Source organism: Coloeus monedula (genome assembly GCF_965178545.1).
Source record: "Coloeus monedula genome assembly, chromosome: 1".
NCBI lineage: Eukaryota > Metazoa > Chordata > Aves > Passeriformes > Corvidae > Coloeus > Coloeus monedula.
Genome location: NC_138781.1, coordinates 39,173,572 through 39,245,660, shown reverse-complemented (window position 1 = coordinate 39,245,660; position 72,089 = coordinate 39,173,572).

Here is a 72,089-nt window from a genome sequence, read left to right as displayed (position 1 = left end):
CATTCTCTGGTCTTTCAAATCCCTCCTTCAGTATCAAGTCTTCCCAAAAGCTTACCTATGTTAATCCATTCAGATAAGAAATGTTGTTATGGCCCTAGTGTTTAGAAAAATACATGTACCCTAGTACCTGAGGAGTACCCTAAATGAGGAGGCAGTCAGTAAGTTTGTTGGATATACCACTAGTTTCCAATAAATGAAGAGCAGTTCCTCACACATCAGTGCTAGAGGTGAGTTACAGCACAGCAACAATAAAAATCCTGAGCAAGCAGATGGGTAGCTGGTTGAAAGGGACTGTGCAAAAGGAGCAAGATTGGAAGGGGAAGGAATAAGAAATGGTAGATCTCAGCTAAAAGAAGGAGACTGGACTGAAACTATTAAAATTGTGGGAAGCTGCATTTAAACCTTAGCTATCTCACTCCTTTGAATCATAGAACCATTTAGATTGGAAGAGTTCTTTAAAATTATCAACTCCAACCATTAACCTAACACTGCCAAGTCCACCACTAAACCATGTCCCTAAGTGCCATGTCTGCATGCCTTTTAAATACCTCCAGGCAGGAATGGTGACTCAACTATTTACCTGGGTAGCCTTTTCCAGTGCTTGACAACCCTTTCAGTTAAAAAACTTTTCCTTATATTCAAACTAAATCTCCCCTGGTGCAACTTGATGCCATTCTCTCTTGTCCTTGTCTTGGGGTGACCTTATGATGTGTATCCCATATCGCTGCCTATGCCCAGAAATTATATTTTGTGTCTTTCTATGCCTCTAAACTGAGCCTGAGAGGGGGAAGGAAAAAACTGAGCAAAACTTTCTCAAAGCAGTTTGCAGCTTGTTCAAGGTCACATAAAGATAGCAGGTTTTTTTTCCCCCAGCTGCGGCAGGGGAGCGAGGAAGCACCCGGCTTGAGGCTTTCCAGTCAGCTTTTGGCCAGTTGTTTTTCAGTTTCTTGTTCTCCGGAGAGAGACTGAGAGTTGGACCTTGCTTTTCCTTCTCTGGAATTCCAGATTTTCTCCCTTTTCTACTGGACTGCCTGATTGCTGTAACATCAGAGCACATCGGGAGGACTTTCCACCGGGCACAGAGGGCCTGGCCCTGGGCCAAGCCCCAGCTCCAAGGAGACCAAAGGGAGGATTCTAACGCTTTCCCAGGTTTTTCCTCTGCAGTGAAAGATTTTACCATTTAACATTATTTTCCTTTCCCATGTGTTTGTTAAATAAATAGTTTTATCTTCTTCACTTTCCTTCGAGGAAAATTTATTTTTTCCCGAACCTGGTGGGGGGAGGGGTGGTTGTACCTTCTCTCAGAGGATATATTTCTAAATTTGGCCAAACCGGAACAGTCCTATCGGTTGTTACCTGAGAGAAGACACCAACCCCCACCTTGCTACAACCTTCTATCAGGCAGTTGTAGAGAGTGAAAAAACCCAGCTCCTTCAGCCACTCCTCATCAGGCTTGTGCTCCAAACCCTTCATCAGCTTCACTGCCCTCCTCTGGACACCCTCCAGCACCTCAGTGTCTTTATTGCAGTGAGAGGCCCAGACCTGGACAAGGATTCAGGCTGAGTACAGGGGGATGATCATGCCCTAGTCATGCAAATCTCCATGTCCCATTTATTAATGCAGCTATTATTTGTTGCTTCTTCATAAGAATAAATTATTAGAAAGCATTCAAACTATTTAACAATTAGGTATTATAACAATATAAGTATTTCAAGAGATTCAACACCTTCTAAGAATATATGAATAGTTTCCTTTCCAGCTTAGAATCTGTTGTCAACACTTTCAGTATCCACCAAAGACACAAGATGCAGATGGTCAGCACCTGCTTGCTTCAGGCATTGGTTCGGCTGTATACAGGCCTAAGTGCACTGTCACTGCTTAACAAATACATCATAAATAATTACCTTAATTAATAATGAAGCTACTTCCTTGGGCTACTCATGCTTTCTGTGTCAGTTCTGCTGCATGTAATAGTGCTAATCTTTTAGGCTAAGTAGCTATTAAATTCATTGAGTTTGGTGAGTTGTTTCCAACAGCAGAAAAAAATTAAATATCATTAGAAATTTGCCTCATGTTTCCATTTATCCTCAGAGAATTTATCATCAGTTCTTGCTTGTCTGAACACATTAGGAATCAGTCAAAAGGAGACTGCTCATAAACCCTAATCACAATTTCAAATTTTTCTACCCACTACCTAGTCCTGAAACACTGTCCCTTAGCCACACTACTATGACTCCTTTGCTGTCTTCTGAGCTTTCCTGCTGCCTTTGTGGTGGCATCTGACTCAAATATATTTACAAATAGGTCAGAACAACACTCAGTCTCTGTACTTCCATTCAGACTCCAGGGAAAACTCATAAGTGTGTAGTTCTACAGACATTTTCTCCAGAAACAAATATAGTTTAAAGGATCTTTCCACTGTCTGCACCTTTTTACTTGTTTCTGTCCTGGTTTATCCCCTCTGCACTGCATTTAGTCCTCTCTGAAATACCAGCACAAATGTTTATGGGATTATAGTGTACACTCCATCACTGACATGCTTCGAGGCAATAATTCCTTTTCTTATATTTGTAAACCTTTAAAAAAATTTAAAAGCACCACAAATGGATTGTTTCATGGATTTGCCTTAGCATACAACCTTACTGCCTGACTTAGGATGGTAGAAGATGAGGAAGAGCAGGAGCAAAGTGTTATTTTGTCTGCTGCTGCAAAAAAAAGCAGTAGCAAAACGCACCCACAGCCCTTATAGCTCAGTGTTTATCCCAGCCTTGTGTACTGGTTTGTGATCGGGACACAGTCTGATATTGTTCCAAAATAAAGAGGAATGTGACTGTTACCTGATTCAACCTGACTTGAAACTAGCAATTATACTTGCAGGTTCCACAAGGCCTGTGATGGCCAAAAGACCAAATATGTTCTCTGGGAACCAGCCAACCGCCAATAGAGCTGTATCCCACTGCATTGGACTGTGTTTCGGTTTCCACTTGCACCTAAACTAGTTGCTATCAATTAGCTATCCTGTCTTACTCCTCAGTTTCTATGGACAATCTGAAAATACCATGGCAGAGGCTCAAGAAATGAGAGGGAACAATAGTCTTTGATGATATGCTATGTATTTTGTTACTTTAAGAACTCTTCTTTGCTGGCACACAGCCTTAGGGATGTTTTGTTATTATCGCTGCTGTCAGTTCTGAACACTAAAATTTACTGTATTTGATGTTAAAATCTCAACTCAAGGTTGTAATATCTATAAAGAAAATATTGCTATAAAGATTAAACTCTGAAGGGGTTGTTCACATCCATGAGCAGACAGTAGAATAAATACTGAAAATCTTATCTTTTTCTATTTCTCTGAGAAGCAGGAAACAATATGAAAAACATTTATTTCTATTTGACAGAAAATACTTTAACAATACATAATCATTATCAGTCAATACTCAGATGTTGATAGTAGTTGTTTGGAAGATGCTTTTCATGATGACCTTTAAATGCCATGGTCCTAAGTGATGATGTACAAAGAATATTCCTTCATTTCAGTATCTACTAGGAAAAAATTAAATTGTTTTCGGGTATAAGCAATATGTATGATAGTGGGATATCTATAGATTAGCTCACCCTGCACAGTGAGAAATGAGCAGGATAACATTCTGAATTTGAAATCACCACCTTTGGGCATGGAATTTCTTGCTGCAAACAGCCCTCAATTATTCTTTAAATACTATGTCAATGCTTTTTCTATGATCCATCTCACTTTTTTCACACTAGTACATCAAGCATACTACACAAAAATATTTGCCAAAATGCAGTCCGAACATATTAGTGTTTGCCTAATTGTCAGCAGCAAGATTTTGCATGAATTTTAAATTCTATCCAGCTATGCAACTGACAGGATTACTCAGAATCACGTTAATAATATATATTCTCAGATTTGGAGATGCAAAATTCTTATGTTATGTCACATTATTCAACAGAAGGGCTGAGATGAAATGTTTTGTATGGGGAAAGTACTCAGTAATCGCCTTTTTAGAGTTTTTTGTGTCTTCTTTTGAATTATTTCAAATTACATGATAAATATTTGATGCTGGCCATAATTAATTGAAGAGATTAATGTGGGGTCAGTAAGTCTTACTATTGTTGAGACTATCCTGTATGTATTGGCCAAATCTTGTACGCAAATGTTGATTTTTTTCATTCAAAGATGTAGGAAGTAATTGCAGTAACTGATCAATTTTAAAATAAAGAGCAAATGTGAACTTAGACAAATAAAAGTTGAATATTTAGTCTTGTTGAGGTATTTATATTTGTTGAAATATGGTATTTCAGCAGCAGAAATACTGCTTAGGAAGCAGGTAATTACTCTTATAAATCAGATGATCTTCAGAATAAAATGACTTATTCACAAATGAGAAGTGTCCCCAAACTCTGGCTCCTTACCAAAAGAAAAAGAAAATATCATATTTTATATTGCAGAATGAAGCACATGAGGAGTGGGAAAAACTAATTCTGTGAAAGTGTGTGGAACTGACACAGTTTTTTTCTTTTTTTTTCAAATCTCTCCTTTGCATTTAACTTCCCTTTTATGCCCCTTTACACCCAGTAATCTCCAAGCTCTTTTAAATCATTAATGAATGAACCAGGCTGAACCAGGCTGAACCAGGCCTCCCACCGATTTTATAAAGCAGGAACATATAATTAGGCTAATTTACAGGAGAAAGAGCTGATGTACTGGAAGGGTGAGTGACAAATCCAAGATCCCAAAGGACACCCAAACCAGAATCGCTTATAAAACCTATGCCTTTTAACAGCAAATCTGTTTTTTCACCTGATCCACTTTTGCAGTAGTTGTGCAGGAATGGGTGCTAATGTAAAATAGCATCTCCTCTTACAAAGGGAGTTGTGCTAAAGCACTGGCCAACTAAAGGCACTCGTCAAATTAGTAGGGTGATCAAGTTTATGCCTTCATCCCTCACCACAAGCTCAGGAGTGCAGGATCCAGGCCTCAGGTCCTGATCCACAGCTGGCAGCAGGAGATGCCCCAGTGCCTCTGCAAATCTAGGCCTGTTTAATTAAAAGACCCCAAAAAATCTGCTGCCAGGACTTCTAACAAAGATTTTACTTGGTAGGCATCGAGGAAAATGAAACAAGCTAACCAAAATACAACTTAACACTTTTCTTCAAGTCCAATGTGAAACCTGCATTGAAGCAATAAAATGGTCTCTGTGACTCAGTAAAGGCCTCAGGTTTTGTCAATCCTTTATTTAAAGCTCTGCTGACCTAACCACATAAAGGAAAATAATCTTCAACCTATTTTTGTGCGATGATTAAGTCTGTGTGAGCTCCAAAAGCAGCCACGACTGACAGTAGAGAAGAGGGTCCTGGGATATTCAGCAGTGATATGTTGCTTCTGTGAAGGTCATCTCTTCTTTCAATCACAGTGAATGATTGACTCAACATGAAGTTCATATTGCACGATGTACTTTCAGAAGTGATTCATGGTAATCGCGTATCTCAAGGGATTGATGTTGAACAGAAGCTACATCTCAAGCTTAAAAAATGATTTAGCAATATGAAAGCCTACACACCAAAGCTCACGTAGAGACATTTGATGGTAAACATTAAAGAATAAATACAACTAAGAGTCATAAAAGTGGATAGACAATAAATCTGACTGTTTAAGACCTTTTGGGGCTCAAATCATGGAATCCAACATCACTTACACAGCCATTCCTTGATTCAGCTGTGCATCTTTTCCTGAGATGTGAACAGAAGACATTTTCAGCATTCTGACAGGTGGGAGCAGCTCAAGGAAGTAGCTATGTCAAAAAACACAAGAAAGTACAATTCTGAGAAAATACTACTTGCTCATCACTACCCTCTCTCCCCACCTCAGTGTTCATGGGACATACCTTCAGTAGAGTAGCACTGGAAACCTTTATCCAGACTTGGAAGCATGGCAATGCCACACACAGGCTGTGGCTAGGAGAAGAGGTGACACCCTGTGCCTTTCTCCCCAGGAGCCACTGCTCCTCTGCCTCCCTCAAGGCCAACACTCCCCTGCTTTCATGTACATGGAAATGTTTATTGGTTAATGTTGAGCACATGAGATGCCATTACAGGAAAGACCACATTGTGCCAGGGTTTCTCCATCAGTGTTCCTCTCTGACCCAGCTGTAAGTTTTGTGAGGAGACCTGGTGGCTGGCAGCCTGCTGGAAGTATTGCTGAGTGTTTAAGAAGGTTATGAGGTTGGAAGTCATGTAAATATCTACTCAGATCAGTACAGGGTGGGTTTTTTAATTGCTATTCAGAAGCATTTTTTTGTATTTTGTCAAATGTTGTCATTGATAGGAGGAAAGACATTGTCCTTGACTAAACAAATAAAGGTAGGAAACATGAAGTCAGAAAAGAAAACATTACATGTCTTAGCTTCCAACTGAACTGACATTTGAGAGGGCTTTCTGCTGAGGAAAGGTGGTGTTCTGTTTGAAATTTTCAGAGTTAAGATAGGCATAAGCAATTAAGTCGATTTTTAAAGATCAGGTTAGTAATTTTAAAGATTATCTTGGTAGGTATTTGTTGTCTTTATTAATATGTTATGGTAGGACTATAAATATTTTTTCTGTATTGGTCTCAAAAAGGTAAGTTATCTTCAGCTTCTGCTGTCCAATAATACATCCAGCACCCTGAGCTTCAGAGGAAGTTATAAAATCCTCACAGCCAGTGAGTGCTACATGACAGGTATTTACCATTTTTTAAAATCATTAATTGTGATAGGTTTATATAGTCTTGCTATCCATATGATTATTCAGTCCTTTTTTGTCTTATTGAATTTTTAGTCTCAATGATTTCTAATGGCAGTGAATTTCACACCTGAAATACTGAAGAAGTGTTGAGCTTTCTGCTGCTTATTTGCTCCGAATGGCCCCTTTACTTTACAAACAAGGTCCAGCTGTGGGTCCCTGAGTGCCTGCTCCAGAACATGACTGGTATGTGTAGAGTAAGCAACACCTATCATCTCTAAGGAGATTCTTTTCTTTCCCCCTCAGCATCCACGTGGAGACTGGGTGAGACATAGCCCACCCTGTTACGTCTCTGTTCCTATAGTGCCACTCCACTGTTCTCCACATTCGTGATTGCCACAACCCATTGCACAGTCCTGCAGCTGATTTGCTTTTTCAACTGCAGTTGCACATTGATCTGTGTACAGTGAAGTCCCAGGTCTTCTCCAGATGATATAATCAGCTTATAGCTTTCCAGGTTGAACAGATTATTTTTCTTTGCAGCTGGATTTTGATGCTCTTTGTTATCACTCTGACTTTTCACCTAGCTGATTTAAGTTTCTTTCATATTCTCTAGAGTCACCTCAGGTGCTCTACAGGTATACAACTTAGTCCCCTCAACAGACTTTGTTTAAATGCTATCCTTTCACCTTTCCAAGTCATTAATGAACTCATTAAACATCATGGCACATTGTAAGGAACACCTGGGGCAATTAATCTACCACTGTGATGGGATCTGGTCATTTAATCTTACTTGTTTTTCATCTCTAATGAGGTCTAGACTGCAGCAATCTTAAAATCTTGTATTTAAAAGGTTCAAACTGTGTCCTGACCTATCTGTTAATGTGCATTTATTTCATATTTATACTTAATTCCCCTAGGACTAAGTACAATTGAAAGCCAAAATTCAAAAATCTGTCTAAAATTCTGAAGACCACTTTGAAAAAAAACCCACCAAATGGTCAGCCTGCTGTGTTATTACCTGATTAAGCCTTTTATACTGGTGTGGTAGGAATGGAACGAAAAATACTTTCCGCTGCTTAGTATGTTCTTTTACCAGATGCATGGTCTTATGTTGCCTTCTCCATCTGCTGTTCTAATTTCTGCATATTTTTTTAAATCTCTTAGTATTTCATTTGTTCTAACTAACTAAATGGAATGCTTCAAATTTACAGTAGAACTGAAAGGTGGATAACATGAGGATGTCAATAATTCATGGAGCAGAGACAGAAATCCAGGATTCTCCTATCTCGAGAGATCAACAACATTTATATCTCTTGATTAATGATCAGAGGAACAAGAAATTTATCATAATTCCCCAGTGGTTTCTGCCTTGATGTTTATCTGTCATTTTCTAATGACTTTCTTCGTGTGAATATACCCAGTTCTATGAGGGCAATATCATGTTTCTAAAACTCTTATCTATAGTCAGACTGTCTTGTACTGTAATTTTTCATACAATTTTCCCATCTAATTTTTTTTTATTGTACATTATAGGATACAAATGAAACTGCAGGTTTTGCTTATTTTGTGAACAATTGCATTTCTGATTTTCTATTTTTAAAATGTAGATTGATACAAATTTTTCATGTATGGGCAGACAAAAGGTGAAACAGCATCTCAGCATGGATGCATGTTCTAGTTATTCTTCTACCCCTTGAGAAACTGCCCTCAGGGACAAGAGACCACCTCTCTTAGGAAGACAGGCTGAGGGAGGTGGGGTTGTTCAGCCTGGAGAAGAGAAGGCTCCAGGCACCTCACTGCAGCCTTTCAGTACCTGAAGGGGGACTATGAGAAAGGTGAGTGAAAAACTTCATGTCGGGGCCTGTTGCAGTAGGACAAGGGGCAATGGTTTTGAACTAAAAGAGGGTATATTTAGGTGGGATATAAGGAAGGAGTTTTTTACAGTGAGGGCGATTAAACACTGGAACAGGTTGCCTGGAGAGGTGGTGGATGCCCTATCCATGGAAACCTTCAGGGTCTGGTTGGATGGGGTTCTGAGCAACCTGATCTAGTTGAAGATCATCCTGTTCATTGCAGGAGGGCTGGACTAGATGACCTTTAAAAGATCCCTTCCAATCCAAACTGTTCTATGATTCCATGAAAATCAGGACATGAATCAATAAAAAAAGAAAGGAAAGAAATGAAGAAAAATAATCTTTCGAGAAATCTTGACATTACCTTATTTTAATCAGTTCTTTGTCTGCATTCTTTAAATTTTCCAGTTTATTGCTAACATGACAATTCAGTTTTTTCCTAACTTGACCACAAAAGCCCCTGCTTGGCCTCTCTGAAATCAGAAACTTTACTTCATCTACTAGAACCTGCTTTTTAGCAAAGAATAATATGATTTTAGTTGTATTAATCACCTCTGCTGAGCTTCAGTAGCTCTAGCAACGTTAGAAAATGTGTAGATGTAATGGGCCTGTAAAAACATTCCCTGTTTCTTTGAGACTTGGTGATTATTTTTCTTTGTCTGTTGAATTAACCAAGTAATGATTAATGTTGGCCTGATAAATCTTACATAAAAGTGAGGCATTAATTTTATCTTTATCATCATACGGCTCTCTAATGTTGTGAATGGCTGCAAGAGGTCTGAAAAGATTAAATAATTTTGAGAGAAGACTAACCTTTCTGATCTGAAAAAAAAGAAAAGTCAGGACTGTTTTAATTATTTCCTCATCTTCTAGCAGATATGTGAACTGCAGCTGAGATTTACGTAGTTTACATTTTTTCTGAGTTGCAATGGCCCAAAGGGGGCTGCTTTTCTTCTTGAATAGTTAAAGCATAGCTTTGATCAATGTTTTTCTCTTTCTGCCATTCCAGGGCACCTCTGCATGTTGTCCAATTTACACATTTCAAGGTGGAGCAGGGCAAATATATACCAAGAAACTCCTTGCTTTGAGAATACTCCTGAAACACCATTTGTGCTCCACTGTTTACCTGGGCAGCCTAAGAACACCCCATGATCACAGCCTCTCTCAGGTAAAGTCACTTTCTTTGGGTGAATGTTTTATAAACACAGTAATACTGTGCATATAAATAAGTAAATCCTGCTACTGCTAATTGCAGGATGGTTAATTCAGTAGAAGAGTAACCCCATATTTCAAATTTTATTCACAGGCAACCATTCAAACTCACAGTGTGAATCTTCAAAAGCACAAATGGGCATAAGTCTCAAATTCCCTTTGACTTCCAGCAGGACTGAGACTCCTTGTGGCTCAGAACATCTCCCATAACCAATAAAATGCCAAGCTGGAAACATTGCAATGCAGTGAGACTGACTTATGCTGAAGATAAGACAATGTCTCTGAGTTTATTGAAGCTATTGTTTTGGGTAGTTTTATAGCTTAACCTTCAGCAAGTGTTATGAAAACCATATCCTTTAAGATTACAGGAAGAAGAAATTTATCTAAGAGATAAAATGTCTGATAAGTAATGAAGAGAAAATGCTGGGTTTGTATCAAGTTCAAGATTTAAAGCATACAAATGTGAACTGCCTTGATATGCTTATTGTATTGTCTGCATTAGGACATGCTCCCAGAGGAGAGGGTGCAAAGGCAGAGGAAGTACTTTTGAGGTACCTCATCCAGGCACATAGTGGGGGACTAGCTCTGCAGTTCCCCCTGCTTCTAAGTACACTGAAGCTGCATCCAGTCTTAGTATCCTTTTACACATCCTTAATCGTGGTATTTCAGTTTATTGTACACTAATTAGATAGACCTGTTGGTTGGAGGACAAGAATCAACACCCCGTAATTACTTCATTGTAAAATGTAATGAGCTTTGGAACCTGACTTACTGTAAAAATTGCAGCATAACAAATAGAGCACAGTTTTCCAACTATAAACCAGCAGTGAATTCTGTTAGTGTATTTCTTCATGAAACATGTTTATGTGATAGTCTTCCAATTTTATGGCTGAAGTTTATCACCATAAGGTGCATTTCATGACAGCCAAATAACTACATTCAGTTAGACTTGTCACCATGTGCCTTCACTATCAAGACACATGCTGATTGTATCAAATAGTGTTGACTGTCTTTGGCTGCAAATAGAAAAGATGATTACACTGTTCTCTTTAAGTGTGATGTAATATTATTCACCTCACTAAAAACTGAAGGTCAAAGTTGTCTCACAACATGAGAGAGATCATCAATTGAAAGCTTCATAATGTGATGATAATGCACTAAGAGAGACAGCAGTAGTTTTACATTAATATTTCTGTGATTTCTTATGCACAAGGTAGTGCACAGCCTACAAACTAAGCAAGTGACTACTGGTACATTTATACAGAAAATAGAGCAATTCCAGGAATTATGATGCTACCATGTTTTGCTGTCATTTATTTAGCTCACAAAGGTCAGTAAAAACAGTTTACACTCTTGTGTGAAATTCCAGCAAAGAATTAGTATATTATCAATGTATTTATGCCATTATGTCATTATCATCTCCCTGAGCCTGCAAGAAAGCTTGAGTAAAATAAGGGATAGTGGTGGAATCTAATGAAGTCGTTTCAAGTAAAAAAAGTTTGCTTAGGATCATAGCCAAGCCTTGTAAAAGCCCTGGCAACACAATTTGTATTGAATGTGGGTAACAGAAATGCTTGAATCTCGTTCCAGGGGTAAATACCAAATACATTGCACACCATTTGTTACAGTGGGGATACTGTAACATGGTGTATCGAACAATGAGGCCCCTGGAAAAGAAATATATATGGACCAATTCTTGGTAGATGTTTCAGAGATGTTTATTTCTCCAGCCGCATGGCCGGGGCTCTGCCCAGGAACTGTTCCAGTCACGGGACCCGAGGGTCCTTCTGCCCGCGCAGGGAACACAAACCAACCCATGGGAACGAGGCTGAGCAGGGGCAGGGAAACCCCGTGTCTGTGCCCTCAGGGCCCCTCTCCCAGGGCTCCATGGCAGGGGAGGGACCCCAACACCTCACCCGTTTATTTTTAACAAAAAGAGATTTAAAACTTAACATTGAAAACAACTGGATAAACATGAGATAACAAGGACAGTTTTAAAACAAAACAAGCCACCCTCCTGAGTCTTTAAATGTCCAAACAGATTCTCTGGAACATCTTCGGGCTGACAGAAGGGAGACAGGACTCTCCGGGCATGCTTTGTGGGGAAACTGATGCAGGAGAGGGTTTAATTTCTTCCCTCCCCCTTTTCATCCCCCCCTCGGCATCGGAGAGGAGTTGTAGGGAAAGGAAATTGTATAGGGAAGCCATGGGGTGAAAAACAGATTAGGAATAAACTGGGGATAGGGTAAACTTAGGAAGGGGTTCATATTGGGTATAGGGTAAAAGGGGGAAGTTAGGGTGTGGGTAGGGAAGTTGCTGGGATGGATATTGTTTATAATTTTGTGCATAACAGCTGCCTTTGACTGGAATACCTCCAGGCCCAGTAACATTTGCTGCTTGTAAACCCTTCTTTCCTTGCACTATATCAAATTGTACAACTTCCCCATCTCCTACACTTCGCAGGTAATTTTTAGGGTTATTCCTTTTAATGGCAGTTCTATGGATGAATAAATCTTCCCCTGTATCATCTCGTGTTATAAACCCATAGTTGTTTTTGACATTGTACCATTTCACAGTTCCTGTGATTTTTGTTGCTACAACTCCTCCTATCACGTGCTTGCGTGTTTGTTGTGGCTGCTTGTCCTGCGTGGCTGCTGCCTCGCCGACTCCGACGTCTCGGCCGGGCCCCCGCGTTGGGGCTGCTCCGCGCTCTCCGAGCGGCGCTGCTCCAGTGCATGTCTGGGCTCTGTGCGGCCCCGCGTTGCCATCGCCGCCAGCCACCACCCGCGCACCGCCCCTCTCGGTCGGGCGTTCCCGGGGCTCGCTCCACCACGCGCTGCGCGGGGCCGGGTGGGCACCACGGGGTCGCCCCACTCCCGCCGCACCTCGCTCTGCTGCCGACACTGCAGCTCGCACCGCTCTGCCTGCGCGCGGGAATTGCCTTCCTGCTGCTCACAGAGGGCTTGGTCCATGTGGCCGAGGCTGCATGGTCCCTGAGCCAGGCTTCCCTTCGCCAAGACACAGCTGACATTGCTCAACAGTCTCGGTAATTAAATAAAATTCACGGAAATATTCTTCTATCAGCATATATTTTGACTCGAAAATTAACTGTGTCCAAACGGTCTTCCAAAAGTCTTTGGTAAGAGTTAAATCCCAAGAAACATAGAAAAAGTTCTTAAACAACCATGCCAGGAAGTGTTTCAGTTCTTTCTGAGCTTGAATTAAGCTAAATTTACAGATCGTTGTTCAAGAATCTTTTCAAGTTTAAGATAAATATTCATATGCAGCTCTGAGAGCCAAGAGTCTTTCCACGGTTCCTCTATAATTTAGAGAGAATATCCAAACCAAGGCAAGAAGAGAGAGATCTAGAGTGGTTTTTATTCATGAATTTTCTGTCCTTAGGGATCGGTCTCTTGCCAGCATTATCCACCATTTTTTACAGTGAGGATACTGCAACACACGTATCAAACAATGAGGCCCGTGGAAAAGAAATACATATGGACCGATTCTTGATAGCTGTTTCAGAGATGTTTATTTCTCCAGCCACATGGCCGGGGCTCTGCCGAGGAACTGAGACAATCACAGGACCCGAGGGTCCTTCTGCCCACGCAGGGGAACACAAAACAACCAATGGAGAACGAGGCTGAGCAGGGGCAGGGAAACCCTGTGCCTCCCGCCCAGGGCCCCTCTCCCAGGGCTACATGGCTGGGGGAGGGCCCCAACAACCATGGTACACATTGCAGAATTTGAATGGAAGTACAAGACCCACAGCAGCTTTAAGAGGAGAGTGATTTCTGGCAGTTGCACCTCAAGCAAGCAGTGCATCTCTGGATGAGGGGCAAGTGGAAGGCAGCGAGTGTGGAATCACGGTGTGCCCGTTACCGGTGCCTGGTGTGGGGATGGCTCTGGCTGCCATGGCAACCACGAGAGGAGCTCCCGCTCTTTGCCCTCAGCTGGAGACACTTGGTCCCCTGCTGTCTTGTTGCCTGTGGCCCTGTGACAACCAGACACTCACCCCACCTACCTGAAAAGAGCGGAGATATAGGAGAGAGAAACTGGTCTGTGGTGGGTTTTCAGCTCCCCCCAGTAGCATGTGAGAATAGGAAAATTCAGGAAATAAACCCAGCTTTTAACACTGACATAATAATCATGAAGAATTAGAGTGTAATCTACTTGGAAAAGACAGTTTAGTCTAATTTAGGACTGCATACAGAAGTATTTTTATGGCAGACACTGAATGGATTTGTGCAAGCAAAGGACAGAAATAAGGTTGTTTAGATGCCCTATTGAGGCATTTTCATCCTTAAAACATGTCGCTGTAATCCTTAACCTTAATTTCTCTCATTTAGGACCCTCAGTACAAGGATAACATATAATCTACCCAAATAATCTAATAATACTGATCTATATTCTTAACATCACCCACGCCTTAATGTATTTTAGTTTGGGAAAACACACAGAGCCTGAAATAATGACAAATGTTGAAATGATCTTATATTGAAAATATTGTATTCAGGGATTAATTTTAATGAGGTTCTAATATATATTTTATTGCTTTAATTTTAATTTTTGTGTTTTGTTAAATGAGAGTTGTCCCCTTAAGAACACATTTACAAATAGAAACAAATCAGCTTACTAAATAATTTTGATAGAATGTCACCCATGACAGTGCTGAAATTTTGGTGGATGTTTCAAAAGATCAAATAATATACTGGCATGATTATCTCAGGTTTTCCTTTCAATAAGCAAAGGGAAGTATAAGGAGATATCACAGAAGTTTTAAAAGAGGGAGAGGCAAAGAGAGAGGAAGCAAATGCTACAGAGAGAAAAGTGAAATTAAAGTCATTGACAGAAGTGAAGCAAGATGTAGAGGGGCTGCCAAGTGAGTAATGAGCTACAGCCACAAGGACATGGGTGGGGGGCTCTCAGCTAGCAGCTATTGATGCTGCTCAGAGCACCTCTTGCCCCATCCCCGTAACAGGGGATCTCCGCCAGGTGCCTGTTGTTTCTCGCCCTTAAATTCTTAACCAGGATGTATTCAGACAGTGATCCCTTCTTCAGATCAGCCGACACCAAAATCTGCACCGTGGCATCAGTTTTCCTGGCACAGTGGTTTTAGAAATGTGAGCTCATACAACTGCAGCTGAAGTCAGTGACTGCTGCAGGTGCTCAGCTGTCTCATCCCCTATCCTTTTCCTTTTCCATGCACCTGCCCCTGTGAGGTGCTCTGAGAGCTCAGTCTGAGGGAAAGAAAAGAGGGCTGGAAAGCTTCAAACACGTTGTGGCTTCCATATCTCTTGTCCTGCTGCATTCCTGTGCCTGGAATGGTGTTTGTCCTGTATGTGACAAGGGGATTGTGCTGTACTTGTCTGTGTCTGGGCACTGGGACATGGTCAGGGACATACTCTGTCCTTGGCATCCCTTCAGAGAGATGCAAGCTGGATTACTCATGTGGATAGAGTGGCAACATCAGTCCTTTAAATAGTTACATGGGGGAGTTTGAGGTTCTCATATATGTATACCATTATATTTAGATATAAAACATCTCTTTTTCTAATAGCAAAAGTGTTCCATGCAGGCTCTGTTTGTTCCCACAAATGGGCCAGAGTTCAACTTCGTGTAAAAATATCTGATCAGAAAGTGTTTGGTTTGTCTTTTTTAACTGAAAATAAAAGAAGACTGCAAGGAAATTTTAAAAAACCAAAACAAACCCAAACACTACTGTTAAGCTTTATTGCTAATAACCCTATGCATAATAATCAATATTTTGCCCTCCTGATTGTCTTTTCCTGTCATTCAATTTTCAAAGAGGTCAGACTATGCAGTCCTTATTACTGATCATGCGTAACGTTGTGTTCTAAATTCCCTGTAACTATTCAAATTGCAGCTCAGAAAGACAATTTGTCTATCACTCCAAAGTCTTAAAACAAAACAAAAGGCACCATATTGCCACTTTAGGGACACATTTGTTGCCTGCTGTTGCTATTATATATGTCATTTCAGTCCTGCAGTTAGCCATAAACTACATCTTTTCTTTTTCCAGAGAGAAATAAGAGATGCCTAAAGGGAAGCAAGAATGGAAAGCATCCTTAAAATGACTGATTTACAATTGGTAAGGAGATACAATATGAAAATTGTAGCTTTCTGAGTGTGTCACATGCCAAGTTTACACAATGCTCTTGCTTTAAAAGCTGCCCCACAGGCCAGTGTGATGGCTCAGAGGACAGTATGGCACATGTGCAGCTGTGTGACAGGGAGAGACTCCAGGCCATGGTCCCAGGACAGGCAAGAAGCTCCTCTCAGGGGATGAGCTCATGGGACACCTCTACTGCAGAGACTGCTGCGTACAACTCTGCACAAAATGAGAGTATGCAGCACATACCTTTCTGCAGTTCATCTAAGAATGGAATGGAAACAATAATGAAGGCCCTGAAAACATCAACTGAGGGAAAGAAAAAGGCCCCTGTGATTCAAACCAGAGGCTGTTTCAGGAGGTAAGCAGCCTCTTAGCATAAAATCCTATCCAAGTTCTAGTGAATAGATGAAAACCAAAGCCCATTTTATGTGACTGTGAAAAGCAAACATACAGAATGCTATTTTTAGGCTCCTAGGATTTAGGAGCCTGATGTGAGTTAATCTGCTTTAGCTCCTGTGCAGCTTGGTCTCTAACCTAAGATGTTAAATAGGATCTGTTGCTGCAGCTGCCACATTGCAGGGTGGTGTTCTAGAGCATCTACCTTCATTTTATCTGCGAGGTGTAAGAGAAATATGGGCATTTAGGGGTGTAGGAGATGCTGTTCTTTGCCTTTTCACAGTCTAAGCCGATAATGGCTAGGAGAAGTGCTGATTTTGCATTTTAAGCAAAAGCATGTCCATCGTGTAATTTTGTGGAGAATTTGGCCCAGTCCCAGGATAGGTATGGTGTCTGGCTCAAACACCTTCACCAAAGTAGAGATGGATGCCTTGAGTCTGTATCTGAAGCTTACTCAGTTTATTTCGTAATCTAGTATTTCATAAAAAACCAGCTACTTCCTATTAACATAAACAATTCAGGGTTGTGTTGGACTGTCACATCTATTATTTACTAAAGTGCTTATCCTCTATAATTTAAAGAACTCCTCTTCAACACCTTTTGTATTTTTGCTGTCTGGATTTTACTGTAGCATGGGAATCCATATTTTTCTTTCATCCTTTGTGGAAAAGCACTTCACTTTGTTTTCTGTTTGTTACCTGATAATTTTATTCCATGCCTGCTTGTTCTGATCTTATCAGAAACAGAAATGATTCTTCAGCAGTGTTGTTCTCCAGTCACTCAGGACTGCAAAACCTTTTCTATAACTTTCATGCTCACCTTTAGGATTAGCTACTTTGAATAAAGTTGCTGATAAGCTGCAACTTTATTCATTCCAGATTTACAACGGTTTGCAAATAATTTATGTATAGCACAGATCTCACATGTAGACTTCTTCCACTGGGCATCTGTAATTAATTCCTGGTATTTTTAAAATACTAGTATTTAATTTGACATGAATCCATGAGAGGATCATCCCCCTTATCAAGTAATAAACTCTAAAACTCCAAATATATATATAGATTTGCTTTATTTAAAAATCTGTTATTCTATAGGGAATTCCTGAAATATAGAGCTAGTTGCACCAGCAACTAGTTTGCTTCTTTTGAAGAAGCAAATTTGGTTAATTATAGCTATAAGTGAGCTACTCCACAGAGCTTTACTAATAAGTTGCACAGTGATTATCGCTCTGGTGTTCTTATTTCCCCATCACATGCTGGGATGGTTGTTTAAAAGTCTTGTGAACTTGTTTTGAAAAATGATCCTTGATGCAATAACCCAAGAATATAAAACAGGGTGACATTACAGTTTGTGTGTCTCCAGCTTTAATTTGTATTTAATAACCTAGTTTTTGTTAAGTATATTAAATTTAGTTGACTTTTAAAAGAGCACCCACTGAGTTTTATGCACATGCAAATTGTATGTCTGTTTGCTATAGAATTAAACCCTCAATTATAATGACAATAAAGATGTAGTTATAGTTTTAATAATCAATTATCAAATAAGTATCCTGATTAGTACTTGAGATTAAGTTACTGATTAAATATTCCCTTATATGGATGGGAGCTTTGGGAACTGGTTTTCTTAAGGAGATTGATCCTCAAACCCAAAGAAAGACTACCTGGATGCAGAGCTATACTTCAAAAAACAGGTAAAGGAATTTACTCTGATATTTGCACTTGTTGCCACAATAAAAAATTGTAGGTCTGTGTCAAGATTCCTACCTGTATCAATGATCATTTAATCTGCACCTAGTAGTCAACTATAAATGGGGATTCAGTGTTACTTTTTCAACTGTTCATGAGCAGTTCTATTGTTTGAGACAAATATCTTCAATTTCTCCATGGGTAAAGTGGAAATAACAGACAGGTACTACCTATAGATACTGTAAAAAGTGCTTGAAGGCATGAAATTGGAAGAGATAAACACAAAATACCACTAGGCTGAGATGGTACTGTGATTGAACAAATAGCTTGGGGGATAGGAAATCAAAATAGCTAAACTATTTTTCTGGCCTTATTGCTAATTGGCTGGTGATCTTGGGTAGTGTCAGGTAGGAATTGCATATGAGACCTTCTTAATAGGGTGTTAAACTGCATGGCTCAGTGCTCTGTACTCTTCTCATCCTGTATCTAAGCTTATGTTGTGTTTTAGTGAAGTGCTTAAAAGTGAAGTTTGTTCACCATTTGACATTTTGAGCTAGTTTATTTTCAGTACACTGTCAGAATTAAACCTCCAATGTTTTCTCATTTTTGTGTGCTGTTCAGAGCATCAATGTTTGCCTTGTTGTTTTCCCCTAGGAAGATTGCCTTGTCTACTAATTTGAATTTTTAGCCTTTTAATCTACATGGATTTTAATGAAAACTCTTTTGACTGTTAGTTCACAGATTTTCCTTGCATTAAAAAGAGCCTGAGGTTTTTTCCATTGAAGTAATTGTCCTAATATGGTGAGAAAATGCCAGCATCTAGAAGTAGTGACTTAAAAGGAACGAATTACTATTTGAATGAAAATAAGACAGGAGAGACTAATTCTGATTTTACAGAACTTTTTTGAACAGCAGTGCAAAAACCCAGCAAATCTAAGAAGTCACATCAGATCTTAGACTATAGATTATATAGAAATCAAGAGTATGTGTAGAGATTTCAGATTCCTGGAGAGAGCAGTGATTTTGAGGGCAAAACTTAGCATCTGGATTTGGGAGAGCGATGGTTTGGAAGTGGGGAGATGGAGTTACTGATTTTGGAGAGCAACAGCAAGAAGCAGTGAACAAGCATTTCTTGTAGGTTCATCTCATTTTTAAAAATTCACATCTGGCAAAGAGATTGCCTTGCCTGTATTCTGGAGCCTTCCGTTTAACAGGTCCTTCCAGGCCTTGCACGTGTTGGCGCATAATTTAAATTCTAGTGTCCAAAGAGGTCCCTAAAAGTCTTTCTTTCTCCCCACCAGTACTTTGTTATCTTTCTCTGAATATAATAGTGCATGAAACACTTATACTTAGAAAATAATAGGTTAAAAAATATTAGAGGTGGACAGTGCCTACTTCCCAGAAAGGCACAGACTTATTCAAGCATTTGAAGCTCAGCAAGAAAAACCTCACAGGTATTCCCAAAGGACTTACTTATGGCTCCTCTTCTCCTTCTGATAGCACTTAGCTATCATATTTTCCAAAGCCTTCTGACCTGCCCATGGCCCTCTGTTTTACTGAAAAATCTTGCCAGTATGCAGGACATATGCAAGTGAACAGGGGCATCATTAATTACTGTAACTTCAGGTTTCACAGATGCTGATGTCCTGGAACTTCTGCCCCACTGCTAATTCAGAGTTGTTCAGACACAGGCAATTTTCCCTACTTTACAATAAAAGCTTCTGTCTCAGAGTTTAGGTTATCCTGAATATTTGTAAAAAACTGGTGCTAAGGTGGGAATGTTTTTACGAAGATCCACAACCATTACAAGCCTGGGGGAATAATTGAATCTATGGGCAGAGAAAGATCCATTCTAGAGAATCCCCCACTTCTTTTGGGTGACTGAGAGATAAAACAAATAGTGCCCATGTTTATGACATTTTTTATAATTTCCATCTCCTTTTGTCACTATGATTGCTATGAAGCAAAAATTGCTTTAAAATGCTACAAAGAAAGGTAAAACTGAAGATTTTCTGTCTTGAAGAATGGGCAGAAAGACAACAAAAGAGGAAAAGGCAAAATCCTAGTATTTAGGAATTCAAAGTTTCAGTTTTGAATAAACCCCCTGCTTTACCTAAGAAGGCAAAATATTCCTGTTGAAGTTTTTGGTGTTGAGGACAAACACATCATTTCAATTTGTGGGAAAGAGGACTCAAACATAAAATTTGAAGTGGAACCATGTCAATTCTGAATGATCATGGGTTAGAGGAAATGACAGTTCTGTAATACACACTTACTGTGCAACAAACAGCACTTTTTCCTGTGATTGCATTTAGGATTGGGGCTACATTCTGCTTTTACTGAAGTAACTGAGTGTCATTATATAATGAATATATCCCCCAGTGTCTAGGCCCTGGAACACAGAGTGGGCAAATTTAATTATATATTTGCTTTCTTCTAGAGCAGCCTGTACATCTTTGTTGTTTCAGCAGCGTCAAATATGTATAGCAGATGCCATCTCCTGGCAAAATAATTTTTGGAAAGTAGTACTGATCTTACACAGCTTACATGAAGGAACTGATTTTTAACTATTTTTGAAATATGCTTAATGTGAAAGAAAGCTGTTATGTCCTTGGAGTTTCATAGAAAGCATTAACTGTTCAGAGACATTAGTTAAACGTTCTGATTTTCACTTGACAGTCCCTAATAGTCTTGTAGTAAAGAACTGTATGTTAAAAGTTTAAAAACATGTGAAATACATTCAAATACATATTTAAAATATTTTAGAATTCTTAAAATGACAAAGTTTACAGGTAGGGGTTACTTTTTTTCTTGGACTACCTGATACAGTTGGAAAGAGAACAAGCTTTGGGGCTCAAGAGGGGGTTTGTAAACTTAGCTTCAAATTCTTGTCTAATTATATACAGAACAAACAGGATTCCAAGTGTAATGATTTTCAAGAGACACATGTCTTGACTAGCAGAGAAATCTAGTACACTAACATGAAAAAAATAAAAAATTCAAGTGGATAAAATAAAAACCAGTTTGATTTGACTTGGATATATTTAGAATATTTTATTGCATTTCATGAATAATTATTGAATTTCAGTGACATCCCTAAGTGGCAAACAAGTATGATAAGACCACACAACAAGCTCATGGAAATGAGGTTCTGACATGCAGTGATCTGCTTTATTACACCAACAGATTGCCTGGCACTCAGCAGAGCATCTGCATGGGGTGTGTGGCACTGCTGCTTTCACAAAGCTGAAGAAAAAAACAATAGTGGTGAATCTTCCAGCTAACTGTAATATGTGTTAATTTTGTATTTCCAAGTCCTTTTGGACCTAGTGGTGTTAAAGTGATGTTAAAGGAACTAGAGTTTTAGAGTGGGTGTCTCTTTGCTCTATCTCTCTGTTTGTACTATCCTGTGGTTTTGATTTCTAATACAGACAGATTCACACAAGACACCAAACTGGTAAAAGTAAGGAGGTCAGAAATAGGCTGCAAGGTGGTCTTAAGAGGTCAGGCCCCCTGGGACTTCAGGAAAAAAAGGAACTGGTAGAGAAAAGCTGACACTGTGGACCAGATCAACATTACTACTCTTTTCACAAGGAGAAAACTAAAAGCTACACACATTTTAGGACAGTGTGTTTAATCTTGCTGAAGCTTCTCCAGTGTATTTAATGCAACACATTGCCATTGTTTCTTCTGTTAAAGGATAAGAAAGTAGGTGATCAAAAAATGTTGATGCTGAAAGAGTATCCTATGTCATTTGCAGCCAGTGAATTCCACGGCCTAGAAAAGGAGCCTTTTGCTGTGGTCAGACATGGAAGTTGCAGTCAAATACTGAAGCAGTAGTGGTTAAAGGGCTGCCTTTAATTTTACCCAGGAGTAAGGTGCATTTCTGGATAGGAAAAGTGTCATCTCTGACAGCTGGGCACTCCTACCCCTACATGTGCTTTGTTACAGGACAGCACAAAACCCTGGTGATCCGTATTTGAAGCAGGGTGAGCCTCTTCCCTGGAGAATCATAGTAACAATTGCAACTGGCCCAAATCATAGCATGAAAACCCTTGGGGTCTTTGGAGCAGATCCATCCATTTGGAATATCATATTCGTGTAGAGTAAATATACCTGTGATGTACTTCTAGACCCAAGCAGTTCTGTGCATCCACATTTATGGCAAGCAGAAAACTGTGCCTCAGCTGTTGCAGCTGGAATTGTTTATATTACATTTTAGTAATAAAGCCAACAAAGGGCTGCTTACCAAAATTATACCTTTTGCAGTGGTTTTAGAAATTCTCAAAAATTTAGAGTGCTTTTTTTGTAGGGCTTTATTTTGCTTGATTTTTACATAATTCTTCTCAGACATATTTGGCAACATTTTACTGATGCAGCTGTATAGGGAACAGAGTCCCAGTCAGGGGCTGGTTTTGCCATTGTCGCCTATCTGGGAGCTGAGAGCCCGTCTCCCTGGAACATCCCAGCTTAGCTGAGCGCTTCCCACCTCTCACTGAGCTTGTGATCTTGGTAGGGCAGAGGCTGTTTCCATAGCCCTAATTGCTCACTTTGCAAGGCTCCTTGTTACAAGTGTTTTTGCGCTTACTGAGGCATGTGAATCAAACTTGTCTGTGTTTGCTTCAGCCCCATAAACAGTGCTTGTTACAATATGGGCTGTTTGCCTGATTATTCAGAAGTCTAATCATTGTAGGCTTCATTCTAGCAGCACTCACACTGAGCTTGTTTTGCAAAGCCCTCTCACGACTTCCATTATCATTTTAGTACTACGAAATTCTTTCACATCATACTGTTTTCAGAAAAGGAGTGGAGAAAAAAAAGGCAGAAAAAGCCTACACCACAGAAACAGCTTCTTTGCTCAGGACAGTATGGTATTGTTTTCCAGGTCGTGCCAAGAGCTACTACTACTTATTTTGCTCTATGGGAAAAAGGACTGTTTCCCATTGGTAATTCTCATCTGCCCAGTCCTAAGCCTCATTATAATCTCTTTTTCCCTGCTTAAGTAATTATTCCCTGGCTTTTAATTCCAAAAGCAGAATCAAATAATAAAACCTGGCAAATGCTGTCATTGATGTAGGGAAAATATAAACCAGCCATGTTTTCCTCCTGGAGGTTTTAACTTGAAAAACTGGAGCGTAACTGTTGTCATTGTCTGAAACTTCTGTAGCGGCTGGTAATTTACATTAATTAAGTATGCAAATAGATGACATAAACAACAAATTGGCCTCAGCGCTAACAGTTTTCCTCCCACATTTTGAGACAAGCAAAGTGGTATAATGGTATGGAAGGGATCTAATTCATCCTAATTCTGATCTTCCTCTGGGAGCAGAAGGAATCCAGCTGGGCTGCTGGTGGTGTTAATAATTTTGACACATGGAAAATTTTGGTTTTAATATAATTTCAGATAAAGACTGCTTGATTTTTTTTCTTTTTTTTTAGCAACATTTACGGCAAAACAAAATGTGATGAAAATTAGGGTGTTGCTGGTCAATCACATTACCTCAAACATGCAGAATTCCTGTTTTGTATGTGGAAACAGAACTTTATCATTTTTAGGAGGCATCAAACTAGTGCAAATTATTTCTATATAGTGTTCAAGAATCCTGGTTGCAGTTTTTACTGCTCTGAAAGGACTGTGTTGTTGGAGCTCCGGAAATTAGTACTTAAGGTTATTGATCTGTTTTCTCTCTGGCCGTAGTAGAGAATGTGTGTCAGAAAAAATTTATAACAACAATACTCATTTATCTCTAGATATACTCTTCTTTTACAGCTAAACAAAATGAATAAAGAAAGTACTCATATTCAGATATCTATGTGCATTCACCACAGTTCCCCTATAGATCGCTCCTTGCTTTATGTTTTATCCATTTTTCTGTCCTAGAAGGAGGGATGCCACAACCTGCCTCAGCCCTGAAGTCCTGGCTTACTTCCCCACAGCTGCCCCATATTGTCCCACAGGCCATTTGTTCTGGTCTCACGCATTGCTCATCTTTCAGTCATGTCATGCATGCTGTTTTCTAATTGCATGGTGGTTAACTAATCTGGGTCTCTCACTCATTTGGGGTGGGGGGGCCACTTCTGCTCTGCTCATGGGCCTCTGCAACATCCTTGGCCGTATAACTGTGGGTAAAGAACTGAGCTGTGTTTCATCAGAAGCTTGACTTTTTTGACTAATGCATTTTCTTTGCAGATCTATTTCTACAACTGTACAATGCTGAGCATTGCTCTTGTCTTCAGACCCATACACATTTGCTGCATATAAATTAATGGTTGTAGAGCAGAACCATGCACTGGTGCTCTCATTGCTTCCTCATCTGCAGATCATGGCAAGTTTTATGTATTTGAAGTGGTATTTGCTTATTTTGACTGGCAGCATCATTTATGTGGTTTTGTATTGTCTCTTCTAAGTGGAAGTGAGACACAAGTGCAAATTCTACATTCTGAGGTCAGAATGCTTCTCTGTGCTTTGCCACTGCCTTTGTTCATCAGGGCACTGGCAGACACCAATAGAAAGCAAACCCAGATAAAAGCATATTCAGTAGTTAAAAAATTATCTCAGGTATTAGCTTGGCTCCATTCACAGCCTTTTAACTTCAAGTGTAGGACAGAAAAGTCTCATATTTAATATGGAATGAAAAACAAAAATAAACACAGCTGTATTCCACAGTTTTTATTAGACCAAATTATTTACAGTTGCAGGTATCCTAAACCTTTTATTATTAGACTTTTCTACTTTGGAGGCTGATAATTTTCCTTACATAGCTTTCTGCTCAACAAAAACACAGTAGAATCCTTTGATCCCATATGCTATAAGCACAAAATAAGTACTTCTCCAATAATAATTCAAGATTGTTCTTCAGAGTTTTCATGTTTCAAGATGTGAAGACAAATGTAACTGAGTTATTTTAATACTGCTTTGGTTTTGTGAAATTCGGTAAGTTAGGTATGAGCTCTACAGACTCCAGCAATCCTGACACAGACTAGGGCTTTTAAAGATCAGTCCTAGGGAATTTCTGTGTGACCATTGCACAAAAAAAGAGTATTCTTGAGTAATCCTGTGTCATAATTTCATGTCAAAACTGCAGACATGGTGAATTTGCTATGATTGCACTGCAGCAAGAACTACCGGAAGCGTCAGGCAGCAGCCTGGATTTCAAGGAAGTAAATTTAAGCAGAGTCTCATACTTGCATTTTCCTGCTCTAATCTAGGCCTGTTTGAAGTGATGATATCTGGAGAGAAAGGCCTTGACTTCTGATACTTAGGAAAAATTAGTGTCAGTGAAGTTCAGACTCAAGTGGTAGGGCAGGCATGAGCTTCATCAAAGAGGAAAGAGACAAGGAGTGCCTGCCATTTGGGACAGGCAATTCCTAAGGCTTGCAGGCTGATCTATCTAGTAGTAGTGGTTGTCTAGTAGTGTATAAGGGCAACTAAGCTCTATGAAAGATGGAAGGAACATGTCCATGGACTTACTTTTCCTTTGGTTAGATTAGGAAAACAGCCGTGCATAAACCCGAAAGGCTCTATCCATACGGATATGTTCATTTCTGTTTAACCTCAGGCTCCCACTGCTTGGATCTTAGTTAATTGTATTGTGTTGTACTTGGACCCTCTCTCTAGGCAGTGTCTATGGGGAGCACTGCTGGAACATACTTTACTATTTGTACAGAAGGTACTGAAATACAAGTTTTGATCCAAAGTGATCTGGTGTGTTGTGGTGACCACAAGGGCTTTGAATCATCTGGTTCTCCTAAAGGGAAACTGACTCTGTGCCCAGTGAACCACGATGACCTCCTAAGTAAACAATGCAATAGAAAACTGGATGTTGAACTATACCATGCATACTGGCCTTGCAGGCTTTACACCATGCCAGGCCACTTTTAGAAAAATAATAGACTGTGTTTTTAAAAAAAGAATTGGCATGCATGTACATTGACAGCCATCTTCCCAGGAAATATTACACCCTTGTATTAAAAAAAAAAAAGAAAATATTCTTTAAAGAGATCCTGTGCTTTAATCCACCTAGGCCCTGTGAAATCTTTGAGATTGCAGTGGAGTATCTGAAGTCTTTGGTGAAGTGTAATGAAATCTTCATGCTGAGGTAACTTTCTTCCTTAATAGCATGGTGGGAGAGAATCCATTATGTTTTAAATCTGTCTTTGTCTCTGTGGAGACATTTATTTTAAAGTAACATTTTAATCATGGCTTCAGCCTGCAGGGAAAAAAGAAGATACCCAGAGCTGAATAATGCATGTCCAACTACCAAAGGGGATGCTCTATTAACTCTGATTTACATATGACTGATTGTTTAAATTTGTAATATCACCATTCAGATGGCATTTTGGAAAGGTGAAGACCTGGTTTAGGGCCACCATAATTCAAGGAGTAAATGAACATAGTTTAATAAACATTATTTGAAAGCATACATTGTCAAAATAAGGCTGACCCCCACCATGATCATTTTTAAAATAAATCAGCTTCCAGGGTCCTTTTCCTACCACTTGGGCTTAGAAATTATTTGTCTGGGTGTTGTTTACTGTCCCTATTTTTATGGACCCTTGGCAATTTAGGGTCAGAAATAATATATATCGGCAGAGAATGTGAATTTAACAAATTTCATTATAAGCGCCCACTTCTCTTACCCATTTTCTTTCCAGAATCAAATAGTTCTGCTCAGTTCAGTTTGGCCATTTGCCTTCAGTTAATGGGTCTATGAAGAGTGTTCCTTGATTTATTTTTCATTGGTCTGTCCTTGCTTTTTGGGGCTGTGTGCATAGGGGGAGGCATTTTGCCATTCCGTCGGTGTTTGTGCGTCACTAGTGGGGCATGTGCGGTAGTTGGGGAGCGCCTGGTTAAAGGCTTCCACTTGCTGGACTGGCACTGCCTTCAGTGACAGCCCTTCAGCTCCGAGCCCTGACCTGCCCACTCCTGCCTTTGAGAGTAATTGTGCCATCCAGTGCCACTTGTGCTGGACAGAGGCACTAACAGTGCCAGAGACACACATAACCTAATATCTTATTCAGAAAGCTTGCACAGTAATCTCAATGAGAATACTTTCAGGATTTTTTTTATGAGCTAGAAGCAGTGAACACTGTTATAAATGCTAGCATATAACACTCTGAGAGGAATAATTGCAGCATATAGTTACTTATGTTAATACTATCACATTATCTTGTGATAGCTGTGCAATTAAATGAGTCACCACTACGCCAAAATCTCATTTGTCTCCAAGCACTCCACAAATATGCTGCATTCACTGTCTGTGCTTCGGTCTGTTAGCTTTTTAGCTGCATTCTCTTTGTGTTTGGAGAACAACGGAGCTGTGGAACCTTCGAAAAGATGGAGCATACTGTTTGAAATTTAGTAATAGAAGGATATTAATCTAATGAGTGTTTTTTCCCAAAATGTATTTAAGAAGATTCTTTTCTGAATGATATTTACACAGCAATGTCTGAACCTTAAAAGAGTATTTTAAGAACAAAAAACAATGTTGTGAGACAACAGTCTGTGTTCTATTTACCCTCCACTCTGACTACAGCCTGTGTAATCCATATTCCGCTGAAACAAATCCGGTTGGCGCTGTTTTTCATTTTCAGACATTCCCAGTAATATATGCAGAACTTTTGTGCTGAGCAATACTGGAACATCCCAAAAGGGAGTGAATATTTCACTTGAAGAGTGGTCAGCTCTTGGTTTCTGATAGGAGAAGAAAAGGATCCCAGCAAAGAGATAGGAAAAAGCTCGTTGATGTTTGGGGAAGCACGTTTTAGATAGCAAATATGATTTGCCCCTTCTGTGTTACAGTGTTGCAGATTTTTGCTGAAGAAATTATATCGTGAATGTGGAAGAAAACTGATAGAAAAGCATTCCTTTTCCTTGCACAGAGTCTCTTCTCTTTCTTTTCCTTATTAAAATCTACAGTCTGATTTTTGTATGCTTAAAAACATCTCTCTGGCCTGGAAACACAGCTAGGTCTAAATGTGGCTAGAAATAACTCAGCTTCCACCTAAATCATTGTGGAACTAGAACGTTGCCTCAATGCAAGCAAGAGCTAAGTACAGGCACAACAGCTCCTCTCCTGGTTGCTGTAGCAGCTCAGAAAACAACTGAGAAAAAACAAAGAAAAACAGAGTTAAGCAGTGCTTGAGAAAATGTTCCCTGTGGCCTCAGGACACCGTTCTGTTATGGTCAGATGCTGTTACGGTTTAAGAAAACAGAAATCGGGAGTGGTACATTTATACCGCAGAGTTTAATTGTGACCTTTCGTATTTAGGCAATATCTTTTTCCAGCCCAGGAATTAAATATAGTACAGAGAGACACTCCTCAATGTGACATCAAGTATCGTTCTTCCCCTGAAGAAATAAATGTGAATGATGAAAGCAGGAATGTGGAAATAAAAGTGTTACTTCCACACTTATAATGCCAGCTAGCACTTGTTACCAAACTTGTGAAAATAACACGATTTACTGTAATAGTTTACACTTGACTAGTGAGGTATAAAATATCTTTATCTTGTAGCCATATAAACTATGGTTAAATTAGGCTGAAGAGACATACAGAGCTGTGCCCACGAAAGGATTAGGAGTACAAAAGCATTGCAAATACAAGAGGCAGAAGCAGAACATCCTGTTCAGAGTATATGTTGAATGGAATGGAGATGAAAGGAATTAAACTAAAAAGAGGATGAAGCAGCTCACCTCTTGGGTAATTCTTAATCTGAAAGAGAAGTTGATTTAGGCTGAGGTTATACAAACCCCTTAGTTCCCTGCAGCATTTTGACTGATAATAAAACAGGGACTCTAAATGTGAGAATGGTAAGAGATAATGTGATTAGTCTGATTACTCAGATTTTTACCAAAACAACAAAAGCTTTGATTTAAGTAGTACCATTGTATTAGTATGCTCTCACCTATCTATTTACATTGAATACCAGAAATTTTCAAGGCTTGTTTTGTTATTTTCACATATGTTATTTTCACATCAAGATTACTCAGAAATCTGAGGTGACAGTATTCTCTATTCTTGTGTTTGAGAGAGATAGGGATATCAAACTTTCCTTTCCATGTATTAGTGTTTAAAAAATAAAAGTAACAAACCAAACAGCTGAAAACAGCCTGAGCTGAAAAAACGTCTCAACTGAATTACACTTTTCCCATTTCCCTGACGTGATAAACCTTACACTCTTAAAAGATCTGTCTTTTAAATGGAAAATCAAATGGAAAACCTCAGTGCTTTGGGTTTTTTTATACATCATGAAATATTGAACAAAAAAGAGGTCATAAGCCATTTTGTTGACTTTATAGGTCTCGTGAGACTTCTTCAGGCTCTCTTCTTGTTTGCTGCTGTACATCTGGAGTGAGAGTCAGCCAGAGACAAGATGGCAGGTGTAAGTTGCTCATTTTCCTCCACAGTATGCAAGACAAACACTTCCTTTCCTGTTTCCACCAGAAGGATAAAATAAAACTTTGGGCCATGCTCTTGCCCCCAAAAACCAAATTATTTTTTCCAGAAGTTCCAGGATGACTGGGATTTCCTCCTATAAATTGAAATAAACAACTTTCTTTTGTAGGATTAAAAAAAAAAAAAAATAGCTGTTACAAGGGGAAATAAAAGGTTTCACATACTCTACTAAAATAATTATTTAATGTTGTAATTGCGCGTCTAAGGATTAAGCCATGTGAAAATAAACATAGGTAAGACTTAGTGCCCACTAAAACTAAAAACGTCTATGTCTATAGCAACAGCAACCAAATTACTCTGGAAACGTGGCCACGGTGAGCTTGTGAGAGGCAGAACAAAGTTAAACGTGAGAGCGGCTCACACCGCCCTGGCCAGCCCCGGCTCTTCCCAAATCGTGCCACCGGGTGCCGCTGCAGGAGAGAAAAAGGAAATGTTTCCCGGCCCTTGGCCAAGGGCGAGAAGCATTAATTTTCCTGATTCCGCTCTCGCGCCTAGCTGAAGTAGTCTTTTCCCTCCTAGTACACATGCATCTTTCTTGTATTAAACTTCTGTATCATGAGTTATTAATTTTACTGCTCTTGAAAGTTATTGGGGAGAGAAAATAATGTTGTAAAATCTGTGTGTGACTCACATTCAGCAGAGGGGCAATGCAACAGATGATGGACTGAAATTATTTCATTTTGCTTAGAAAATCCCCAAGACTTCACTATGCAATTCTGTCACAGTTAAATATCTGTGGTCAGTTCTGATTTCACGTTCTTTTAATTTGTTTGTTTTCAAAATAAACCTCTCTAAATCGCAGCTGTCGGCACTACTGATTCTCCTAAAATTTTTACATTTGTCCACATGTTCACCAAATAGTTTGCAGCTAAAATCCTGTGTGAACCCTGAAAGCAAGCCCAGACTAGGAGGTGAGCCCATCAGTCCTAGCACAGCTGACCTACTCAGTACCATTCAGGCCAACTGGAGAGAGATTCACTCACTTTGTGCTGTCTTACCTGAGGTCGGATTGATTCTCATTTCACTGACAAGTTGGTCAAATTCCCCGAGAAACAAAGCAGGATTCTGGCAGAAACTAACAATGCACAGATGTTATTAGAACTTGTAATTAAAAAGAAATTCCTATGTTATGAGGATTTGCTTAGGAACCAAAAGGCAGTATCAAAGCTTATGTCTCTGCTGTATGTTATTAGACTATTATGTATTATTGAAATATGCAAATCATGGTTATTAAGGTGAAATTCAAAGAAGCAGCCAGAGGAGGAAAATGTTTGCAGGTGGCATGCTGATTGTTAAAAATGCTGTACCAAAGACTAACAGCAAACATTTACTGCTTATCAAAAAAGACTTTAAAAGGACCACACACACAGAGAAAGCTGGCATGACAAAACAGAAATGTGAAAATGGTTGTTAGAAGTAACAGTCAGTCTTCAAAAAGTGGAAATTATGTTGAAATGAGGAAAACAGAAGAGAACATAAACTCTTATACATTTAATACAAACCCTTTATAAAGTGGGCCAAAAATATTTTGAGGAATAACTTGCGATAAGCTTAAGAGTGAATAATAAAACTTGCTCTAAACACATCAGATGCATGAATTGTGCCAGACAGTTTATAGGCATTCTAAAATGTTTGGGCTATAAAAGAAGTATTTAAAGAAGATAAGCCCAGAGCTGAAATGCTAAATGAATTTTTCACATTAATGTTCCCCATGGACAAGCTTAGGCAGGTTTCGACAGCAGAAATTTTTTGGGTCCAAGTCAAAGAAATTATCTCAATTTGAAGTGTCAGAGAAGAAATTCTATGTTAGATAGAACCAAATGGTAACAAATCAAGTAGATTATATCAGGTTTTCAAAATGCTTCTAAAGGAAGTCTTGATATATGTGACAAATTATTAACTGCGATGTAACTCGACACATAGATTGGCCTCTTTTCCAAAGGAATGGAATGTGGCAAATGTGACGTTCCTTTTGTTCTTAAATTCAGTGGGACCTCAGGAATTACAGACCTGACCTCCTGTACCAAATTGATAAAGCTTTTTCAAAAGAAGGGTGTAAGGCACAAATGATTAGAGTTTATTGAAAGATTCAGCATGTAAGAGAATGAGAATGGTTTTGATGATACATTATGGATGATACATCATAGATGGATTTCTTAAGCCTCTGAGCAAAGATCCTTCATTAAAGCATGCTGAAGAAAGCAAGCATGAGATAAAGTAGGTTTTCTCAGGTGTCCTTACACATTTGAAAGAAAATCTTCAGAAATCAGGATAGGGAATGAAAGGGTAGCTTCCCATTTTCACAATAGCAGGGTTTTACTTGTAGATGTTCTCCAAGATTTGACCCTCACTCCTGGGCTACTTTACATTTTGAATGTTTTAGAAAAGAGTAAACAGTGAGGTCATAAGATCAGCAGATGATGCAAACCAAGAGCCACTTGTGATGGGATGCAGAATGTTCTCTCAAGACAGAGCAATTTGGAAGTAAATGGTGGAAAAAATTCAATGTTAAATACAGAGTAATACCCGTGGGGAGAAAAAAAGCCTCATTATACTTATGCAAGTGCAGCTTTAAATAGGTTATAACAGCTACAGAAGGAGGTGTCTGAGATCTTTGGGAGATTCTGTATGCAAATGTCAGATGAATATTCAGCAATGGCAAACTAACAAAACCCCAAAGTATTAGCAGAAGGAAATGGTGAATAAAACAGAAATCAGGATGCAATTATAAGGATGACACAATTTGCAGATCCAGAGTTACAAATCTGACCCATATTTTGAAGACTGTGCATTGTTCTGGTTGTGCTTATTAAAAAAAATATTGTAGAACTAGAAAAGGTAGTAATGATGGCAACAAGTGTGACCAAAGATAAGGTATGGCTGCCACAAAAGATGGAACTTAATAGAGAAGGCATACTTTAACTTGGATGAGAAACATCTACTTGGGTTATGAAATCATTAGTGGTATGGAAAAATGAATAGGGAGGACTTCTCCTTTTTCTGTCACAGTGTAAGAACTGGGCTCCCTGAGATGCCTCTTGCAGATAGTAGGTTCGAAATCAAAAGAAGGGAGCAGTTTTTTGGTTTTAGTTGCCATGGAACAGTAGCCTCTGTCTCAGCAGCATCTCCTGCTCTACAGAGATTTGAAAAAGCCCACAGAGACAAGAGAACATTAGATAAAGAGCTAAACTGTACCTCAGTCAGGTATAAAAAATGTGGCAGTAAACTGTTTATGAGAGATAGACACCAGTTCAGGAACCTCTGGTGTGAGAGGGGACTGAAATCCGTAGGCCTGAGGAAATGGTATGTTGGGTTCATCTAAGAAAGGAGTCTATTGGTTGTCCTGTTCAGTTGTACCCCTCTCATTTCCAGTAGTCAAATCTCAGTCAAAAATCACAATTATCCTAAGAAAACATGGAGAATTTTTTGGCTAAAATCTCGACTGTTACTTCTGAATGGGATGCATTCCAGCTAGGTTTTGTGATTTGTAAGTCAGTGGATCTGGCCTAAGGCAGCTTCAATACCCAACAGACAGAACAGCATTCCTTCTACATACAAGAGGCGCAAATAGGCCGTGCCACAGGATTTCTCCCCTCCTGAACTATGAGCCAGTGGTGTGACTTATCAACTTCCAATAGTACTGTCTCCTTGCATGGGAGTCCCAGGAGAGACAGGGAGCATTCAGGTCTTACGAGTCCTGTTGTCTTCACTACACAGTTAACCTGAGTTAAAGTGACGTGTCTGTGCATTTTTTGTGCAGGTGCTTCTGTTCAAGACATCATGAAAGGAGTTAATGTAGATTACAGTTTAACTCTTCAGTGAAAACAGCTCCTACAACCTAAGCATCAGTGTTTCCCCAATGTGTACTTCTGCATAGCATTTCCTCTTTTTCAGAGTAAACATCTACTGTGGAAAAAGGAAATGCCAGGTGCTATGAGATACAGCTTTCAATGACTAATTAAGATAAATGTGTGTGCAGTCGTGCAGGTGACCATGAAGTTCCAGGCAATCCAGAAACCATTTTAGATACAGTAGTTCTGAACTATGTCCAAGCTAAGTCCTGGGGGTTACTTATGTTTTTACAGATTTTTAGCAATTTGTAAGGATTAGTAAGTTATTGCTGAGACTTCTAGCTAATTAAGAACTTAGTTATGATAGCAGAGTAAGAGTAGGATGGTATATGAAATGGCTTACCTCTGACACACAGAGGTCATCTGGTTTTGTTAATGACATAGTAAAGCCATAAACCTTATTACATATGAATCTCTTACTCATATGTAGCGTGTGTAGAATGGGAAATAGAACCATAATATCATCAAAATTTCTGAGAAGACTTTTATAAGGTCATGATACGCTGACACCAAGCATTTTAATTTAAGGTTAAAATCTTCTAATAAGACATTTGATAGGTGTAATGAGACTTTCAATGCAAAAAATATATAACTGTAATATTTAACTTTAAAAATTATAAACCCCAAATGTATTGTGGCATATATTGCCACTATAAATTAAAATTAATGTATGCATTACATAGTTACAGGAGAAAAAGGGGCATTTTTTGATGAATGGAATGGTAGTAGCTCTGTCTCCTTCCACTTTTTCCTGCAAAGTGAAAGGTGCTATGAATATGAAAGACAAACAAACCATTAAGAGGTTTAGGTTCTTAACTTCTCCTTTACTTCTGTCATGCAAGCATAATATATCCTATACTAGTTTCCTGGGAACTTCAGAAGGATGAACATGAAAAAGAAGAAGAAAGACTGTCTTTTTAAGCAGCCTTTGTCTAGAAACCAACATTCATATTAAAGGCTGAACTGTGTTATTTCAAGCTTTAGCATATATACCTCACCAAATAAGGGACCAGCCAACTTATGTAAAAGAATAACCTGCCTCTGAGCAGAACTTATTAGCTTGGGCACAGTTCCACAACAGCGTGTCCAAACAGCTTTTGGATTGAACGTATCTTCCATTTTGCACCTTAGAAAATGAGCTAAGCTATTCCACAACTGTCTCTACCTGACTACAGAGACATGCCTTCATAATGTAGCTTGGACCAAGGCCCTTCCCCAGCTTGCTGACACAAGTTGGCTGTCAACTGCTCTTACTTCCCAGCTGATGTGAGGCAGTTGCAGCACAATGAGTTCAATATCTATATTTACAGGAAAGTCATTAGATGGGCATTAGATGAGCACTCAAGAACACACAACTTAGTTTCTGAATTTTGTAGTTCCTTAAAAAGTGTTGTGTGAAAGTAAACAGCTCTCTCTCCTTGCTTGCTGCCTTAAAATAAGGATTGTCTGGGAAACAATTGCAGTTAAAACTGAAGTCACAAAAAAGGCAGAAGTTCCTGTCATTAGCCCTACAGATCAGTCAATCTCCATTGAAACATTAACTGTGCTTGAATAAAATTCAGGAACTCTTCTCTGAAAAACACATCTTTGTCTGAGGAGCACCTATAGCTCAGAAGAGAGCCAGCCAGAAGGAACTCTGCTCTGGTGAGTGACTGCTGCACTCAGTATCGTGTTACTGGAAGGCATTACAGGGAATGTGCACCTTCCCAAACCCCCAGTTCTTGAGCGCACACACTTCAGTCTGTTCTGCTCCTCCCTTGTCTCTCTTCTCAAAACCCAAAGCGTTTTGGATTTGATATCTGGCGTGTATGTAACCATTTCAGCATTATGGGAACATTGTATAACTATGTGATTGCATGCTACAGAGGAACTTGATGAAAGCCCAAAGCAAAGAAGGCCACAGAAACAAGGGAAATATTAGGATGAATAGTAAAGATAGGGTTCAGCAGCCAGAAAAAAAAAAAAAAAGTACACCCCTCAAAAACATAGGAAAAGAGAAGAGGCAAGGAGGAGAAAGAAACAATAAATAGTTTAAATATGACATTGATTAAAAAGTTGCTTCATTGTTCATGTTTGGCAATGGAAGACAAAGGGGAAAATAGCTTTTTGGAATGCTGCATGAGCATTAATTTTGATGGCCTCATAAAAGTAAATTTGGGTTTCTCAAGGGAGAAGAGTGCAGACACTCCTTTGCCATTTAAAGCTGAAGTTCATGTGGAGGAGAGTCACAAAAGTCTTCAGTCTGTGTACCATGAGTATTCAATAGACCAAATATTTTTTTGACAATCTGCCTGCTTAGATGAGTGTGTTAGTGCTGCATGCTGGGTTATGTAAGGGGGGATATTGCAGCAGAGACAGTGAAGCAGGAAGCCTGTAACGTTCAAGAAGACCAACTGGGATTTCCCCTGCTGCTATTGTCACAGCAGAGCCACTATTTTTAATTTAACTAATAAAAATGAATTTACTTGTCTTATTCAAAACTTAGTCTGCTACCAAAAAAAAAAAAAAAAAAAAAGGGATTCAGGCAATGCTAGTGAGATTTTAAACATGTTAGATTTTAAACACACTAATTTCCTGCCTAGAGGGAAGAAAGCTGGAAGACCAAGCAGCACAGCCATGTCTGCCTCATGCAGTACTGTGATGCTTGGTGATGGGGGAAATACTTGGCTGTGGTGCAAAGGTGATAGGCAGCCAAGTGAAGCTGGCAACTCTGCTAACATAAACCAGAAACTAGCCAAAACTCTTGAGGGGATGCATCATAAAAAAAGATGGAGACGGCAATGTGATGTAAATAGTTATTAAAGCAGAGGGATGGGAACCAGAATGCCTTGATTTCCAGTGTTGTCCAAGTTACTCACTGAGAACATAGACATGCCAGGTACTAAATATCTTCTCACTTAGGCCCTTGTCTATTCAGGATATTGTTGTGTAGCCTTTCCATGTTCGCCTGCTTTAGCCAAACATTTGGACTACAAATACAGTTTGAAATGCTCCTGTCTTGCAAGCTAGAGGTCTTGCTGTGTCATTGTTTCTAGGTTAAAAGCATTATGTACGCAGACAAAAAGTTTTAAAAGTAATTATTTGAGAATCTGGTTCCAATAAGATGCATTGTCATATTGCCTTTTTTGAGTGCTAATATATGCTGCAGTAACATAAATCCTGTGACACCTCTCTGCAGGGTGTATTTGCACATGATAAATAAACAAAAAATTTATTAGCTCTACCATGGCTGAGTTGCTGATGAAAAGACACTGTAACAAAGACAGTGAAGTGTAAAAAGTCATGCATTAGTCACATATGAAGCTAGAACTAACAGTTCCTGGACCCTGACCTGGTGTGCTTTTCCTTTGGCCAAAGGGTAAATTTGAGATTAAAACAGAAATAAAAAGTTTAAACATGGTTACTTGAATTTCAGAGATGAATATGTGACCTAGGAAAGACATGACTCCAGAGATGCAGAGGAATGTGGGAGAATGTGATGAGTACTGATACATTCTGAAAAATTAGGAAGTGACTAACAAGTACTGCTATGCACTTCAAAATAATTGCTTTCCAGAGATTTATAATTTGTTCAGTGATTTTCATGGCACATCCCATCACAATCCCTGGCTCCAGTCCTGATATCCCCATTAAGTTCCTTGTCTAGTCATTCCTTCTTCCCTCTCTTCTCCCTGACCTCTAAATCCTACAGTCTGCCCACTATAAATTCTTGACCCAGTTTTTTTCTCTTTCCACATGCTTACAGTTTCTTTTTCTACCAAGTTTTCTCATCAGCTACCTTATGCTGTAGCTTCACACCCATTTGTATCTTGCATTTCTATCAGGCAGCTTTGTCCTCTACCTGTAACAAAAAGGAAAAAAAAGGAGAAGATAAAACCCCAGGGAAAACCATTAGGTCCTGATAGGTAAAATCCCAAAGCATCAACTGTAGTTAGGAAAAGCTGAGAGTATTGTTGCACCCTTTGGAATTTCAGGAGCAAAGTGCAAGTGAGTCCCTTCTGAGTACTGATGAAGAGATCTTCCAAAGACTTGGACCCCAGTCAATCTTGGTGTGCTTTTCACTGAACATGAGGATAGACATAATCATTGCACAGAAATTGCTCCCTTACAAATTTCAGTCCACTTTTCCAAGATGTGAACTGCTGCAGCTGTTCAGAGAAAAGGTTGTGAACAGACAGTAACCCTGGTAATGGTAAAAGAGCAAACTGTTAAAGCACTGTGAAGTTATAGCAAGACAATATAGGGTATTATCCCAGAAAGTGCCAGACAAACTTACTCATAGCTGATGCTATCAGCACCACCTCTTACTGCAATTCACACATAGTAAACTCATACTTTTTCTGTCATAGTTAGATTTTATGTTTCTGAAACACATCGTAGGGTGATATTTTTCTTGATTTCTTATGGCCAAAAAAGTCCTGCTGTTAATCCTTGTGATTTACATATCAGTTTGCCATTTTTAAAAAAGTGCTGTGTAAACAACAGACAGATTAATATAATACTGTGGGAAATTCTAACCCATTCATGTGCCAAGGTTTCATCAGATTGCTAAAGGCAGGAGCTTTAGCTAGATCTTCAAAATAATTGACGCTTCTTTCTCTGTAGGCTTGACTCTGCAAAGTATCAATTGCCTTATATGAAGCCCCCAAATCTCTCCAAACATGAATCAGGTACTCAGCTCCCAGAGCACTGAACTTCAATATACCAATTTTATCCGGATGCTGCATTTGGTCTCTTAAAACTCCTGTCTTTTGTCATTATAATTTATGCTCTTGTATATTCAGTTTGCAGACATTGTTTCTGTTGATCACTTAAAACTTTGGCATGACTCTGAATAAAACATGCAGCATTTTGTACTGCATACCAGAAGCGGATTAACTAAATGGTTCTTGTGTTCCTAGAAATCAAAATCCAAAAACGTACTTGTGCTTAATCATTAAATATCTATTTAATCAACCATCAAACCATTTAACTATGGGATATATTTAATCAACCATTTTCCAGACCAGAGAAACATAGTTTTTATATGGTAAATTAGTCTGCGTGAGATAATCTGCATTTTTCAGATTTCCCAAGGTGCTTATTTTAAATGGCATAAGGTTTTTCTTTTTTCTTTTTTCTTTCATATGGAGTACCACAAACTGCTAGACAAACTACAGCATTGAGCAGTAGAACATTTCTGTGATGAAATGTGGCAAACAGTGACAAACAGGAAATCTGTGTGCCATTTAAAGACAGATTTTAAAAAACCAATAAAATCCCCCACACTCCAACCCAGGATCAGGTTGAAACTATTGGGATGATTATCTCCCTGGATGTGAATCTTTGACTCACCTTGTACCAATCTAATATTTTAACTGAAGAATTAAGTTTGATTACAAAAACGACAGGTTTGCACTGGGGAGTCCAGGTTCCCTACAAGGTCTGCTCATGCCCCTTGTTCGTGACTTTATTTATGGCAGAGGCTGCTAGCTGAGCTCAGTTCTGGGGAGTTTTGCAGTGTGCATAATCACCCTGCAGAAAACAGAATTATTATTCCCTCTGATTAATAATTATTATTGGTTTAATGGAGCTTTATGAAATACAAATTGAAATACATTCATTTCCATGCAGGGTCTCAAAATCAAATTGATCTAACTGTGATGAAGGCAGAGTCTGTCCCTTTGTGGGTCTGTCATCCATCTGTCATCCACTTTGAGAAAGGCTTTCAGGGAGGAAAGAGTGCTGCTGTGGACAAGACATGGGGAGGGCTCCTAACACAGCAGTGCAGCAGGTCTGTCACATTTCTGGTGGCACCAGGCAGTTGTGCTGCAGACAACATCGTGGATATCCCTGCTTCTGAACTAAGAGCCTGTGTAGGTGAGCTCCCAGGAGACAATGCTGATGCCAATCTCTTTCGTTCGCTTCTGAGCTTCCCATTCCTCCTGGATCACATTGCCAAAGCCTGCAAATACTACAAAACCCTCTTCTTTCGTCCAAATGTTTTTGCACCCAACTCTATTTTCCACTGGAAAGCCTCCCATTCCTTCTTGCTTCCCAACTCTCATCCTGGTGTCCTGGAACAACCATAAGGCCCCCAGTGAGGAGAACCCTTCTCTCTTTAGCCTTTGACCTGTCCCTTCCTAACTCCCCTGCCAGAACTCCTGCCCTAGCCTGCTACTCCTCCTGCTTTGCCCATCCACCTGCTGCTAGTTCCCCACCTCCTACACTCCTTTGCCCTATTCTTGACTGCCATGGCCACCTGAGGATGGTTTCTGTCTATGCCATGCCCACCTATTCCCTCCTTCCTGCCCGCCAAGCAAGACTTAGCCCTTCTTCTGATAGCATTTCACAAGAGCAGGTTCCAGATGGGCTTCCTGGGAGTCCTCTCTGAGAGCAATATTAGAAGATGTATTCTGGAAACAAAAAAAGGCGTATGAGTAATCCCACTGTAACACTAAAGAAGGCAGGAGGAATTGTGAAAAAGAACAGTGAGGAAAAAAGCCCCAAACCAAAACAAAGAGCATGGGTCTAGTCAGCATGGGAAGGGGAGAGATGGAGCTTCAGGACCTGAGAGAAGATAGTGGTGGTATCAAAGACTGAGAATTCATGATCTTGATGAGGGTAGAGTTGAAGGTAAGGAACGGAGGGAAGGAAACAAACATGCTAATGCACACCAGGAAGGTTGTTTCATTCTTGTAATTGTAAGAAACTGTGAGGAAAGGTTAGTAGGAGTCATGTTTTATTTGCTTTCACCAAGAATAAACTAAACAGTATTATCCTGTGCTGGAAGGGGAATATTCAGCCATGGACACAAGTTGCGGTCTGTGGCATCCAGCAGATCTTGTGTTGGATACCATCACAGGATGTGGATGTGATGCCACTGCCTTTCAAACGAAAAACCATTTGCTTTTCAAAATTGTGGTTAGGAGCCACTGACAAGCCCGGGCAAAGAGGTTTGACAGGCACTTTGCGGACTGTCACAGCCGCTCGTGCTTGGCAACAGCACACCCGCGTTGTGGCACAGCTGCACAAGAGCTTGCAGCCACGTCCCTGTGGCTCGCTGGGGACAGATGATTATCGCCGCTAATCCGCACCAACAGCTGACTCTCGGCTCTTTGTTATGCATCGTGCAATCGCATGACTGCACTCGCTGCATCCATTGTCTGTACCCTGGTTGCTTCTGTAACCCTCGGTCTCTGTGGAGAGCTTTCAGATGCTCTGTACACTGTAACTTGCCTTTTTTGCTTATGGCTTCCATTGTCATGACACTAGAGGGTGACAAAGATTCAAACGAGAGCCACAATGAAACCATTAAAACTGGAAACTTGAAATTCAGAGGAATTTTTTTAAAACTGACAAGTCTTCCAGTGGAACAGGCCTAAAGACTCAGAGCTGCTAATGGCATCTTAATAGAAGCTGGTGCCACTTGATGGAAGCTTGTTTGATTTGGACCAACCCTGAAACAGATTGTTTAAAATTAAGAAGGTGATAACAAGATTTTTCTGGGACTTTTCCAGACCAGAGTTGAAAAAAATTGAGTGTTTTGTTGGGTTTTTTTTGAGTGGTCCAAAACATGGTCCAAAATAAAGCAAATTTGAAGTAGTGATGGGAAATCTGTGTTTGTGGAAAGTGTGAATAAAGAGAAGAGAAAAAACACATAATCAAATTTAGGCACAAAAAAGTACTGTTACCAATATAAACAGCAGTTTTCAGTTATAGTACTATATAGAAAAAGAGCACTTTTCTGTATGTAATGCTGTTTACAAATGTGAATATATTGGCTAGGAAGTGAAAAAGGTCCAGTTGCTGCCTTTACAACACTGAGGAAACCAGCCTTGTTTTCTGAAACAGTCTCATGATTTGCTACTGCATTTTTATGGGCATACAATTTACATTTCACATGAAAACAGGGTTTGTATATCTATTAGCCACTTGATAACACGCACATAGCAAGAGATTCAGGATCAAATCAACCATGTTTTCACTTTCGGACACTGTAGCAATTATGTTAAGCCTTGCATCACTTAAAACATGGTCTATTATGTATGTCAAATATTTAAATTATTTAAAAATAGTAAGAAATGCTCTGCTGAGTTAATTACCTTAGCTTTATTTGCCAACTCCAAGTAATTTTTGAGTGAAATTTTCATGATGTTACCAGCTCCCAGGGTCTTATCATGAAATTTGGTAGAAACTGCAATGTACTGGCACTAAGAAGCGTGTAAATATCAGCTTTCATGTCTACAAAATATTTCCAGGCTGCAAGACAGGGAAAAGGAATGGAAAAGAAATAAATCTAAATTTCCAGCCTCTGAACTGCAATGAAAAGAGCTTCCCTTTGTTATTTTAAAATGTTATTTTAAATTTTATCATTATTTTAAAAATGTTTAGGCAGTCTTGTGATGTTTGGGCTCTTATTCACCACTCTCAGGGCTTGCTGTTGGCAATACAGCCTGCAAATGGCACCAGTCCGTGCTAGCGGGATTGCTGACTGCAGTGAGGAATCTACCCCACCCTTCAAAATGAGCAAAAGACATGTAAACCCCTTTCATGGAAACTTTGGGAAGAAATAAGAGATTTGGTTAAAGATTGTGGCTGCTTTAAGGACTTGGCTAAAAGCAATGATGTTTAGTGGTCAGAGTAAGACACAGACAGTAATATCTGCTGTTGCCAGAACAAAGCCAGCCCTTCACCTAACAGACCAGAAGTGCTGTTGCTCTCCCCTATCCCCCTGCACAAGAGCCCTCCTGGATGATGTATCATTTTTAGGCAGATAGGTTGGGATGCCATTTTTGTGGCATCTGTGCACAAGAAAAGTAAATATAAAAGAGGAGGTGTGTTTTTCCCAAGGGAGGAGGAAAGCCCCACACAGACTCTAATGTACGTGTTCTGCACTCTGGGTAAACCTGTGGGAGAGGGAGGGTCACCTCCTTTGGGGCTTCATGTGCTTGTTGAGTGAAGCAAAGAGGGCAGGACAATGGTGTAGGACATGGGACTGGGAGAGAGACACTTTGCACACTTTAATAGTCCACCTTTTGCTCCAGTTTTCTCCCTAAACTTGTATTCCTACTATAAAAACTTCTGTAATGTGTTTTGAGATCTCTATGGTCCAACAGAAACACCGGTAAAAGTGGAGATGAAGAAGTTGCTGTCGTAGATGTGTAGATGAACAACAAGGCCTGAAGTCATCCAGTCTAACTGCAGGTGCTCAGCCACCATGGGTGTGTTTGGGCTGCAGCTGCCTTTGGTCCCCAGATAAGCAGTGGCTGGAGAGGTACTGGAGTCTTTGGGCTTGAACTGGCCCTTCTGCCCAAGTCTGTCATTTGCCTTTGTGCCATGTTTTCCACTGAAAGAGACACCAGAAAGCATTCCAAAGAAAATATGTTTTATAACAGTTGCTTTATGCAATCTTTTCAGTGTTCCAACAGCCCTGACTGATCCTCAGTGGTAAAAAATGAGGAGGGAGCCACCCCCCAGTTAGTTGGTCTGAGGAAGAGAGGGAGTTTCTTTCACACAATGCAAGGACTCAGCCCTGGCAAAAGCAGGGAATGGCAATTAGATCACCACATAGATGGTTCATATAGCCACTGGTGGTTTTGGTGCAGAAAAGTGGAATAACACTAATGCACTCAAGATGCTGTCCAGAGAAAACAATCTACATTGGTGTCTCAAAGACTGTGTCCAAGGGAATATAATTGGAAGTCAATGAAAAGGGAAGTAACCCAAAGCACAGGACAGGTGGAGAGCATCTGATTTTGCTGTGGGATCTGAAGATCTGCTTGTATATGCAGGACACTCAAAAGAACTGTAGGTGAGAGATACCAAAAACTCCCATGGTTAAAATAATACTGTTGAGTACAATAGAAAGGTATTTGTGTTTGTTTTGCTTGCAACTTTTTTGTTACCCTAGTTGTTTATTTTATTCAGGCTATGGGTAGGTGTGCGACCAGCCATGTGGTGTCTGAGGTATCTGTTGTGAGTCAGGAAGCCCCACAGGCTGGGAAGTGATGCCTGTGAGGCTGCAATGCTCACTGCATATGGAAGGAGCACAGAGGAACCGCCACAGGAGCTGGCTGTGGTCCAGATCCCCACCCTCATGTAGAAGCTACTGTCCGCTGCTGTAGTCGAATTTATAAAGCAGTAGATCACCAGATTTTTCAATATGTGCTGGGGAAACCTGTTTGTACTCACACAAATGGTCCCTGGAAAACGGCCTCCAGTGGAAGGCATGAACACAATATCTTGCCAGTCTGTTTTATTCAACAAGCTGATTTGCCATTTAGAGGAAAATGCCTACTTCCTCTCTGACACTTCTTGTTTGCAGCGATTCCTTTTTTCAATAGAAAGATGGAGGGCTTTTTTCCCCCTTTTCCCCCCCCAGCATTTGCATTTTGCTTTCTCTCCCCTAATTCTTCAGTACTTTCCTGCCAAAAAGTAACTGCTGGCATATTTTTTTTCTGTGACCACTGTTTGTGAGGGATTCAAATTAATTATCTGTATCTTGGAAAGAAAACATCCAGACTATTCTCCACCTTCCTTTAATTGACGTTATGCTTTGGTATGGATTGAAAATTGTTTATAGCATTATTAATGTCAGTACTTAAAAAGTTACCTAATCATGTGCTTTGCACAGAAACTATACAGACAGCATATTCCTCCAGAAACACATAAAATATGGTTCTGAAGATATTTAGTAAAGATATAATAAATATATAATACAGAAAATCAATAAGGACCTTGCAAACTCTGGCTAATTTACATTTTAGTATCTAAAATTATACACTTACTGGTTTTGATTTCTACGATTATTTTAAGGTTCCATTTATTTTTTAAATTATCTGAATAAGTGTTGTGCTAAACTACACATAATCTCACCGTGATAAATTTCTTAAATTCATCATTGTCATCCAGTCCTGTGATACTAGCTTGAAAACTTTGATGTTGAACTTGTAAGTCAGTGATAAAGTCACTAAGAAGTTGTTTCATAAACACCTCATGAATTGATGATTCAAGTCATGATTCTTTGCTGACATTTACCATTTGTAGCCACTGTAGCCTTTGTGAGCTGGGTCTTTGGTGTTCCATAGTCTTTACATTATTTCAGAAGCACAGAGCTTATAACGCAATGGTAATGGGGACTTTACTGGTTCTCAGAGAGATCCATAGAGGAACAGAGCAGCTTAATGCTCTCTTCTACCTCCTCCCTTTGGAACACGGGGCAAACAGATCAGGTTGGAGCATTACTGGGCTCTAGACATGCTTTGGCTGTGTGAGAGATATGCTGGGAATTGCTGCAGTCAAAACACATTGGAAGTCTGTAACAGTTCTGGCTTTGGGGAGAGACCCTTCAACAGAGTTAGAGGAAAAAGAAAAGGAAAAAAAGTTGTTGCACATCTATTTTCTCCCTTCTGCATAAGCATTAAGTGAGTTGTTAAGAGTGGAGGGTACTGTTCCACAAAGTTGTCTGTTGATGCTCTTTATAATTCTTAAGTTCATTATACTATTAAGTCTAGGGGTAGTGTCCCTAGCTTTATACAGATCTTTCTCTCAAGTAAAGCCAAAGGAGCAAGCAAATTCAAATAGGCTTAAAGAACCCAGTTGTGGAGATCTCGTGGATTGACAGAAACATTTGGGGAAGTTTCAGAAAATGGATGACAAGTTAATGTACAAAAGTCCATGAGCCAAATCGTCATCTGGTTAATATAACTTTTTTTTCCTATGAAACTGAATCCTCTAGATTCATTAACACCAGATGAAGATCTGGTCCTTGTCTGAATTTTTCCAGGCAGACAGCTATTACTTTTGCCCTCAAATACTAGCCCTATTCCTTCAGTAAAACTAAGCAGCCAAAAATCCAAAAATTAAGGAGAGGGATATGGGGGAGAATTTCAAATTCAAGCCAGTAATGAAAAGTTTCTTTGATCTAGTCTGGAGGAATAACTTGTGCTTCTCCATAATGGTCACATTGAGATGGTAAATTAATTCAATCATAAGAGTAATTGATAGCAATTGATATGATTGGCTGCTGTGAATACATAGGTTTTGTTCAATGTCTCCTGTTTTCAAAAGAACATAAAGTCTTCCTTAATACAAAATAGTTGATAATACTAAGAAAATATAATTTCTTGTTTGCCCCCTGTCTGAAACCAATGAAAAAATCCTGCTGGTTTTCCAAAAATAATTCAGCTAAATTCTGAGAAATATGGTTAGGGCCTGAAAGGTCTCTTTTTCATGAAAAAAACCCAACATTTTTTTTTTCATTTTTCCCTATTTTTTCCTATGCTGACACTCTCTGAGCAAAACTAAAACGTTACTGTGGTAACTGTACAAGCTGCAAGACACCGTTCTCCAGAAAATGACCTTCTTATCATTCAATGGACATTTCTAATGCCTATATGCCAACATCTTGCTTTTGGTAACACATACCTTGTGGCTTTTAAAATGGATCTTTTGTGATTGTTCTTAATGCAGATCTAAACCCATGTATTTCTTCCAGTTCGTATAAGCTTGACATTGGTACACAGACTCTTTCCTTTGTCTGGGTGTCTGTGTGAGAAATATTGTCTATACTGAATTTTATCAGTAAGTGACACCCACTGTACTTCCTGTGTTATGTTCTGACACATATTAGTCAGTATTTGCATTTGTTTAGTTTAATATACATATTTACAAGTAGATAAAAAACTTCTTTAAAGTAATTTGCTCCTTCAGAAAGTCTAAGTACTCTTAGGGATCTGTACTGAATAGGTAAGGCCCAATAACTCAGAGTCAGAACAGAAATTTTGAGCCCTGGATCATCCAAATGCACAGAAGTGCGTGAGAAACTTAAGTATCTCTTGAGTCTTTGTTGTAGGGTGTAGAGCCAAGTAAGGTCACAATTTTTTCTCTCAACTTCTGTGGTAACAAGTAAACAGCATGACAGACAGAATCCTTGTATTTTATAGCCTTGAATTTACCCAAGGAATTAACTTCTCAGGAAAAATTTAACTGTTGAATGTCATCAGACACATCGAGTCATGTTCTTATCTCAAGCCCACACTACATACAACTTTGTCAGATACCGAGTTTTCATAATTATTTTAAAATAACCAAATAAAAAGACTTTGTCTGGGATTCTGAGTCTGTTAGCAGAAGGTCTTAGAGCAGGACAGCTGCTTGGAGGGGTTTCCTGAAAGTCTTTGTTCAAAGAGAGTTACAGCCAAACAAAACATTACTGAGACAGAATTAGTACTAGCTACAAAAGAGGATGTTAAAGAAACCACACATACATATCAGACACTTGAGAGCTGATCACGGGCAAGATAAAAGACATGCAAAAGCAGCCAGCTTGTGTGAAATACTCTTACCCTCCCTGCCTGCCTTCTTTCCCAGGGTAATATCGCCCGGGTTACCCATGCTGTGGAGCAGTAGGAGTCGAAGTGATGAGTAATGGTGACCCCTCTGGGCAGAACCACTCCTTCGGTCACCTCTCATCCAAGCATCCATTTCCTCCTTCAAATAGCAGCAGAAGTAGAGACTCTGGGTGGACTCTCTCACACTTAGCTCTTTGCCTTTCTTTGATGTGCATCGAAAGGAATTAATCAACAAGAGTTATTTTATTTCTGGGGTTTTTTTCTTTTGGTTTTTTTTCTCCTCTGATTTCTGTGCCAAAAAGCCTGAGTGTGGTTTCAGTGTTGTCCTCTTGAAATAAGTGCAGTTCCCAGGCCAAACCTGATGAAATTCCATCTGACACCCCAACCTATTTCTTTCTTCATCAAAGAAATCAAAGTAGGATCAGTCCATATTCAAATAAAACCCCAATAAATTGTCATGAGGCCGCATGAAGAATTTAAATATTATTTCATAAATACTATTTCATAACTAATAAGGTCAAAAAAACTTTTGAATATGTTTAGTTGGTAATTTGTTGTTAGCAAATGGTAAGATATCAATAGCATCTGGCAAGACATCAGTAGCTTTTCAAGGCCAGTTTAGGAGTAGAGTCAGATAAGTAAGCATGAAAGACAGGGGGTCTTCATAGCATTAAAATATTAACAGCTCAGGAGTAAAATTTGAAAACAAACAAACAAAAAAACAAGACCTGGGTCTTCCAATTCGATGAGGTATTGTGCGACTTCTGCAAGCGAGCTATGATATTGTTTGTGTTTTCTGCTGCTGTAGTTGTTGCCACCCCTGTGCTCAACGAAGATGTTTTTACTAAGAACCAACCCTATTTCTAAATCAGTAAATACCAGTTAAGGTACGTTGATAGAAGTGACAAATGGAATGTAGTAATTCCCAAACAGAGTTCCTTTGGCTTTGTTTCATTTCATGCAGTGAACTCTTGCTATTGTCAGGGAATATTAATTAAAAAAAAAAAAAAGAGGCTGAAAGTAAAAGTACATGTCAGGTTCATTTGGAGTGTTACATATAAAATTTGGAATTGCTAGCATGTTTCTTACAAATAATATCTGCATTTGATTAATAGAATTACTCACTGTTGTCACAGATCTCTCTAGAATTCATGCAAAAGTGCCTCCAGCTGAACTACATAATTAACGGCACCATAAAATCTTATTCACTAATATCAGAAAATGATTTATTACCACAGATATATGCATTCATTCAGAAAACAAAAAAATTCTTGCATTGGATGCACACTGTGTTAGATGAAGTAATGTGGCAAAATTATCCTTAATACTCTTTAGATATTTATCTGAGAACCCTAATGAAAGTTACATGAAATTACCTTTCAGTGCAGTTGCTTTTTTATATCATTTTTATTATCTGGGGACAATAAATGCAAAGAAAAGAAAACTAAAAATGTACAAACTTTGCAAAATTGCTGTCCATTTAAAGCAAGCTAGGTTTAGACTTTAAAAGACTTGAACTGATAATCAAATATATAGGCTAGTCACATTTCTGATTTCATCATTATGGAAAAATACTGTAATATGTCCATTATATTCTGTGTTTTTCCCCAAAACACTTAATAATTTATCATTGCCAATAGTTTCAGTGTGGAAACAGATGTATTTCTCCATGTCTCTATGGTATATTTGAGTTCCCCATGAAGGAAAATCACTACCAGAAGATAAGCAGTTCTACATGGCAAAGCAGTGAAACTTCACTTTGCCTTTTCTCACTCAAAAAGTAACCAGAAAAGAAAAATCTTGATTTTTAAGTCTATTTCAGTTTCTCTGCAAAACGAAAGTTTAGATCTCTGAATATCATGTGCAATAGTCTGTCCTGGACTTTAAAATAGTTCAGACATAGTTACAAAAATGTCATGCACTTAGTGTCTGAAAACATGAAATAGCAGCCTACTACTATTTGTGATATTCCCTTTTCCAAAATTCACTGAAGTAAGTGGAAATGTTTCCACTGATTACATGAGTTTTGGAACAGATTGTGTTCAAGCTGGTTAAGGTTCTGCCTAAGGAAAGATTACAGGAATATGATTCTATTCCAAGAATTTAAGAAAATGCCTGTTTTAAGAGATTTCCATCTAAGATTTTTTTTGCTGGACAACTGAGTACTTAAACAAAACTAAGAAAAAAATGGAGCTAAAGGAAGAGTAATCTGCTTACTGGATGGCAATCTCTTCTGCTCTATCTTCTTCTTATTTTATTCTAAATGACACTTTTCTTCATAAATATTTAACATCTAAAAATATTAAAATTTCAAGGAAGAAAACTGATGGAATTATTTGATTAATATTTCAACATTGCTGATATTTTGCAAATTATTAATTTAATTAAAGATAGGAAAGTTTAATTAAGTATAAGTAAATTCTGGCATTTGCATTGCAAGATTTAATCAACTTCTTTGACTAATAAATATTTCCCTTTTCTCACATGCAGTAGATTAGAAAACTGCTGGAGGTAAACCTGTGAAGTATGGAGAATTGTCTGAGCTTCATGACATCAACTACAGACTAATTATTCTCACCTGTTTAATTTCTGTTAGTTCCCCCAGTATTGCAATGCCCATGTTTTGCAATTATATCAATAAATACACTACTGCTAAAGCATTAAATTTATGGCAGATCCCTTCCATAGAAATAGAAATAAACTTCTTCATGCCTTATGACTAGTAAGATGTTATATAAAGTGAAATTTTTCATTAGGAAATGACACATTTTTCATGTGTCATGTAAATAGCAAGGTTACAATACAGAAATTCCACATATGGAGAGCAATCTGTCATGATGATCTTTTTCACTAATGAACACATATGGTTTTTCCTCATGTTTTCTCTGAACACCTGTACCTAACCCACAGTATTCCAGAGCAGTCAGATATTGTGGCAACAAGCCCACACACAAAAAAATAGAACTTTGCTTATGCAGGGAAATCAAAACTTCGTTATCATATATATATATATATATATATGAAGGGTTTTTTTCCTAGGAGGAAAAGAGGCAGAAACTTCAAACTGTTTTGAACAATGAAGACTGACTGGCCCTGCCAAGTGTAGTTGCCTGTGATAACAGAACTGGACCAGCTGACTCGAGTCCTCTATCCCTGTTTAGGACAAATCTGATTTGGTGTATAGAAAACATTGTAGGAAATCTGTAGGAGGCAGCTGAAAAGGAATTGAACAAAGCTAACTACATTTTATTCATTATCTATATGTAGGCAGGAACTAGTATGTTTGGCATATGTTACGACTTGTATTTCATTTCTTCTCATGAATCTCAATAAAGTATGGCTTTGTAATTACTTATGCACGAGTAAACAAGTCATGAACCTCCTAAAGAGGAAGGTATTTTTGTCTTTTTTTCTTGGATGCTAATGTAAACTGTGTGGTGTGAACGGAGCCCAGGTTTGGGCACAATTGCTCTGGCTGCTGCTATGGTTGTGACATTTCTCTGATGCTTGGTGATGCCACCAGAACACAGAGCACCAAGGTCTGCCCCTGAAGAGCCTCTCACACTATGTCTGCAGGTCCCTATGGCAACCTCAAGAAAAAGAAGGCCCTAAAAAATATCTAACAAGGCAAGGATATAAAACTGTGGGGATCAGCTCTGTGATACAGAGCCCACCTCCTGGTAAGGCCATGTAGCCGTGAAGAAAATCCCCCTGGGCTTATCTGCACCTAAGGTCCCAATCAGTTAGACTGACTCTACTCTTCCTTGTAACACAGGAGAAGTTGCTGAAGTCCTGTTGCATTTCAGCCCCTTTCTTCAGGGTTACCAAGGAACCTAAAACTGAGTGAAACCCAAAAAGAAACAGCTTTTTTTCCAGCCAGGAAGTTTATGGCTAGCCCATCTGGCATTGATCCATCCAAAGCCTGTGCTTTGGTAGTAGACATCTGCAGAAACTTTATACTAAAGGTCTAGAATGAAAGGAAAGAGAGGAAAGAGGAGGTTAGCAATCTTAGCTAACGTTGGCTGAGATGTTAGCTGGAACTGAGAGATGTAGGACATGAATGAGAATTGCTGCCTCAGTAGACATTCTTCTGGGTAGCACCTGGAAAGTATATTGCTCAGCTCTGAAGATAAACTCGGGTAAGGAAAAGGAAATGAGGTGTGGCCTTCCATACTCATATCCTTGCATCATGCACAAAGATGATCTTGAGGAAATATACTGTCACCATTCAGGGAAAGAAATGATAATGTGTACTATTGCAGTGCCTGTATCACTATTTCCTGTTCCTTTTATGTAATTACAAGATTTTGAAAATGTTAACAACTGCGCATGCGATTTTATTACTCTTCACTCTTTCTCACATATTTACATAACAATACATAGCACAGTCAAAACAAAGTACTAACAAACATGAGTCCAAACTGAGCACTTTTAAAAGCCATTGCAGACTTAATCTGCCAGCTAAAGAGCAAATAAAGGCATAGAGAAGGCTGCTGATGCTATGTGAAATCAGACTCTGCTGACTAGCTCTGCATTATCCCAGACTATATCTAATACCTGGTCTGTTTTGTGTAAAGCTACCTTGAGTATCTCAACTGAAGTCTCCAATCTGCAGGACAGATTGTTACAAATCACAGCATTCAGATTTTTCCAGCCCATTCCTTGAGGTGGCTTTGTCCAAGGCTACTACAGGGTGAATTAAAATCAAAGTGCTGCTTGTGAAACTGGTTCTTTCCAAGTATTTTTAATCTGAACAAGAACAACAACAACAAAGATTATTTTTTCCTGGATTGATGAATTTGTGGGGATAAAGGATGGATTTTGCCTTGTTCCCATTTTCTTTTGTGGGTGACAGTATACATAACAGACCTAGGCATCCTTTCTCTAAAGTCTGAGCTCTTCTTTAGTTTTGTAGCACTGCTTGTATGGAGAAGGAGTTCAGATTCCCTATTCATGCCAGAAGCACATGGACCAGAATTAAACTACAAGAAAATGGGCTATTTTTCAAGGGTCATTATAGTAATTTTTTCTAAGCTGTGCCAGCACTGTTCTGAAACTACCAAAGCACTTCATGATGAAGTGCTTCACTACTAACTTATGCACACTTAACTGTAATACTAGTCCATACATTTTCAGAGACTAAAAGAATGCTGTAAAGATTATATTCAGTTGTTAAGTCTAATTTGAAGTCACATCTAGAAATTGAAACAATTGTGACACAAGATCAAGAAAGCACAGACTACCGAAGCTTTTTCCTCATCCACTTTTGTCTGAAAGTTTGTTACTGGGGATTCAGGCTTTAGTGCTTGGGTGATAGATGTTTTCATCAGCACTGGGGGAAAAAGTAAAAGTAGAAAAAATTATGTGGCTTGTGTCTGTAGCATTTTATGGATTCACATAAGTTTTAATATAATTTAGCAATATTAATGGGTTGACATAGAGAGAGAGATTTATTGGAACTCTTCTAATATCAAGATGCTTCTGTAAACACAAAAATAGATTTAAGACCCAAAGGGTATCCAGGCTCATTTCAATATCATGTACAAGTTTGGCAGTTCTTTTTGTTTTGATTTATCTGCTCTCTTGCTGAGTCCATAGCCTCTAAGACTGGCTCCTTGCTGCTTATCATAGCATTAAGGATTTCACTTGCTCTAAATGGGAGAACTACTTACATATTTTCATAAAACATTATTTTATTATCAAAATTTTTTTGTATAATAAAATTATAGCATTAGTTATTAATAATTATTTCCTTTAACCTACATAATTTTCTTTTTAGATTACCTTTTCTAAGGACTTCTTAACTGCACTGACTACAAAAAGACAAAATAAAATAATGAAAATACAAATAAATCTCAGCTGACAAAACAACATACAACTTAAGGTATTATTCTCTCTTCCTGTAAACATAAAACAGATTGCACATACCTTTCCTGTGTTTATCTAGACTTTCCTTCTGTAAAACTTATGACTACAAGGGCTCGCAGACCTCATGCAAGAATTATTTTTGATCAAAAATTTCACATGCATCCAGGGATTATTTTGTTTGCTGCTTGGAGACTGTGAAATCAATGGCCATTTCAGAAAATTGTTGCCTGTCAGAGATAATGTTTATCTAACATAGTTCTGGTATTTTCTGCTTTTCACTGTTTTCCCACTATCTGATTTTCGCTTCCACTTCAAATATTTTTGAACCTTATCTTCCTACTGTTGTTGTGCATTGTCTTCAATAAAACTGTGCCTAAAGAGAAAATAAACATTCTTCAGCTTTCTGCACTGATCATTTGGCAGCACCTGCACACTGGTTCCACTGTCTCAATATAAAGCCCAGTTTCTATTCCCTTGTACACAGCAGCAAGGTGAAGCAAAACACTTTTAAAAACCTAAATATATGTTTGAAATGGCAAGAATGGAAGGGGAAGCAGGGAGTGTGGGAATACATACTTGATATATTTAATCTCTAATCTATTGATCCAAGATAGAACATTCCCATTTCATGACTTGTTTCTTGTGCAGATGATCTAAGTGAATTTATTGTCCGTAAATCCTTCTTTAAAACTCACCTCCGCCCTGATGTATACCCTGACCTTTGCAAGGCAGCTGGGCTGGGTTCTCTTACCTAATTTACTCATCTAAAAGGCATTTAAGCACTAAATATAGACCAGTTACCTAGGTGCCTACTGCAGTCAAAGGACACAACCACATGCAGAAAGTGATTCATCACATCCTAAAATATGTTGGGTGAATGGCCCATTTCATGGGTCTGTCACTCTCCATGGACTATGGCAACAGCCCAGGGGTCTAAGACAGAATGCCTTACTTTTATACAGCTAAAGTTAGGTGAGCTAAATCCCACTTCTGGCGTTCACACTGGACTTCCTGTCTTGATTGAAAGAGTCCTATTGTTTCTTTGTCTATCTTGTCTGTGGTAACTATATAGAATCTTGTTTATTGTAGACATATGTTCTGGTTTCAGTTGTTTTTTCTCCTACACATAAATTTCAAGCTCTTTGGAGAAGGGACGTGGAGAAGTCACCCACCTCCCCCATTTCCTCCTCCATTTCCCTCTCCTCTCCCCCCCCACTAGAAATAATTCTAGTGCCAACAAAAAATAATTTGACACATACCCTTTAAACAATATATAACTGCCAATTTAGCTAGTAGAATTTATGACATCTGTCCATGAAAAACCTCCACAAATAATTTTAAAATTGGTACTGGAAACTCTTACTCTACCAGTTAGTTCTACTGAGGGCAATGGAAAGATTTATATAAAGAAGAGTTTGAAATTAGTGAGAAGACACGCAAAAGTAAGAATTACTTGCATCAGTAAGATTTGCTGAATGCAGCCTTTAATTTATCATCTGCAAATGTGGCCCACTGAAGATGTAGTAAGATTTGCTACCCAGCACTTATGGCTCCAGATTGTGTTATGTGATAGCCCACAACTGAATAATACATGGTGTTTCTGAAGGGCTGCAAAGGGGTATAGAAAGATTACTTTCTTTACCACTCTTCTAGTGAAATTTCATGTATTTGAACAGTGTATAATTGCAAGCTACAATTATTGCCATTTCCCTTTTTTGGTTAAAACTTATGAAGGTAGAAGCCAGAAACAATATCTCTGGGTTCATTATGTAGGAAATTTTTGGCATGTAATAGGATTAAACCTTCAAAAAGAAAAATAAGTGTCATTTTCAGAATCATTAAGTCTTTAACAGCTTTTGAAGTTGATTTAAACAATCCACAATGACACTGTCCTACACTAAACTTACTGGATTCTAACAGTTCCCAGTCCAGACTCTTTAAATTTATACACGTTGTGCCAATTCCTGAGAAGATCCTTCTAACACCAGCTTAGTCTTTTCTCAGGATTTCTCATTATAATTTAGAATTTCATCATTTCAGTTGGTTGTAGTAAATGTTTTGGACAGCTGGAATAAAAAGAGGCTTTGTTTCATAAAATCATTTAGGTAGTTTCATATGTTTGAAAGAGAGTTGTGCTGGAAGGAGTTTGAAGCAGACTCAAAAATTGCAGCTCCTTCCACCACATCACATGTGAAGAAATAACCCAGGGAGAATTCCCGTTGCTGAGCATGAGGCCAGACTTCATGGAGCACTGAATCATTGCCAGCTCTCCAAATTTCTCAGCAGTTACTGTTCATCCTCAGCTTTAAACATGTAGCTGCATGTGTAGTTCTGTGGAGTAATTTCTACCAATTCCTATCAGGACTAGATATTACCCAGAATCAAATAGAAATAATAACCCCCTCGACTATTTGTGTAGGAAGTATTTTAAATACCATGTTACTCAGCTTTGCAAGAGGAGTTTGTAAATACTGAAACGATAGGTTGCTATCTGTGTGATTGAACCATCTACTAATCCATGTGTTTCTGTATTTAAAGTCCCTGAACCAAAATTACATTTTCCCACAAGAAAGAAACTCTGTGCTTGCCTCCATAGGAACATCTGAAATGAAATTTCACAAATTTCTTGCTGATGGTGGTTTGACTCTAGTTTTTACAAAGCAATCTAACACTACATTATTGAGGAAATCCCTCAGAACAGAATCATAGAATAATGGAATAATTTAGGCTGAAGAAGACCCTTAAGATCATCAAGTCCATCTCAGTCCAAACATGGACATCAAGTCCAAATTTGTCTGTTTTTCTGGAGTGTCATTTTACTTTTTCCATTATGTGGAGAGATGAATCAGGCTTTGACATCCATGGAGGATGATTCACAGTAGTCAGTGAATCAAAAAAGAATTTTAGGATCCTCTCTTATCTGGTTATATACTGGTTGAAAGTTTTCTGTCTCCTGGGGTCAGGTAGATAAATCCATGACCAGTTTTCAGAAAAGCTGCCTACGTGCAGCCACGTGGTTCCTGGCCTCAGGGCCCAGGTTTCTGTGGAAACAGAATGGAGGTTCACCAAATGGAAAAGTTCTACTCTGCTCCTGAGTCCCACCTCTGGTCTGGGTGACTGGAGAACCCAAGCTCTGGGTTTCAGACACAGTGTTGTGTGAGAAATGCATCTCTCTCCTTTCCCCAGCTTCTTTAAATTCTCATGCTGCTGCCAAGTCACGTTGTATGAAATGCATTCTTTGGTGCTCAAGTATTCCTTGCAGGATTTTATTATGTAATAATTTGATTGCCTTATATTTACTTTTTCATTTATAAGTGATCCATCTATTTTTAATTTAGGTAATGAGTTCCTTCTACACTGAAACATCTCATTTTATTCATAGGTACATATTTCAGCAGAAATCTTAAAATATTAATAAGATTCTCTAGTTGTTTTTTTCCTAGGCTGTGAATCAGTTCCTGATAAAAAGGACCTGATCCCGCTTCTATTTAAATCAGCAGAGTAATTTTTAATTCCCCTCGGACAGAGATGAGCTCACCATGATACTGATAAAAGTTTATTTTACTTTTTTCCCCCAACAAAGTATGTTTTGCTGTCCTTCTCTAAGACTGAACTACTTGCCAATATTTAAACTTTATTTAGGCAAAGCTCCCATGAATATGGGTGTCAGTATAAGACCTACTGGCTCTTTTAATAAATGAGGAAAAAAGCCACAACCAAACAAAGCCGTGACACATTTTTCTTTTCTATTAGAGAAAAGCAGTAAGCGATTTTCCTCAGCTCCTCAAACCTTAGTGTCCAGGGGTTATCCCTCAGGGCAGTAGGATAGCTGTGAAGAGGCCCAAGCTGCTGCCTGGAGAAGCTGTGGAGGCTGGTCCCTCTGTGAACAATCTAAGATGGATTTTTGTGGGGGGAAGTACAAAGAAGGCTATAAGCCCCCTGACAAATCCATCACGGTCTTCCTTGGTTAATGCCTTGATTTGTGTTTGTTCTTTAAAACTTTTTTATTTCTCTTCTGTCATATTAGGACTTAATTATTAAAGTGGAATAACCGATACACTCCAGATTCAGTGCATGAAGCTTCCCTGCCAAGTCTCACAAACAAAATTACAAGGTCTGGTGAAATCTTACACTTTTTGGTTGTTAGATCTGCCAAATGAATTGTGCTTCTGGGAAATCAGATGCTCTTAAGATTTAAACACTCATAGCGGTAAATGTAGGAAAATGTCAGAATAAAAGTTTGCTGTTTAATGAATTTGAGCACATGATTTCTGCAACCTGTCCTGTTCTAAAATGTAGGAATAACACAAATGTAGCATGACATAGACAATAACTATCACAGCCCTTGCTAAGTCATTGTATGACAAAAGGAATTTATAATTAATAGTGACCCATCTCTTGTGGAAGGAGGTCCTGTTTTGGATAGTTTCCAAGTCATTCTTTGTGTCCCTAGGCACAGACTCACTGCAGAGTGTCACAAAAATTTCTTGCTTCAGAAACAGGAAGGATAAAATAATGTAAAAAACAATTCTAAAGCACTTGATAGGCTTAAGCTTAGGACAGATTCATTTTATAAAATTCACAAAGGAAAATAGAATGTATTGAAATATTTTCCTGCAGTTTCTTTGATTGTTGGTTTATTCATGCATTTTCTTTTCATCTGCTCTGATGTGTAAAACATAAATAAATATATGTCTGAGCAAATATAAGCAGTGTGACCAAATTAAAAGAATTGTCAGCAATTACCATTGCCTTTCTCTTAATTTGCAAATTTAGTACTAGCTCTGAAAAAGACAGAGGCAAATCCTATTTGTACTATTTTTTAGGAGATAAAGCCCATTGCAAGAATCCCTTGTACAGCAAAGCTTCAGATGGAAGTGAGGAACACAGCCTGACTCTAATCCAATTTTGACGCCTTCTCCCATGAATAACTGGGGAGTTGTGGAAGCGTTCAGCCCTTTGGTGGTACGTAGTGGCTGATTCTACAGCCACGTTGCAGTTCAAGTGTGTGAGGGCTCTCACTTCTTACAATATATGTCATACAGAATTTGCTGGCCAAACCTGCCCTAGATTATCGACGGAAGGGACAAAAGTCCATAATCTGCTACTTTTGCTAAGTTTAAGTGGCACCTTATTTTAGAACTGTCTCCCTGGAGCCAATGCTCTTATGCACATCTCTGCTGGGAGCTGTGTGTCCATACTGTCTCTGTGTAGACCAGACAGGTCTGTGTTCCAAGGATAAGCATGGAACTGCCCACAGTCCTGATGCAATGGCACCAAGCCAGTTAATCTGCTAAAGAGATGACACCAAGCTACCAGGGAATCTTTCATCCCTTCCCTGTGCTGTCTGATACACACAGGAACAGAATTCAGTAGTCGCCCTGGCTACCAGCCTCCTGAAACCAGTACAGGTTATGGCCATTGTGTACAGACATCAGTCTGCTCCTGCAAGCAAAGTTCCAGTATGCCCCCAAACTTTTCAAAGCTTTCAAAGCAAAAGAAAGAAACCTCACAACCCTCTACAAATGAAAAAGTAAAGCAATGAAAAGCCCTCCTGAAACATTTAACAGGCAACTGAAGTATTTTTTCGAAGACACCCAGTACTGGATGCACAAAAGCTTTGAAGGAGGACATGCAATAATACATTGTAGCATTTCATCTCTTTAATCGTGTTCCCATTATGGAACAGAAACTGACTTGGATTTTGCGGGTGGGGGGGGGGGGGAGGGTGGTTTCAAGCTTGACTCTGACCAGTAAATTTCTTTCTGCTACAAAATGTCCTCTGATGTTTCCTATTGTAATAATTACCCTTACATAGTCTGTTCCTGAGTCTGTTATGTTTTAAAACTCATTAAAAAGAATGACCCTCCTTATTCACTGTTAAATTCATTAAACCCAAGAGATTTAATCTGTATAGGAAATACTCGTTTCAAAGAACTTTAAAGTTCTGAAGTTTTAATTTACTTTTTGTCGTCTATCCGATATCATTCTGATATCTTCTCACTGGAAAACTAGTGTCAGGAGACTTGATGGCGTAGTTTGTATTTCCATTAATTCATTCTTTCCAGATAAATTATTGCCAGAACCTCTCAGTCACTGTCTTTATTAACTCAGTTAAATTTCTCCTTTGGGTCATTGTCCAGTAGTTGTCCAGCTCACTGATCTGCTGGCAAACTGAAGGATCCAGTGTCCGGAAGAGTACTCTAGCGGGGAAGATGATGAAATCATAACATTTTTGGAATTACACTTTTTTTTCAGTTGAGAAACAGTTTTATGAAAACCAGTCACTGTGGATCCATTTCCCTCAGAATACAAAGGACAAAACAATTTAGTAAAATAATTTGTTTAGGTCTGACTAGTTGGTTTTAAATACAGCTTTTCTTTGAACACAAAGCTTTTATTCACAAGAACAACCATAGCCTGGGCTTCTGTTGAGGGGTGGTGCACCGTCCCTCCCGCCCAGCAGGACCCACTGAGAGGCTTAATGTTATCTTCTTATTTGTATTTACTACACAGATAAAAGCTTCCTCCCCATCTAAATCTTCTCCCACCACATTCTCACAAGTCTGCATAATGAGATTAATAAATAAAGCTTCAAAAGGTAACCTGATCAACAAGACTTGGTAGTCCTCAGCTTGTGGTTGTGGTGAAGCAACCCGATGGTGAACTATGGTGAACTGGCAAGCTCCTGGTGCTCCCAGACGCTACAAAGCACCTTAAATTACAAATCTATTTTCCAAAAAAAGATGATGCTAGAAAAATGATACAACCAAGTTATATTTTTATATTGTTCTAATTTATTCCAGACAAAGTATATCAAATTTACAAGTGGAAAGGAAAGCTATCTCCCTTTTCAGTCCTAATGTATTAACTTGCCAATACTTGGCTCTATCAACTTGCTAAGAAGCTGAATGTCATTTTGGATTCTTTCTCTTGTTTTTCCAGTGTGTTGCAATGAGCAGGCCAGTTCCGCCACCAGAAACAGTTGGCAATCAGATTGTCTTCAGTAGCTTTGCACACATACAATGGATTCTGACACTGCACAAGAGAAATAACAGAAAACATTTCACTTCCTCTGGTCTATGCAGAGCTAGCAGGAGTCAAAATAAACTGCCAAGCCTCCAGGCAAACAAATAACACGAACACACATGGACCAAGGCTGCAGCAATAATGGTCAAACTTTTGCAGGATCATGTAGGAATCTGCCCTGCCTCTGAAAGCAATGGGAAGCTCTGCTTAAGGCACAGGCAGTCTCCCCCTCACCCCCTTGCAGCTCCTCAAATTGCACTGCTGAATGTCTGGTCCACTCAGCGAGGTTGGAGCAGACTTTTCCTGGAGAACTGGCCCACGTTATACATCCATCTTGGCATCCATTCAGCCTGCAGTCTTTCTTCCCTGGTTGCCAAAAAGCATGCTAGTAATTCAGATACACTGGTGGGTCTGGGATATGAATAGCTGGCCACTGGGAACAGTATAAAAACTTTATCGTCATCCATAGCCCATCATAAACCAAAAATGATCTGCCACATGTAACTGAGCTGGTTTTGGATTTTAAATCCTAAGACATCAAGCCTTCCAATCTATCTCAATTACTTTTTTTTTTTTTCCATTGCTCTGGGAGACAAAGGAAAAAAAGCTTCACTCCAACAGAATAAAAAAATCCAGGGGTTATCAAGAGGCAGTTCAGGGATTGTTTGTGGTTTGTCAGGCAAATTTATGCAGTCCTTAAGTATACAGTTGGCACACCACTGAAAATGGGCCATTTCTGTATGTCTTTTGGGACAAGGAATTTAGCAGGTTAGTCAGATGGAGAGTTATGCAAACATGGTTTTAAAAGCCATGCTTTTGTAGACCGTTTCAAAAAACAGATTCAAAATTTGCAATTCATCAAAAGCTGACCAGAGAGAGATGGGGAGATAACATAGCTAAAAATTAAAACATTGGAAGATAGATGGGATTTTCTTCAACAATATGAAGAACTGTCAGTGAGAGTTGACTCTTTGTGGATTCTGCTGTATTATGCTCTCAAAGCCATTAAAAGAACTGTTGAAAAATTAACCACCATACAGGAGTTCAAGAAATCTCTCAACCATGAGTTTATTTTTCCGTCATGACACAGCTTTATGCATGCAAGAGAAAGAAGCAATCTACCATTTGTTTAAAATAAGAGTCCCAAGAAGCCCTAGCTCTTATATAATCTAAAAATAGCAATATTAAAAAACTATCTACCCATTTCTCTAACTGGACTTCTTATAGCATATTTGTGTGTCTTACAAGCCTGCAGAAGAAGAAGAGGCTGCTCCTCTCATAACTGTCAAAGCTGTGGGCAGGTTTATGGATAATGCCATTGCTGCAGTGGGCAGATAGAGCAACACGGAAATCAGCTGAGCTTTGTCATTCTGAGCTTTTCTCATTCCAGGCAGGAACCCCACAGGTTTTCTCCACCTCACCTTCTTATGGTCTCTCACAGCCTTCAGTACCTGCCTGAGTATCCTTCAGCTGTTCCAGCTCCTTATTCTGTTGACATGTTGGCAGCTAGTAATTGCTAGCTCTGTTAGATACAAACCATTGCTTTTGATGGAAGAAGGAATAGCTCTTCGAGTCCATCAGAAAATTTTAATGGAAACCTGTATGGACAAGGTTGGGTGCTGCCCACCCACTCTGCTTTCAGTCAGTGACAGCATTTCCTCCGTTCCTCCTTATTTTCTTCTGTTCCTAATTCAGCCATATGTTTGTGTTTTGTACATGTAAGTGAAGCTAGCAGGAGGCTTGCTGCTAACTTCAGTGGGGTTGAAATTTAACCCACTATCTACATTTCTGCTTGTAATATTAAATGAAGGAACTGGAATTTCAGCAGTGCTTTTACAGACTGAGAGATGCACACTTGGGTTAAGATCACTCGGGTGAAATTCAAGCCTGTTTCAGTCAATGTGGCAGCTATTTTTTTCACTACGCCTCTGTTTAGCCCACACTTGAGAAGAAAACACACACAGACACCAAAGAATTATTTATTTAGAATAAACATCAGCTGAAGGAATTGAATGGTGGAAACTGCTAAATTGTTTGTATCCTTAGTCACAATTATAAAAGCTGCCTCCAAAATGGCATAGCATAGAAATAATACTATTCCTTTGGTCTTTTTCTCTTTTTTCTATAGCAGTCTTTCAGTAATACTCTTAATGATTTGGAAATGCAGCAACAGTACATTGTTATACAAATTTGAGCATGGAGGAAAAGCATCTGCTGTCAGTATTAACCTTTGTTTATTACTGTGAAAAAACCACAGTAACATGTCATGCAGACCTAATTTGAGAACTATGTGTTGAAATTATTACGTAATTTCTTTTGTTTCCACCCTGTTCAGATGTTCTATGACTGTTTCTGTGTATTTTGTTTTAAAGTGTTTAGAAGATTGCTTTCAAGGCTTTGTTTGTTTATTGTCTAGTGAGGTAATAGATGCCAGAGCTGACTTTACCTTGGTTCCTCACCACTATGTAATATTATAAGTAGGGTTAACTTCCAAAAATTCAAATTGTTTCAGCTGTCCGTGCTGTGCAAATAATGCAGTGCATTTGGTTGCTCTCTTAATTCACTGACTTATCTGCATATTAGATTCTACCACCAGACTGAAAATGAACCTACATTTATTAAATTGGTAGTATTTATTGGGTTTTATATGTTGCTTTTACATGGTTTCCCTTTCTTTCTCAAGGAAAACAAGGAGCAGAGGGAATTAAAAGCCTGTGTAAGGACACTGAGGAAGGTGGTGGCAGTCCTAGTAATATTACTGCAGTCCCCTGGTGCTCAGTCTCATGCCACTACCCTTCACTGTGCTGCCATTTGGTGTCACCTCAAGAGAACTACAGGTATCTCCTACTGTAAACTGGGCTGGCACTGATGCAGGTTTGAAGACTTATCTTTCAAGGGAGACTTTCCAGTACACACATGGGAGGATGCTGGGGAGTAGGTACACAGCTTTATTTTAACATGCTGGTAGAGGGCTAATATTCTGCTCCCCAGTAAATTTCCTACAACATCCATTCATTTCTATTTCTAGAACATTGAGTCCCCCTCAATATAGAGGTCCACCTGTAAACTAGGTAAGCTGCTTTGGGAAGAAGATGGAACATATTTGCTTTTCATGGAAAACACAAATATATATATGTATATGTATATATTTAGTGTATTTTAGGAAGTTTTATGTGCCTTTTCAAAGGAATATAAATATGTATACATGTATATAAAGACTTAGTTCTAATACTCAGCTCTGAGTGAGGAAACAAACTGGTCTAAGAAGCCAAACAGCCTGTGCAACCAAATTTAAGTCTCTTCAGTTTTTTGCTGGAAAGCTTCAGGTGAGTGCTCATGATTACACAGCAGTCTGTGCACTGCAGCAATTCCTATAAGAAGAAGTGGTTTCACCAGTTTTGCAACCTTAATAAAAAGTCATTCTATCACAGAGAAAAAAAAATCCTATTTTTAAAAAGCGTGGCATGATTCATCTGTGTTTAAGTCACTTTTAAGAATAAACAAAATCCGTGTTTTTAGAACACCAGTCTCTGCCACGTCGCTGCTGGTAAGATACAGCATATTGCTGTGCTTCAGCTTTCCTGAACAGCCAACACTGGGGCCTATGGAACCAGTATGAACTGCTTTTACATAAAGGTTTAACTCACCCATGACATGGGAGACAAAATAAGACTCCTGCATGTTTGCAGAGCCTGCTGAATTGTAAAAAATGCAGTAGTTCTGGAAAACATGCCATACCACGAGTTCAGAAATAATTTATGTTTCCCTTCTGATTATATGCTGAATATTGGCAGGGCAGTCAAGGAGGACTATTTATAATGTACAGTAGTTGCAAAAAGTTCTCTCTTATTTACAAGAAATGAAAAAAAGAAAGCTAAGTTATTAAGATGGTTAGAAAGGTAAGCTTCTAACCAAACCTTATACTTTTAGTCAAAAAATAGTCAAGTAATTTATTAATATGATTGACACTTCAGTTAAAATTCTGAGTTTTGGATGGCTTATTATGGTTAGGCAGTCAGATTTTCACTTTGCAGTGAGTGTCAGCAATTCCTCCTTTTCTCCACCTCACAAAGGGATGCTCTTATTGAGTGACTTTCCTGTGGAAGAGGGATGACCAGGCTTTTTCTTTTTGACACTTGTTAAGTAACCTGACATGCTTCTCCTTTGCTTGTTTGTTTCTGCAGTTCTCGTTTCCAAGACATATCCTGTGGACTGTTCGAGTGCACTTCAAAAGTGAGAACTAAGTATATCTGCACAGTGTCTCACTGCATGTTGTCTGTCTGAAATGCAATAAATAAATGAAATGGCTGACTCTTAACACTAATTGAGTCCATCCATACCTGTACCAAGGTTCACACTGCTAGTCCTTTCAAAGCTACAAAATTGAACCCTATTTTGGAGGGCAGAGGTGGGGTTTTTTCTACATTCCAGATGTCTATTCCAGTAGAGCACTGGTCTTGGCACAGACACATTCTACCTTGTGAGGTGTTAGTTTTTCTTGTTAGACAAGTGTCAGCCTTCCTATCCTAGAATATTAACAGTTCAAGGTTTTCTTCTGGAACAACTGAGCTAATTAAATTTATAGTTTCACAGTGTCTCTGACCTTAAGATAACTTGCTGGTATACTTTTGTCCCTTGTTAGGTTACCTTGTCACAGATTTTATTTGGTTCCAGAAGACATCAGGGGCCAGTGAGAACTGGGTGCTCTATAAGGGCAGGGGAGCCTTGACTTTATTCTGGTTGCAGTTTCAGTTGAGGAAAGAAGAACATAAGACATTTCCCTCTCTCCAGCAGAAAACCCAGTGATTTGCATACAGTCTAATCTTCTCTGAATGTGGTTTTAACATGGATGCTTAAGATATTAATAGACTACTTTTAACTTGGACCTCCCAAAATATCCTCACAGTGGTATTGTTACTGTAACAGAGCACACTCCTACATGATCCTCTTTGGTTAGCCTTAAAAATACTTTGAAACCAGAAAGGAAGAATGGAGTCTTTGTCTATGAATGCTAAATTCTATCTTCATCCATGAGAAGCTGTCGATGATTGCCATGGAAACATTTACTAATTGTCCATGGAGCCTATAAAAATAGTAACAAAAAAAAAGGTAAGATTTGTCAAGAAATAACACTTTGTGAGAGGTGACCCAAACCAGAAGATTCTGAAAAGACATAAAGACATGGTGTGGTACAGCTAAGCTTTTTCTTCTCCTGGTTCTCTCTTGCACACAGAGACCACCTTGGTGTCCTACCTAAAGAGACCACATGCCCATTGAATAAGAGGAGTGTCACCGTGTCCGTTGTTGTCTGCTTACGAGACATCTTTCAAAACACAGGGGCTGCTGGACTGTGACTGCAAACAGTAGTCAGGACAGCCATCCATTCTGTATCATAGCTTGAAAGATTTGAGTAGTCACATTTCTCACTTTTAAAATTCTTTTTCACTCTAAAAATGTCATTTTCCAGGTCTAAGTGTATGCTTCTGGGCTAGGTGTGATGCAAACCCAGCCGTAGCTCTCACCCTGTGGAGTCTGCAAGGTAATTTAAAAGCTCACAGCAAATTAGTGCAGTAAGTAGGAGAGGCAGGACAAAAGAATGCACTCAAGTGTATTCTAGGTTGGTCAAAAGTACATCTCAAGAAGCCTCAATAGTTGGTTGTTGGTTTTTGTTTCTGTTTTTTAAAAAATAATCTTGAAGTGCTACTGCTAGAATCTTGTATTTGCCGTCAGTGATCCATTGGCCAACCCAAGAGTCATTTGGGCTCTTAAAAAAACACACTAAGGCTCTCTGGATCTTTAAAGTGTTAATCATCATGTAGCGAAGGAATTTATTTGTTCTAGGAAGTACTTTTGTGGCTGCAATGGTTTTAAAAGTGTTGTCAAATGACAGCACCAATTTTGTTCATCACCAGTTCAGACTGCCAGCTATCAGTAGTTATTGACCTAACCTGCTTGTGTACTACTTGATTTAAACAATTCTTTACTCATTACATGGGTCATTTAACATGGGCAAAAAATAGACTCAAACACAAGGAGTTGCTGTGCTTTGCCTCTGTCTTCCTGTTACAGAGGACTCTGTTCCCCACTGGACCCCAGTGTGAATGAACAAATGATGTCTTCTCTTAAGGGAAATGGATTCCATACCCACTAGCAAAACCGTGGAGCTTAGAATTAGTTTCTGCTGAAAGGCTTTCCTCCTTACTGTTCCTGCAGGGTTTTATAAGAAGAAATATATCTATATATAATTTGCTTAAAAGGGGATGCCATATGAACTTCTGCCATGTGGGCACTCAGAACATGTATGGCAGCATATTACTACAGAAGAATTCATGAATAAAATTGCCATTTCAACCACCACATGCCTAATATTGATTTTAAACCAATGAGGCCCCCTAACACAACGACAGCAATGGAAATTTTCAGTGTGCTTTGGATCAGAAAGAAGTAATTAAATTGCTTTATATGTTCCTACTGGAAACATCACAAACGCACATTTCTTTACTATCTGAAGTCCATATTTTGACACATGAACAGCCATGCTCTCCTAGAGGTGCAAAAAACCAGATCACTTAGGGGTTTAGTTAGTCTCTTAATATCACTTCCTGCAGATTTCATTGGATATCACATGAAGAGAAAGAGGTAACTAGAAAGGTAAGAGGGAGACTTATTAGGCTGAAGACAGAAGCGATGGCCAAGGTGGAGTTCTGTGAGGACAGGAGCTGTCCAGGCAGCTCACCTTTTCTGGATGAGAGCCACTGCACAGCTGAGGGCTTATCCCTTTCCAAATTTTTTCAACTCTTAAGCCTATGTTCCCTGAGTAACAATACCAGAAGAGTCCATTAAGTGACCCGAACAAAACTTGTCTCTTCCTTTATTTCTTCTTGGTGGATAAATCTTTTCGTATGGCGAGGTGTCTGAGGCAAAGCTCATGGCAGAAACTGGTCCAGGTGAACTTTATTAGATATTTCCCTCACAGGATCATTGCTGGCTTAGAGATAACTAGTTTACTCCTAGCTCCAGTATACGCTGCGTGGCAGTCCCAGCTGTGACTGGTGACCTAGCAAGCTAGAGTGCATCTTTTTCCATATAAACACTGGCTTAATTTTTTTGCTAGTGTAGAAAGGGCATTTGCCCTTGTTCACACATAATTTTTTCTGTCATGCATAATTTTTCTATTATTTGTTGTTACTTTAACTTCCCAGAGTGTGTATCAGCACACTCTAAAAACAATCATCACAGTAAAACTGAATAGCAAAAAAATCACTGATATAAACCCCACACATTTCAAAGAAGCATTTTATATTCTCTGTTCTACTTTGTTGATGTTGATGAAATGTGTTATATCAAGGAAAGAAATTAGTATCAATACAGCTTTATATCCAGGTGCAGGATGCACAGATAAAGCACAAGTGAAATGAGATAAAACATTCTGCTTGATGATTAACATTGAAGAAGGTTGTATTGAACAAAGAGATGCCAGAGTTTTTAATATGAATGCACATCAACAAGAAATGACAGAGTAAAGTATTAAATGTTTTGGGGTTGCTACTGATTCACTATCAGGAAGGTTTAAGCAGCCAGACTACTAGACATTAAATGGCTCAATACTAATGTGCTAAAATTTTACTCAATTAGTGACTTAGATCTTCAGTATCCACTCAGACATGTAAAACCATCTGGAAAGGTGAGTTTAAAGACTACTGAGCATGACAGTAAACATAGAGTTAACAACAGTAATATGCAAAAAATAATTCCAACAAGAAACCTAAAATTCAAGCATTGCTACAGAATGCAAAAGAGTGCAAGAGATGAGTCAGTCTCAATACCTTGGCAGTAATATGCAAGCCAGTGGGGATATCCAGAATGAAATCATGTCACAAATTGGCAAGGCAGCAGCTGCATTTATCTGCTTAAAGAAGAGTCAGTCCTTGAAAATCTACAACTTAAAGAACAAGCTGAATATTCAATTCATGTTATTTTCAACTGAACAGATGGATGGGAAAGCTGGAAATCTACCAGAAGTATAGGCAGTCATCTAAGAACCCTGATAAAACACTCAGAGAACTTAAACTTAGAAAAACAGTAATTTTTAAATTGAGTGAATTTCTAACAAATTTTCCAAAATTTAACATTTTCCAAGATTTAACAGTATCTATTATCAGATATCAACAATAACAACAAAAAGATTAAAAAAAAGACAGGTAGCTGTATCTGGGATATGTGTTGGTAATAAACATGAAGAATGCACTGGGTAAAAATACATGCAGAAGTGTAAGCAAAAAGGGAGAGGTAAAAGGACACCTTCTGCTGAACACTCTGAAGGAGTCCCTACCACTGCCAGGAGGCTCCTGGCTGCCCCCACCAAGGAGAGCTGTGGCCAACCTCCCCTTGCCCCCCTCCCAGAGCAGGAGGAAGCTCTGGGTGGCTGCTCCCAAACTGAGGAACAACCACCATCTCAGAAAGTAAGTATCTGTCTTTTACATGGGCTTCTGTGAGCATCAAGTCATGAAAACTGAGGGTGTTTGTGAATTCCTTTGAGTCTGTATGACACAGCAAAGCAGGTGCTACTGTGTGCTGGATGGAAGGGTAAAAGCACTGCAATGGCTCAAATAAACTCAGACAGTGCCTGCGTGTATCAAGCGGCTGCTTCATCTCGTCGCAGTGTCTGCTTGGGTGTTTTTCCAGTAGATTCTCCCTACTCAAAATTTTAAGGGCAAAATCTGCTGGAGAACATATGCCTTTTTTGTAAGCAAGTACAGAAAGACAATTCTGGTAATTTTTATTTGTATACTTAAAAAAAAAAAATCATCATTATAGAAAATAGTGTGACAGTCTAGTAGGAAGCATGAATAGCAAAGCTGCAGACCCTACTCCAGATACTGTTTTTCATTACACTAGGCCTTGTCTACTCTAACATGCTTCTTCTCAGCTCCTGCCAGTTGTGTCTTCCTATCTGATCTTTTAGAAAAGAGAGAAATAAATCCACATCAATAGTAAAATGCTGCATAGTTTATATCCATTCTTTTGGTGCTGGATGGAACTACAGGGATTCCACATAAAAAAACCAGAAACTTAAAATGCGTCTCAGGAAAGGTCTTGAAGACACTCTTCTTTCCTGATGGTCACTGTCCCTCCTTGTGCTGCTGTCTACAACAGCCCTATCAAACATCCAGCTTCTTCCCTTGACCTGCTGTGTTAAGGTGAAGTTTATGTCCTTACTTGCCTTCACCTTGCTCCTTCATCATTGATTTTTGATTTTATTGTCATCACTCCCCTCACCTTCCCTCATTAAAAAAGCGGGGAACAGCACCTTTTGTTGGCTTTTTACAGTCCTAGCCTATAGAACTCCTTCTACACAGCGCAACTGGACTAATGCGACACCTGATGTATCCTTGCTAGCTGAAAATCTCTAAGTTTGTATAAAAATGAATAAAGGTAATTCAGTTCATAACCCTTAGATATTTTAAAGTACGTACTTTTTTCTCCTCTAGAGTATGAATCGTCCTTCTTTGGGTCTCTAGAATACATTGAAAATTTTCTAGAAAGCTGATCATTACAGTGAGTTCTGAATTTGATAGATACACAAACATGATATGGGTAGACCCTCTAACAGTGTGGTGCCGGGACTCAGCACCAAATTCATGTTTGTTTAAATACATAGCATGTTTCACCTGGATTTTGAGGATTTATACTTTTTTTTAGTAAAGGGTACACTTCTTCAGTGAAGACTTGAAGATATTGAACTGTGTACAGAAGTTACATTTTAATGTATTTCACTACGTGGCACTTAAATAATTATTCTATTACTCGAAAGAAAATTCCAGCTGGCTTTGCAGGATTGTAATTCACTGGCAACATCTTCTACATATAGGGTGAGCAGAAACATGATGCAGAAAGCACTGAGACAGCATGTGCTATCCCATTTTCAGAGCAGAATCACGTTATAGAGTAACTGTGTTCAAGAAGCTTAAATACTAACTGGGATGGAGCTTTAATCCTTTTACTGCCTTTGAACTGCTCTCCTGTCTCAGCTGTGATATTATGAGGCTGTCTAGTCAAATTAATTGTATCCCCTAGTAGGAATCATGTAGGTGCTTATCTTATTTCTACATTTCTAATGCAAGGCAGCACTGTGATAGCTAAACTATGTCCTTGTGTCTTTTTCTTTCCCTTTATACCTTATCACGTGTAAAAATTGCCGGTAGAGAAGTGAAAAACAAAGAAGCAAGACATTTAAAACCTGTCTATGGATGTCTATTTCGGCAGCTCAGTAGGTCAGCCTCCACACCTGGCCACTGGTGAGCAGCGGTGCGAAGGAAAAAATTAAAAAACAAATATAAAATAATAAAAAAACCACCCCACAACAAACAAACTTCTTCGCAATCTGGAAGACAGACGGTGCCCAGTATCCACGAGGGCCAAAACCACCTCCACGAGCCCGGGCGCAGCGGCCGCTCTTACGCAACCCGCTGCTGTCCTGCTGGGCGGCTCTGCGGAGCGGGGCTCGGCGCCGAGCGGCGATAGCCCTGAGCGCTGCCTTGGCGCTTCGCTGCTAACCACAGCACCGCCCGCACCGCTCCAGCTCGCCGGAATTAACTCCGTTCGTTCGTCGGCAGCTCTGGCGGTGCAGAAAGGGAGCGTTCCCGCGGAGAGCTGGCGCGGCGCGGGGCGGTGGGGCCTCTCTCCGCCGAGCGACGGAGACGCTGCTGCTCCCGTCCGCGGCCGAGCCGGCAGAAGCGCTCAGGAGAGGCGTGAGGAGCTCCGGGACCCTCCGCTGTCCCAGCCGGCGTACCCAGCGCTCCGCGCCATCTCAGCGCGCAGCTCCGCAGCGCTCCACGCCCGCCGCGCCGCTCGGCCCCGGCGCTGCCCGCTCCCGCCCCGCTCCACTCCCGGCCGCCTCCGTCCGCAAGGAGAGCCGCCCGCCCGCCTGCCCGGCCCCCCCGGCCCCCCCGGCCCCGCGTCCCGCAGCCGCCCCCCCGCGGGGTCACTCGGGGACAGCGCCCGCCTCCCGCCGCAGGAAGCGCCGCAGCCGCCCCGGCGCCTCCCGCTCGGCGCTCGCCTGTGGCAGGTGAGACTCGCCGCGTCCCTCCCCGCTCCCCCGGGGGCCGCCCCGCACGCTCTCCCCGCCGGCCGAAGGGACGGGGCCGGGGAGAGCTCCCCCGGGCCGGCGTGTGGGGCGGGAAGCCCGAGCGGGGGTTCCGCAGGCGGGCCGGGCGGGGGTCCGGGCCGCGCTCCGGTGCCGGCGCTGGGCTGGGGCGGCCGCGCACCGGCGGGGATGGAGAGGCGCCGGGCGGGAGCGGCGCCGCCGGCCGCCCCCGTAGCCCGGGCCCGGCCTGCCGCCGGGGCGGGGAGGCCCCGGTGTGCCGCCGCCCGGGGAATGCCGCTCCCTCCCCTTCCCAGACCTGCCGGGGCTCCCCTTCCGGGCTCCCCGCGCCGGCGAGGACCGGGCTGGAGCTGCAAGGGCGGCGTCAGCTGCCGAGTGTCCCCCGGCCCTGTGTTTTGCCAGACGTATTTACTGGTTACAGGGAAGAAAATAGGCTCCAGGAAGGGCTACGTCGTGTTTGCTGCTTCTGCAGAGTTCATCCCACCCCTGGGAGCAGCACAGACCTCGCAGGAGGGGCCGGGCTGCTCCGTAGGGAATTCGGGCGCTTTCCCCGCGCGGCGCATGTGGGAGCGTTGAGCTCAGCTGGAATGGCAGCATGGGAGATGACTGGGAAACCCTGGGGAGTTCGGGTCACAGATGGCAGCGGCCGTGTGTTGTCATTCCAGACTGCACTCTGTGATCAGCTGACAAATTGAGACAAGTTGTAAGAACCTCTCTACAAATGTAGTAAGGCTGTTTGTTGATCGTACTTGTGACTACAAAGGATCATGAACCAGTATTTCTTCTTTAAATGTGTGCTACTGGCCTCCTACTCGAGTGAAGTCAATACCCCTCATGCAAAAAACCATAGAGTTGCATAGGGTGTTCTGTGGAATGCTTCTACGGGAGTGATGTAAACAAACACAGAATATTATGTGGAAAATGGAATATGGAGTAACTTAAGTCCCGCAGCAACAGGTGGCAGAGCTGAGGAGAAGAGAGTGCATGTCCTGGCTCTCTGTGTTGCACCTCTGTCATAGCACAATCTTCATCCATTAGGGGTAGAGCTTTGTCTCACCAAAACAAAGGCAAAATACCCCTGCCGTCGCAGGAGGACGCTCTGCTAGGTCATGCAGCATGGAGCAGTTGTGCCCTGGGGCCGTCAGGAGGCCGTGAAAAGCAGAAAGAGCCTCAACAAAAAGCAACCACTTGCAGAACATATACGATAACCAAATCACAGTTCTTTCCCACGTTAAAGATTTTTCTTTCCCCCAGAAACTATACCCGAAAGAAAATACTGCGGGGTACTGAGACACTAAACCAGCGGCAAAAGAAAAAAGAGAGATACTATGTATCATTTTAAAAAAAAAAAAAGTTCGTAGAGTCAATCTACACAGGCAAAGTTGCCAAAAGGGATAAGATTTGCTTAAGAATTGAAAGCA